This window comes from Glycine soja, chromosome 20, assembly GCF_004193775.1.
Source record: "Glycine soja cultivar W05 chromosome 20, ASM419377v2, whole genome shotgun sequence".
NCBI lineage: Eukaryota > Viridiplantae > Streptophyta > Magnoliopsida > Fabales > Fabaceae > Glycine > Glycine soja.
Window position 1 is genome coordinate 5,095,178 of NC_041021.1, and position 72,089 is coordinate 5,167,266.

General features: G+C 32.8%; 3 protein-coding genes and 1 pseudogene across 4 annotated transcripts; 1 reads left to right on the forward strand and 3 right to left on the reverse strand.

Moving 5' to 3' along the window:
- The first annotated feature begins 8,304 nt into the window (after positions 1 to 8,304).
- LOC114401804 lies at positions 8,305 to 31,256 on the forward strand (annotated as a pseudogene).
- Positions 31,257 to 38,354: 7,098 nt separating this feature from the next.
- On the reverse strand, positions 38,355 to 40,743 carry LOC114402415 (ribonuclease 1-like). Its single transcript, XM_028364979.1, has 4 exons — positions 40,530 to 40,743; positions 40,250 to 40,408; positions 39,279 to 39,477; positions 38,355 to 38,769 (listed from the first exon to the last, which is right to left on the reverse strand). Exons 1-4 carry the CDS (start codon positions 40,629 to 40,631, stop codon positions 38,546 to 38,548), a joined length of 684 nt encoding a protein of 227 aa, XP_028220780.1. The 5' UTR covers positions 40,632 to 40,743; the 3' UTR covers positions 38,355 to 38,545.
- Positions 40,744 to 44,643: 3,900 nt separating this feature from the next.
- LOC114402762 (extracellular ribonuclease LE-like) lies at positions 44,644 to 46,921 on the reverse strand. Its single transcript, XM_028365428.1, has 4 exons — positions 46,686 to 46,921; positions 46,130 to 46,288; positions 45,735 to 45,963; positions 44,644 to 45,062 (listed from the first exon to the last, which is right to left on the reverse strand). The coding sequence occupies exons 1-4, from the start codon at positions 46,785 to 46,787 to the stop codon at positions 44,836 to 44,838; spliced, it is 717 nt and encodes a 238-aa protein (XP_028221229.1). The 5' UTR covers positions 46,788 to 46,921; the 3' UTR covers positions 44,644 to 44,835.
- Positions 46,922 to 50,071: 3,150 nt separating this feature from the next.
- On the reverse strand, positions 50,072 to 53,632 carry LOC114402737 (amino acid transporter AVT1I-like). Of its 2 annotated transcripts, none has more exons than XM_028365402.1 (3): positions 53,419 to 53,632; positions 51,433 to 52,040; positions 50,072 to 50,713 (listed from the first exon to the last, which is right to left on the reverse strand). In XM_028365402.1, exons 1-3 carry the CDS (start codon positions 53,507 to 53,509, stop codon positions 50,189 to 50,191), a joined length of 1,224 nt encoding a protein of 407 aa, XP_028221203.1. In that variant the 5' UTR covers positions 53,510 to 53,632; the 3' UTR covers positions 50,072 to 50,188. The 2 variants fall into 2 exon arrangements, with proteins under 2 accessions (XP_028221203.1, XP_028221204.1); XM_028365403.1 differs by lacking the exon at positions 53,419 to 53,632 and adding an exon at positions 52,605 to 52,770.
- Between the last annotated feature and the right edge of the window lie 18,457 nt (positions 53,633 to 72,089).

A 72,089-nucleotide genomic window follows, 5' to 3' on the forward strand; every position in this document is an offset into this window, starting at 1 on the left:
ATTCTCGACCTTAATTACAGCTTTATGTAAGGCTAGGGGAGTTCAGTCTGACTCTAGATCCTTGGAGAGTCTGAGTCCTACCATTAATTTGGATTATATTAAGAAGAACTGTTGGAATCTTGATGATCTAATAGTAACTTTCAGTGGACCCAGGAAGGCCAGAGGGAAGAGATCTGAGGCCCTTTCCACCCTTTCCACTTCATCACCTTCTTCTTCTACCCTTCCTCCCTCTTCATCCACTCAGATTCCAGTGATTCCTCCAGCACCTTCACAGATTCCACTACCAGCTCCTCTTTCTACAGGTCCAACAAATTTTATTTTCACTCCTCAGATGCTTCACTCCATGCTCTAGAGCATCCATAGAGGGCTTGGGCTTGGGCTCCATTATGAGCATGGAGTAGTTCGACGCACAGGTGGCCTGACCAGGAGACCAGCCTTCTTCCTCTGGAGGGGGTGGGGCCTCCACAACCTAGGAGCCTGTGACTGAGGAGCCACCAGCATCATCACCAGCAGCAGCAGAGGAGGAGACCACTCCAGCTTAGACCCCACAGCCATCTCCACCATCTGCACCTGCTCCTGAGGAGACTCAGCCATCAGCACTGGATCTTAATGAAGACCAGCCATAGGAGGAGCACGACGTTTAAATTTTCTGAATTTTTAACACTTTAGTTTAATTTCAGTTATTTTATGCTTTATGTCATTTAAATTTCAGCTTTTATGTTTCCGTTCTTTAAATTTCAGCATTTTAATTTTAGTAGCATAGTTGTTTGTTTGTTTGTACAAAAAGCTTGATTGAACAGTGAATTGATTGAACATTGTATGCAGTGGATTGTTTTGTATGAAATGAGTGATTGAAAATGATTTGATTGAGCAAATGTATGAATTGAATGGATTGGGATGATTAAATGATTGTTTAGATCAAGTTTGCCGTCGTTAGAAGAGAATGAGCATATGATTGGAATTATGTTTGAAAATGTAAGTCAGTTGTCAAATTGATTGTGAAGGAATGCATTAACTGTATCCCAGTGAAAGTGTGATCTTTAAAATTTTGAGAGAAACGACAATCATTTAGTGCTGATTTTTGTGTGAATCTTTGAAGTAAGGATTGGATGCATGAACTTGAGGATGATGAAGGCCATGTTTGATTATGAATAGCTAATTAGCCAAAAATCTAACCTTGTGATTGAATGAATTATCCCTTGCACCCAGTTTGAGCTGAATGAATTAATTGATTGATTGAACCTCGAGCCTATTCAGTTGTATCTTCTGCTACCTTATTTTAGGTTGTAGGAGAGCATCATCCACAAAAGATGGTTCAAGGCAAATTTGTCCCAAATTTGGGGGAGGCACAAGGTAAGGATTGAAATGGTCAAAGAAAATAGTATATACACATTGTTTATATTTTTGTGTTAAAAAAAACTGTAAGTATAAATAAAGTTAATAAGTGTGTATGCTATAAATTCAGGTATGAAAGCTAAGTGCCTAAGAAAAAGGGCAAGTATGCAGAAGGAATGAAAAAAAAATAAAAATGATTAAGGTTATTCTATGGATGAATGCTCTCCTAGAACCTAAGCTTTTGAATCCTAGAAAAATCATGAATTGTTGGCAGCCTAACCCCATTACAAGCCTAGAAAGTCCTTCGGATTCATTTTTGTGTGTTCATTACTGTATGATAGGAGATGAAATGCAAAGGTTGGAACTTGTGTTGGTTGTTTATGATGGAATAAGCCTAAACACTTGAGTTTGAGTGAAACAATCACTATGAGGTTTTGGTTGATGATCCTTCCTTGATTTCTGTCATGCTTACTAGCTTATTTCAGCTGTGACTCTAATACTTATGCTCTTATCTTTGAAAAACTGCATGCTTGTGAGAAGTAATTGATTAAGCATTCCATGGTATTCAGTTCATATGGTTGATGTCCTTGATGAATCAAACACCATTTTCTTTTGATTGGTCACTGTCTTTGTCACTTGAGGACAAGTGAACTGTTCTTTCTTTGCTTGAGGACAAGCAAAACAGTAAATTTGGGGGAGTTTGTTAATCGCTTTATACGACCAACTTTTGTATAGAAATCATTTTCCAAAGCTTGTATAGTTCCCCAATTTATGGTTATTTTGGAGTAAATTTTGTAAATAAATCTTTTTTTATGGTTAACAATGTCTCTAGAACATTTCCATTGGATTTAATGATGAAATCTGTGCATTTTTAGGTGAAAAAAAGGCTAAGTTTTGAATTGCAAAAAGTAGAAGTTGGGCTAAGCTCAACAGTTGGGCTAAGCGCATATCCACCGCTAAGCGCAGCTTCAGTGCTCTTAGCGCAAAAGAGAATCTGGTAGAGCATCAGCATCAAAGATGCGCACTAAGCGCGAGATCAATGCGCTAAGCATAACAGGTGCCTTCAGCCAGGCTAAGCTCGAGACTAGCGTTAAGCCCAATTTCACTTACTCGCGCTAAGTGTGAGGGTGGCGCTAAGCGCAATGTCGCGATTTCAGACCCTATTTAAAGTCTGTCTTGTGCAGAATTAGGGACACCTTTTATGCCACCTTTTAGGACAGCATTCCAGAGGAGCCACAGGCCTATTTGGGGAAAAGAGCCCTAGAATCAGAAAAGTGGAGCAACTTGTGCATTGAAGCCTAGGTTTTGTCATTTGTGAGAGATTATTGAGTAGAGAGTGAGTGTGAGATGCTGAGAAGAGGAGGAGGAATCCCCCTTCTTGTGTAAGGAACTATCATTCTTTGCTTTTAATCTCATTTATTGTTAGGGTTTCTTTGTAATGGATGGCAAAACATCCTAGTTGGGGATTTCTAATGAACAGCTGATGTAAATACCTAATATCTAATTGATTATGTTTTCTGTGTTCAATGTTTCATTCAATGCTTAATGTTTGTATGCTTTTGGTCTGATCACCCACTTGTGTGCACAATTTGGTGACTTTAGCATTGGGAAATGTATTGTTTCCATAGAACTTGATTGAAGCAGGATCAAAACTTAATCTTACATGAGGGATCTGCGGGTTAAGTTTTGGTTTTAATTATGTTGTTACAATAATGCCATTTAGTTTAGGCCTAGTCTTACATGAGGGATCTGCGGATGAAGCTTAGGCTAAATTAGGCTAAACTAAGCTACTTGAGCTGAGTTGAGTCTTACATGAGGGATCTGCGGATGAAACTCAGTTTAAGTTAGTCTAAACCTAAGAGGACTATCTAAATCGGGCCTAGTCTTACATAAGGGATCCGCGAACGAAGCTTGGATATTCAACCTGACGAGGGATCGAAGGTTTAGTAATTTAGGCTACAACATAGAACACAAGAGCATGATTGATTAGAGAAATATATTTCTATGCATCAGCTTGTTTGTTAGAAAAACCCAACATATCTACCTACTACTATCATTTTATTTACCTTGCATTTTATAGTTTTTAGCATAAAAGTTTAGTTTAAATCCTGTTTGAAATTATCACTTATACATGTTCTCTCAACAATGCTTCGACTCTGAACTTAATTCAGGCTAACATTAGTTCCCTATGTTCGATATACGGATTCATCCGTTTTAATTTTTAATACTTGACGATCCGGTGCGCTTTTCGGTAAACCCCCATTGAAATTTCCTTGAGACATAAATGCTCAAAAAGTAACTGCAATGGGGAGCGATCACTTCACTGTAAGCATTTCATGATATGATGTCCTTAATATGGGGTTTTTTTTTCTTTTGATGTTAATGTGAAAATTATGCACCTGTTCAACGATTTGCTTTGAGAACTTTTTATTCCAATCAAATATATTTTTTACTTAATAGCAATTGTGAGTAAAATATAAATGATAGTATTACTTGTTCCTTTTCTTGATTGAACGAAAAGTGAAATAATTGTGAGTAGTAGTTTATGTAGTTTTGCATAATTGAGTGATAGTGAAAAATGTCATTCTACTTTATAGTTGCTAACACGACTGTGATTGACTTATACCTGGATATTTCAGTTATACTAAGCATTAATTTATTATGTCTATTTCATTCTACTTTTTCTGTTTATTTTATCAAATGGTAGTTGGATAGACTACAACTCTCTTAATAAAGAGAAGTATATTAGAGGAGTCTTAAATTTTCTTGATTTTGCATTTGCGAAATCGTCAAAGGATGGAAAAATTTGATGCCCTTGTACCAAATGTGTCAATTGCAAGTGGCGCTCTTGGATGAATGTTTATGAGCACATCATTAGTAATGGTTTTCTAAAAGGATATGTTACTTGGATCTTTCATGGTGAACAAGTTGGCCCATCTAGTTCTTTAGGTACATCCCAAGTGGAAGGGGAGTTTGATCATGACATGGATACAATGGTTCATGATGCATTCACAATGCATGCAACTAATGAGAGTAATGATACAAATATAAATATGGAGGATGGAGATTCTAGAGCATTCATGAATGGGCCTAGTGTTCAAAAATCTGAAGACAACAATAATTCAGATAAGTTCTATCAGATGTTAAGGCAGGCAGAGCAAAGTCTTTATAAAGGTTGTAAGAATTTTACAAAATTGTCATTCCTTGTACATTTGTATCACTTAAAGTGTCTAAATGGGTGGACTGATAAAAGTTTTTCAATTTTGTTAGAGTTGTTAAGTGATGCATTACCAAATGAAAATACTTTGCCAAAATCATTTTATGATACAAAGAAGATTATTTCAGGGTTGGGTCTATCTTATGAAAAAATTCATGTTTGTCCCAATGAATGCACATTGTATAGGAAGGATTTGGCTGATGCTGAAATTTGCCATAAATGCAATTTGTCAAGATGGAAATGCAACTCTGATGATGTTGAATGTAGAAAAAAAATACCAGCAAAGATTCTTCATTGGTTCCCTCTTATACCAAGATTGCAAAGACTTTTTGTATCACCAAAAACAGCTTGTTCTATAATATGGCATGAGGTTGGTCGAACTAAAGATGGAATCCTGAGGCATCCAGCTAATTCATTTGCTTGGAAGGATTTTGATCGTCAGTATCCTGATTTTGCTTGTGACGTTCATAATGTTCGACTAGGTTGTAGAAGCAAAGCTTCATGGTGAATCAAAGGTGATTCAAAAGTGTTTTGATGATAACAATGATGATAACAAAAGGCGATGACAAAAATCTCAAAGATCAATCAAAGAACAACTCAAGTGAATCAAGAACAAGTCAAGAGTTCAAGATAAGAATCAAGAAGAATTCAAGACTCAAGAAGAAAGTCTAGAGTCAAGAATCAAGATTCAAAGTTCAAGATCTCAAGAATCAAGATCAAGATTCAAGACTCAAGATTCAAGAATAAAGAGAAGACTCAATCAAGATAAGTATTAAAAAGTTTTTCAAAACTTTGAATAGCACATGAGTTTTTGACAAAACCTTTTACCAGAGTTTTTACTCTCTGGTAATCAATTACCATATTGTTGTAATCGATTACCAGTAGCAAAATGAGTTTGAAAAAGTTTTCAAACTGAATTTACAACGTTCCAATTATTTTCAAAAAAGTTGTAATCGATTGCAATGTTTTGGTAATCGATTACCAGTGCCCTTGAACGTTGAAATTCAAATTCAAATGTGAAGAGTCACATTCTTTCACTTAAAAGCCTTGTGTAATCGATTACACTAATTTGGTAATCGATTACCAGTGACTGTTTCTGAATAAATCAAAAGATGTAACTCTTCAAAAAGGTTTTGACTTTTTCAAATTGGTTTTAAGTTTTTCTAAAAGTTATAACTCTTCTAAATTGTCTTCTTGACCAGACATGAAGAGTCTATAAAAGCAAGGCTTTGATTTGCATTTTTCAATTAATTCATTCTATCAATCAATCTTTTCCAATCAATCCTTTACAAGCCTTGAATCTCTTTGAACTTCTTCTTCTTCTTTGTACCAAAAGCTTTCTGAAGTTTTCTGGTTTTCCAAACCTTGAAAACTTGTGCTATTCATCTTTTCATTCTCTTCTCCCTTCGCCAAAAAGAATTCGCCAAGGACTAACCGCCTGAATTCTTTTTGTGTCTCTCTTCTCCCTTTTCCAAAAGAACGAAGGACTAACCGCCTAAATTCTTTTGTGTCTCCCTTCTCCCTTGTCAAAGAATTCAAAACGACACAGTCTGATAATTCTTTTGATTCTTCCCATTCCCTAATACAAAAGTGTTCAAAGGACTAACTGCCTGAGAATTGTTTTGTATCCCCATTCACAAAGTATCAAAGGTTTAACAGCCTGAGATCTTTGTCTTAACACATTGGAGGGTACATCCTTTGTGGTACAAGTAGAGGGTACATCTACTTGCATTTGACTGAGAACAAGAGAGGGTACATCTCTTGTGGATCAGTTCTAGTGGAGGGTACATCCACTAGGTTCAAAGAGAACAAGGGAGGGTACATCCGTTGTGGATCTTTGCTTGTAAAAGGATTTTTACAAGGTTGAAATAAATCTCAAGGACCGCAGGTCGCTTGGGGACTGGATGTAGGCACGGGTTGTTGCTGAACCAGTTTGAAAACTCTTGTGTGTTTGTTTCCTTCTTCCCTACTCTTTTACTTTCCGCTGTGCATTTAATTTCCGCTTTTACTTTCTATTAAGTTTCTCTTCTAATCCTCATTCTCTTAACAATTTAGTAAAAGCCTTAGAAGAGTAATTTTTTAATTAGTAAATGTTTAGGAATAATTAATTCAACCCCCCCTTCTTAATTATTCTGAGGCCACTCGATCCAGCATAGGTTTGGCTACTGATGGCTTTAATCCTTTAAAAACTATGGCAATTTCCCATAGCACTTGGCCTGTTATCTTGATTCCGTACAATCTTCCTCCATAGATGTGTATGAAGCAACCTAATTTTATACTTTAATTGCTTACTCCTGGTCCAAAAGGTCCAGGTATGAACCTTGATTTTTATATGCAGCCTCTTGTGGAAGAATTAAAGGAATTATGGGAAATTGGGGTAAAAACATTTGATGCATGTAAAAAAAAGTCATCCCAATCATAAGTGGAGATACAATAAAAGATATTTTGATGGAACCCAAGAGTTTAGAGCTCCACCTGATCTACCTAGTGGAGCTTTTGCTTTGAGATAGATGGAATATCATGGAGTTGGGGATTGGTCACCATGGAAAAAGAGAAGTATTTTGTTCACATTGCCTTATTGGCAACATAGTGTGCTCCATCATAATCTTGATGAGAGCGATGCAAACTTCTTTTGATTTGTTTTTATTTGTTCTATTTTAACATTTGGTTATATTTTGAGTATACATGTATTGAACATTTTGTGACATTTATATACGCTTATTCCTTTCTTTAGTTTTTTGTTCTTATTATTCATTACTCTTGTGTTTATTTTTTGTTATGTATAAAAATCACTCAAAATATAATGATGTTATCAGTTTTCAATCAAAATATGTGTGGTTGTTTCCTCAATAGTTTGATTCTTGGTGATTGGAGATTGGTGAAAAGATAGCTTACAAGCAATCTAAATTCGCATTTTAGGTAATTACTTTATTCTTCTTTTATTTTTGGCATGGTGTTTAAAAAAATCATAGTCAATAAAGTAGCTCTATCTAATTTTTATTTTATTTTATTTTTTGGATTGGTTTATTCAACATACTATGGTAAAGCGCAGAAAGTTGAATATCATTCAAAATGATGGTCAATCACAAGCAAAAGAGCAATCAATTGAAAGCTCTACTGAAGTGAACTAAAATAACAACTCTTTACTTGAAGAAAATGCACAATTTGAAGGAGATATAAAGATTTTATTAACTTAATTTCTTTATTTTATATTAAATTATTTATAACACAATTTTTTATTAACTAAATCAACAATCACAAACATAACAACACATACAAGAAGAAAGTCATGTTCAGTCTCATACTTCTCTTGAAAGTGCAAGTGAAAGTTCAACTAAAGGTATTATACACATATGCTAGGTGAGTAAATTGGATTATGCTTTTTGACATTCTTGTGCTCAGAAAGCTTATAGATATTTTGCTGATTCGTCCTTCAGTTTGTGACATTTTCATACATCCAATGTTGAACTTCCATGCTATTTGAGTAATAGATTAGATGAAGACATTTACATCTCCAGAATGATATCTGTAGCCAGAAAATAGATATGATGATCAAAAGTGAAACTTCCATGCTTTTTTGGGTTAGAATTATATGTACAATTTTGTTTGAGTTGAGTATCTTTTAGAATATGATAAGATTAAATTTACTAGTGAGTTTCTTTTTTCCATATAGTTCAAATCTGTGTGTGTGTTTGATAAATGTCATATCCATGAATGATTTAGGTAAAAAGAGAACCATAGGTTGTACACATATGCTCGATGTGTGGGACTTGCCAAATGGAGAATTCATACTTGTTGAAGTAGATCATTGGGGCAATCCTATGGGTTGGGAAGGGAAAACTCTACTGAATGCAATTGGGAGCTTGGTAAGGAGACACCAATGTGCTCCTATCAATTTTCTTAGCTGGAAAGACATGCCTGAGGACTATATTACTAACATGGTTGAATTAATTCAGGTCTAGTATAAAACTTTATAAGTGTTGGATCAAGTGGCCTCAGAATAATTAAGAAGGGGGGGATGAATTAATTATTCCTAAACCTTTAATAATTAAAAATTTACTCTTCTAAGGCTTTTACTATGTTGTTAAGAGAATAAGGAGTAGAAGAGAAACTTAACCAAAAGTAAAAGCGGAAATTAAAATGCACAGCGGAAAGTAAAAGAGTAGGGAAGAAGGAGACAAACACACAAGAGTTTTTATACTGGTTCGGCAACAACCCGTGCCTACATCCAGTCCCTAAGCGACCTGCGATCCTTGAGATTTCTTTCAACCTTGTAAAAATCCTTTTACAAGCAAAGATCCACAAGGGATGTGCCCTCCCTTGTTCTCTTTGAATCAAGTGGATGTACCCTCCACTAGAACTGATCCACAAGAGATGTACCCTCTCTTGTTCTCAGTCAACAACCCAAGTAGATGTACCCTCTACTTGTACCACAAAGGATATACCCTCCAATGTGTTAAGACAAAGATCTCTGGCAGTTAAACCTTTGATACTTTGTGAATGGGGATACAAAAGAATTCTCAAGCGGTTAGTCCTTTGAAAACTTTTTTATAAGGGAAAGGGAAGAATCAAAAGAATTCTAAGACTGTGTTGTTTTGAATTCTTTGACAAGGGAGAAGAGAGACACAAAAGAATTCAGGCGGTTAGTCCTTTGTTCTTTTGGAAAAGGTAGAAGAGAGACACAAAAAGAATTCAGGCGGTTAGTCCTTGGCGAATTCTTTTTGGCAAAGGTAGAAGAGATGAAAAAGAATGAATAGCACAAGTTTTCAAGGTTTAGAAAACCAAAAAACTTTGGAAAACTTTTGGCACAAAGAAGAAGAAGAAGTTCAAAGAGATTCAAGGCTTGTAAAGGATTGTATAAGATTAATTGGATTGATATAAAATGCAAAACAAAGCCTTGCTTTTATAGACTCTTCATGTCTGGTCAAGAGGACCATTTAGAAGAGTTATGACTTTTAGAAAAACTTAAAACCAATTTGAAAAAGTCAAAAAACCATTTGAAGAGTTACATCTTTTGATTTATTCAGAAACAATCACTGGTAATTGATTACCAATTAGTGTAATCGATTACACAAGGCTTTTATGTGAAAGGATGTGACTCTTCACATTTGAATTTGAATTTCAACGTTCTAAGGCATTGGTAATCGATTACCAAAACATTGTAATCGATTACAGCTTTTTTGAAATCAATTGGAACGTTGTAAATTCATTTGAAAACTTTTTCAAATTTATTTTGCTACTGGTAATCGATTACAACAATCTGGTAATCAATTGCCAGAGAGTAAAAACTCTTTGGTAAACATGTTTTGAGAAAAATCCATGTGCTACTCAGTTTTTGAAAAAACCTTTTCATACTTATCTTGATTAAGTCTTCTCTTGATTCTTGAATCTTGAATCTTGATTAAGTCTTCTCTTGATTCTTGAATCTTAAGTCTTGAATCTTGATCTTGATTCTTGGAAGCTTGATCCTTGAATCTTGAAGTGTTCTTGATTCTATCTTGAACATCTTGTACTCATTCTTTCTTGATTCTATCTTTCTTGAACTCATTCTTTGATTGACCTTTGAGCTTTTTGTCATCACCTTTGTTATCATCAAAACATCTTTGAATCATTCTTGATTCATCATGAAGCTTTGCTTCTACAATAAGTGTTGTTTCATCTGGCTTCTTGTAAAATTTTATGTCTTCTAATGTCTAACAAAATGATCTTTTTTGTTTGTTAATGATACTCATAATAGAGTAAGTTTCGATTTGTTCCTGAATTAACTGAACAAACAAAGAAAATATTGATTGATGACATAAGTTTGAAATGGAGGCGATTTAAATATGAACTAAAATCAAAAGGATATGATGAGAGCAAAACTAAGGAGGAAATGGTTGCTTACATCCCAGATCCAAGGATTGATCCTTCTCAATATCGTGATTTAGCACATTATTGGTGTTCTGAGAAAGGACATGTATACATGACAATGTCACCAACCTTTTGCTAACATAACAATTATATATTATATGTTTATTTTTATTATTGACTTTTTATATTTGTTGGTTATAGAAAATAAGCAACATCAACAAAAGGAGCCACTCAAAATATGAGGACTTGCATTGCATGGGAACCAAGAATCTTCCAAGACAGATTCATGAGATGGTTTGTCTTTTTTATATTTTTTTAATATTAAATTGCTTAATACAAATACAATGATTGATTTTTTTAACTAATGTTAGACAACAAAGGCTAAGGGAGTGCAACCTTCTAGGGCAGAAATTTATATTGACACTCGAACTCGAAAAGATGGAAGCATTGTTACTGAAAAGGCTTCTATTGTAATTGTAAGAATTTTAATTTTAATTTCAATACTTTTTCTTTGTTTTGCTCAATTTTCTAATAGAAGGTTATGGGGTGAGGAGGAGTAACTATTGTGGAGATGAGTTTTGTTTAGTGAAATTGAAGTATTGAGGATATTGATGTATGGTAATAATTTATAAGGTGTATTTACGTAGGATGAACTAAAAAAGAAAATGGTTGAAGCAGAGAGTTCACAAAATTTACAAAGCACCCAAGATTCTACTAATTAGACAAATGATATATATTCAAAAGTCTAAGGACCTGAAAAAAGAGGATGCGTGCATTGTCTTGGCAAGCTTCCACATCAAGCAAGTTCATCTCAAAGCTCTTAAGCAAACAATAGAATTCAAAAGTTGGAGAATTTGCTTGAAAACCTTGTCGTTGTGCTTAAAGTGTGATTTGCAAAAGATCCAAAAATTAATCAAGTCTTAGAAGCTATAGATGAGGAGGTATGAATTTATAATTCAACGATTTAACTATGATATGATACTTTACAAAGAAAAAACATTCTTTTAATTTAGGTACCTACAAATGGTTCTACTAGTAAAAATCATCAAACTACAAACAATCTCAACTAGAGGTGAGTTGAAATTTAATAGTTAATATGTTGACAATGCCATTTTTGTTAGCATATGGTATAGCTTGCAGTGTATCCGTACTATCTATGTATGTAGTAAGTTGACATTTAATAATTAATATGTTGACATTTTTGTTATTTCAAGAACATGGTTTAGATGGTAATGAAGATGTAAGCCAGTGACAAAATGTTCAAGTGTTTGGTTTTTACTTCGTCTATTTGTCCAGCAACTCGAATTAACTCTTTTATACATTTAGAAATTTAGAAATTTGTTACATTTTAGTGATGATTCCCTCCATATAAAGAGCAAGGTCATGGTGCACCAAAAATATACACGTAGGAAGGACCATGCACATGGTACTAAAAAACAAGGCAAAGTGAATTGGAAAATTTTCTATAGCACTACTGATGCTAAATCATTTCACAATGACAAATGGATCAAGGGCTACAATATGTTAAAAAGCACACAACCCAGTTACAATAATCACAAATCAAGCTAACAAAAATCTAATTGTATGTAGCAGGTTGTTGTAACTTTCCAAAAGCCATGTTGCAGCAGATCTCTAACTTTGTCCAGCATAATAATAAGCTCATGTATCTATACTCATGTATATTTAATTAAAAATTATAATCAATAAAGAGTGTAATTAGGAACTATTTTTATTATTATTATATGGCATTTACCTACAGAAGACCGTAGGTACAAGTAAATTGACTTTTACCTACAGTTAGAGATTATAGGTATAAATTAATATCTTTTACCTACACATTTGAAATTTTCGGTGTTACCTATAGTGATAGTCAAATTTGACTGTAGGTAAAAATATATCTTTAGGTAAAGCCTATAGTGACAGACTATTAGTTGTAGGTGTATATCCCCTCAAAGTTGACACCCAAAATGTCCGTAGGACAAAGTCTTTTATACATCTACCTATGGATTTTGGACTTCTAGTGACGAATTTTGTCTGTAGGTATAAGTCATTTTCCTTGTAATTTCTCCCAAATTTTCATTACTCTATATAACTAAATGTAAAGGAATTCCAGTAATTTAAACATCCTGCGTGCAAGAAAAAAAAAAGACAAAAAATAACAAGGAATCAAAAGCAATCTTTAAACATAGATAAAATAACAGAATTTGAATCATCTTCTATTTTTAATCCCTAAAACGAATCTCAACCACTATTAACAATGACTAGTCATTTTCTGCTCAAAAGGATATTTATACTAGATTCTTTGATTTTGTTTTTTCCAAACTCCTAATGCCCCAATCAAACAAAAAGATATAGCATAAATCTACATACACTACCTAAACCAACCATAGTGAGGAAACCCCAACCTTAGTTCCCAGTTTCCAACTTTGAAAGATAGAGAACTAATCAAAAGGATCTGTTCTTGTGTGATGTTGGCAGGTTCGGTATTTCAAAAGCTAATTCTTATGTTGTTGTTTAGAACTTCTAAAGTCTACAAATAACTTATGATTAGAACTTACAAATAATAAGAGATTTGAACTCATGTACACAAATCAAGTCAAGTTAGTCTCTTATAATTCAAATGTTGAAAATACAAGCCTAACACACATATCCTTTTTTAATAAACATTCAAAGTTCTAGCCTAAAAAGCCCATACCCTAAAAACACATAGAAAATCATCAAAAAGGTTATAGAATGCTCCATGCTCACAAAATAATCAGCACATTACCAGTAGGACAAAAGTAATTGACAAATTGCAAGATTATTCATAGTGAAGAGTTAGCTTTAAACAAAAAGTCAGTGTATCTCTTGTTTTTAGATGCGGTGAGTTGAAGCAGAGCAGCCATTGAACTCACCAATTAACAGATTGAACTTCAAATCGAAGAAACATATGCATAACAAATCAGAATTAGCAAATCGAAATTAACAGATCAAACTTCAAATTAATTAAAGGAGTGCACATTTAGGATTTAAACTCACCAAACAAGAGAATAAGATGGGATGTGAGAAAGGATCGTATGTGGTGACACCCTTTACCCCGACATACATATAGTGAAAGGAAACATAGAATAGCGGGAGTAACTTAAAAAGATTTACTTCACAACTCAATATAAAATTTCTCAACGGAGTAAAAATTTTACATTCACCAATTAACCAAGTTAAAATTTATCGGTAAGAATATAAAAACATGTTTCGACTCCAAACAAAGACCGTACCGATATTACAACTAAAATTCCAATGAGAAACATAGCAGTAAATCATGTTCAACTACATATCTCAAACTAGCATATGAAAAAAACAACATAAAATCTTAAGGCCCGATGTCACATCATATCAGAGCACAGTATAGTGTCTCAACGTGCTTTAGCATGAGCTTTTCTATAGCCATCCACCTAACTATTTGCTCCCATGAACAGAAGATTCAAGATTATCATAGGATCCAAACACAAACAACACACAATGAGTGAGTTATCACATTCATAGCTAATAGAGAGAAATGAGACAACATGTAGATATACATATCATATAAATGAAATATAGCTTACTTAAACACAGCTCACATCATTCAATCACTTATCGTACAACATCACGTCTTAACACAACACATCTCACACATTTTCACATCATTCACGTACTCAAAGATCAAAACATGATATCACTCAACCAGTCAATAATGATCAATACACAAGCATTATGTAATAGATATACTAAGACTCAATCCTAGATGTAATGTAGTACCATGTCAGTGAAAAACCTCGTCGGACGCTTAGGAGTACATGACATGACAAATCATACATTGGTAAGTCAAGTCACTCTCACTAGGTAAAATCATAGGGAGACCACCCATGATCACACTGTATTGCGAGAATGCTCCAACTATGTGAGATTGACACAGGCTTAAATGAGCATTCAAAATGAGTGTATTTACCCTTAAGGCCTAGATTCTGAAGATTCCGCAAGGGTTTCTCCTTCTTGATTCAGGTCCAACTCAAAAAATATTTTAACACACAGACTCTATCTATGAACTAAACAAAACACATGACTCTTCAATTATTTTGAAAATAATTTTAACTCGTCACGTCTCAAAGTGGTTCAACTCGTTGGGTTCCCACAGTGGATTCCATCACAATACTCGTCGTGCAAAAATTTGTTGTCCTCAAAGGACCCACAATCGTGTGATTGTGTGGTTCATAACTCACAATTCAATGCACATAATATCTCAATACACACGTGATCTCATAATTTAACACATACTCAACTTGTCACTTACACACAGTTCATCACACTTTCATAACCCCAAGACAACATGTTATCACACTTCATGCATCATATACATATCACACAATAATAAATTAATATGTTATGTTCATATGATTAATCATCTCATTAAAACAGGCATTTAAAATCATATATGTGCCACTAGAGTTTGATATGCAATACACACAAACTACTCAATTGTTTTTAAAATCATTTTAACTCGTCGCACCTCAAATTAATTAAACTCATCGGGTTCCCACAATGGAGCCCATCATAAAACTCATCGCACATTAACTCATCGCCCTTAAAGGGTCTTACAATTATGTGATTGTACAGTTCATAGCTCACAACTCAAAGCGTACAAAATCTCAATACACATGTATCTTATAATTCAACACATACTTAATTTATCACATACTCTCAATCTCAATCACAATGTTATAATCCCAAAGTAACATGTTATCAGACTTCATGAATCATATAAACATCACACTATTAATATTTACATGGCACAAAACATGTATATATTAAATTGAACTATATTATTTTCAATTAAAAAGATTTAATAAATAATTAAACTAAAAATGCATTGAAAGTATTTATTGTTGAATCTTAATATATTAATTTTCTTCAATTTAATTTTATTATTTGAACTATTAATTCCTAATTTATTTTAACAATTCATATACATATATATGTCTTATAATCATCAACACATAATAAGCTTATGAGACTAAAACATGACAAAGAATGTTTCCAACAATATAATTCTCACGCTAATCTATTAAATCTCGTCCTATTCTTTATATAGCTTTATATTTATCCAATTGATTCAAGAGCAAAGCACAATCATGCGCATTCGCATGGTATCATGGAGTATTATTTAAAAATCTTTCCAACCATCATCAATAAGAAAAATACGGAGATTGTCGGCAGTTAATTGAACAATAATATATTAAAATCAAATAGATATCTTGTGACACAAATATACTGAAAGTGCACTCAATTCACTATAATAAAGCAATCAAACGTACAATTTATAGATACGAGAAACAAGAGAAAGACACACATTATAATCATAGATAAATATTTAAAGCATGAAACAATGGAATAGAACATATCAATTTCATAACAATTTCACATTGGAACATCAATTGGTCCATCAAACACAGTCAATTCGTGACTAAAAGAATGAAAACAAAATTGAATTTCATAAAACAACCATAAATTGATCTTCTAGGGATCCCTATACATGTTCATTCTAATATTCAAGCGTGAGTAACTCATCCCTTACCTCTAAGCGGCTCACATGTGTAGTCCGATAATGATAGCGGCGTTTCTAGCGGTTCCCTAACATTCCATAAGTTTTTTCTCTGGTTACTCTGCTAGGGTTTCCAAGCGTTAAAGAGAAGGAGAAGGGATTGGAGCATCAATTTGACTATCTCTATGCAAGGGGCATATCTCTCTCTACAAAAATTATTTTGTAAATTCCAACAGTGGGAATGTGCGAAAATAAGTTTGGAAGATATTATTTAGATTTTAGGACGATCCAACGATTAACGAGTCTGGGATAGTAGTTTTACTTGGATAGCTTTGAGTGTATGTGGGAAAGAGAGGGTTTTGGAAAATGAAGGGAGAACAAATTTGGAAGGAAGGAAGAAAGAGCGTGGAGACGTATCATAATTATAAAAATTGACCTAATATGTCTCTATTTATAGCTAGGATTCTGAGTCTACTAATTATTTTATTTTTTCTTTATTTTATTATTTCATAAAAAAGAATTCTATTTTACTTTATTAAATAAATAAATAAAACATCCTTTTTATTTTCTAAAAATATATTTATTTTAGTTACCTTAAAACCTTTATTATAATTAATAAAAATATTTCTCCTTATTTATTTAATTACAAAAATTTTATTATTTTTCTAATACTTTATTTATTTTAAAATAAAACCCTTTTTAATTTAATTAAAAAAAACATGGTGTTAAATATGCGAGAGAGAAGCTCGTATGCGAGAGACTAGTGTCGAGACTAAGAATCGAAAATCGTGGTGGCCGAAAATGACTTTGATGGCTATGGCTCAGTCACATCTTCACTTGGGCACAATTTTATTGGGGCTTTTTATAGAGATGGATGAGAGGGAGATTCTATCGGTTCAGAGTTAGAAGACAAGGCCTATGGTGACCCGAATCAACATTTGTGGCGGCAAAGCAGAGGTAAGGTGTCAGGGAGAGAGAGTTTGGGGGTTGGGTTTGAGGGTTCAACCAGAGGTTGGGCTTGAACAAAAAATTCAATGTGTTTTTGGTTATAAAATTTCACGATGTGAAAAGATGTCTAAAAATAAAGCATTTAATTTTAACTAGGAGAATCATTTTAGTAGCTAATACATAGGTAATTAGCTTTAAAATAACTACTAAATTTATTGGTAGCTAAAATTTGTAGCAAATCTGAACAATTCTTGTAGTGTTATTTACTTAGATACACATTAATTAATATAAAATAATGTCTTCCGTACTTTGTAATGAAATGAAAAATTAAAATATTCATATCTTTCATAATAATAGGTTAAATTGTTTCTAAATACAACAAAATACAATTCAACATCTCTTCTCGTATTTTGTATTTTGTGTATTTATTAAATAAGAAGTTAAAAATACAATAGGTTTTATTATAAAGTAAAATATTTGTCATATTCAAAATATATAAATAAATTAATATTTTTTATTTTAAGTATTAATTTAAAAAACTAGACCTTACTAATGGATATAAGAAATCAATTATAGAAAACATTTGCAAATCACGTTAAAGAAATATTACAAAATACATTAGGATGCACTAATAATACATTTTCAATGAAAAAATTATGTGAAAAATTATAGGAAAAAAATTGTCATATGTGAATCATTGATGTCTTTTGACCAATATTTGTATGATAGTCAAGGTATTGAACCCACAATCTATCTCCATTAAAGCAAAGGTTGATTATACTATGGTTTGGGTTTGCTTCTTAATTATAAATATGGTCTATTATGATGAAAGTTTTTGTTTGTCTTTGGCTTCGTCATCGGTAAGACAAGTGGACATCAAAACTCTAAAAACATCACAAGGGAGATTTGTGATAGTCTTTATGCAAATTGTTCTTAACAAGTCTATCATTGGAAAAGTCCAGGTCATGTAGATTAGTATAAGGTGGTTTATTAAGAATTCAAGATTTTCTCCAAGTGTGGATGTGATAGTAACATTTCTCAAGATGATCCAACTTCTCCTTTTTCCTCCTCTAAAGCCAAGCATAGTGATGAAATCACTCACAGTTGGTTCAGCAACCAAAATGTCACTAACACTAATGGTAGAGTTATTGCACCAATCAGCTAGCAATAAAGAATCAATCATTAATGCCATCATTTAAGGAAAAAAAATCATGGTGATTGGATAAAATGTAATATCATTTTTTAAAGTGTGGATGTTATGGTCACATTTCTTAAGATTGTTCAACTTCACCTTCTCCTCCTCTGAAGCCAAGCGCTGGCAATGAAATCACTAGCAGTTGATGGAACGGCCAAAATGTCACTAGCACTAATGGTGAAGTTATTGCCCCTACTACCTAGTGATATAGAATCATTCATTAATGTCATCATTCAATGAAAAGAATCATGGTGATTGGGTGGTGTTGGAATATCAAGTTTTTAAAGTGTGGGTGTTATGGTCACAACATCACCTTCTCCTCCTCTAAAGTCATGTATGGTGCTGAAATCATTAGCATTGGTACAACAATCAAAATGTCACTAGCACTAATGGCAAAGTTATTGCACCCATTACCTAGTAATAAAGAATCAATCATTAATGTAATCATTCGAGGAATATTTTAATGGTGATTGGATGGTTGTAGCAAGGGAAAAAGCAACCTTATCATGGAGTTAATGTAAAAAAATGAATTCCTGACAAAAATAATGATGCATGAAAAAAAATTCAAATCACTGATCTTTAATGCAACAAAATTAGTGCTACATAGTACCACAAATAGATAATGTAAATTTGGATCATAGCACATCTCAAAACCCCAAGAATACCAATTAAGAAGAAAAGCCATAAAAGTAATGAAAAGGCCAAAATCACACCATGCCAATAAGTAAATTGGTAGAAAATGATAGGACCATTGAATATGATTATAACTTCTTCAGAGATACCAAAATCCATTAATAATAACGCTAAAGGAAATACTAGTTGAGAGAATCCAATGTTGATAAAAGAAAATAGTGCGGCTATGGATATGTCCATCCAAACCATACAAAATGAACTTGTACCTAATTATAATCATCCAATGAGTATAGATGGACACTTGACTGAGAAATGCAAGGCTTGAGACCCAATACTTATATGAAATTTATAAATAAAAATCTATAATAGATACAAATATTATATATATATATATATATATATATATATATATATATATAGAGAGAGAGAGAGAGAGAGAGAGAGAGAGAGAGAAAGGCTTGCTACTTTACCGCTATTAAAATTTAAGGTGTAAATTAGCAAGGTACACCTTTTCAGTTGGACAAAAAACCATTCAATTTTATTTGATGCAAATAATTTAAGGGTAATAATGTTATTTTCTATTCCTTAATGCTCTTTTCTTCTCTCTCCTTTATGGTAACTTGGAACTTCATTGAAACGTGATTGTCTCGCTCTATGCAGTTAAATAGAGAAAAAAACCATTATTTGTGTATCTCTCTCTCTTTTTCTCCGGCAACCTTATTCTCAACTACTATTAGGGTTTTATTTCACGTTAGATTCAACTTATAGGTCAAGTGTAATCAAATCATGATATAGTAACTGAATTATCGTCCAAGTTGTCTTCCAAAGGGATAAAGAAGGGATTTCATGTAATTATTTAACTAAGAACTAGGTTTTTGTATTATTATTTTGTGATTTTCACGAAATAAAAAAACATAAAATAAATTGCAATAAAAATTAAATAACAATAAAATAATTAAGTAAAGATAGAAATACTAGACTTGGATGGGAATGTCAATTTTGATTGTCTAAGTTTGGACTTGAAATTCGCTCGATCCAATGTAACTTCACAATTCTCTACTCACTTATCTTGCTCATCCTTAATTCGCTAATGCATTCTATCTTAGTTCCTGCATGGTTGCAGATTCTAAACTTCTTGCCTGATACCAAATCCCTTGGACATACTAGCACAAAAAATCAACATTAATGGTTGAGAATTAGCGAGACTTAACCAAAAAGGAAAACGCGAGGGAGTCATCACCAACCTTTATTCGAGGGAAAACGTTAGAAAAACCAAAAAGGGGTCTGCGAATATTGAAAAGAAGGGTTTGGGAGTTGTTTACGCACAGGGAAGGTATTAGCACCCCATGCGCCCATCACAAGGGACGATGGCCTTTAATCGAGTGTGCTTAACATGACTTTAAAATTATGTATTTTCCCCTTTTATGTTTCTTTATTTTTTGAGGTCGACAAGGGTGTTGCCCTTGCTCCTACGTATCCTCAGGTGCGATGAGGAATTCAGACCTACGTAGTTCTTTAAAGTGAGAAAGTTGTGTGTCAAGTTGATTTTAGGCTTTTGAAAGATTCATTTTTAACTAACAAGAAAAAGATACCATTAAGGCGTTGGACCTTGAGCGATCTCAAGTGACTTTAATGAAAAGAAATTTAGTTATATTTTGATTTCATCTTGGTTTTATACATTAACTTTCAATCTTTTTAAAAAGATGATTTACAACACTAATGATCGGTTGAAGTTTACTTTACAAGAAGAAAAGAGATTATTGATGATAAAAGAAGGAGATGAAGATGCACAAAACAACAAAGAGGACCCCTAAGGGTGCATAGATCGTATCAAATCCTTAAAACAAAAAACTAACTTGATGACAAACGAAAAACACTGAACGAAGAACGATGTAGAAGTCGATTACGGTCGCAATTCGATAATGCCTCGGCCTCATTTTCTTTTCTTTATTCTTCTTCGCACTTCTTTCTCTCAAAATCTCTCAATGCTGAACCTTGGAACCCCTTCCTCAGCCTCCCTCACGCCTGTTTATTGCAAAAAATGGCCTTTGGAACCATGGCAGCTCGCCCAGGCGAGCTGATGCTTCATCCTAAAGTAAGTTGGCACGCCCAGGCGAGATGGTTCCTTCACCCTAAGCAATTTGGGGGCCCAGGCGAGCCAGAGGCTAGTCTGGGCGAGCTGGGGTCCATAAAACTCCCTGAAATGACCCTTTTGCCCCTCACTTTTGGTATCTTTCGTATTCTTGATCAAAACAATGAAGGATCATCTTTTTTGCACTGTAACTGGCATTCAACACCGTAAGTCGACTAGCAAGGATCAAAAGATCAAAAAAAGATAGTCCCCGAACGAAATTAGGGTATGACAGTTTCCCATCTTTACTTATCTTTTATTGGAGATAAAAGGAAAGTAAAGATAAGGACACTAATTTCGTCCGAGCGATCTTGCTATTCGACCGGGCAACTGGCAAAAACCAAGGAAGTGAAACTGAGAAAACATGAGGGCATTGAATTTTTGTAGAATGGAAGACATATGAAGTTCTTCATTTTTTTTCAAAGCATAGAAGCAAAGGACGTCGAGTCCTATGAAGCACAAAGACCAGGACATTGAGTCCTATAAAAGACCAAAGACTTTGAAGTCTTATAAAGTGTAAAAGACGAAAGACATGTAAGTCTTTGAAATGTAAATGAAGACATTGTAGTATTTTGAAAGCGTAAATGACTGAAGACATTGAAGTCTTGGAAATGTAAATAAAAAAATTGCAGTCTTTTGAAAACGTAAATGACTGAAGACATTGAAGTCTTGGAAATGTAAATGAAGACATTGTATTCTTTTGAAAGCGTAAATAACTGAAGACATTGAAGTCTTCGAAATTTAAATGAAGACATTGTAGTCTTTTGAAATGTAAATGACAGAGGACTTTGAGTCCTATGAAAGCATAAAGACAGAGGACTTTGAGTCCTATGAAAGATAGAGGCAAGGACTTTGAGTCCTGTGAAAGATAAAAACGAGGACTTTAAGTCTTGTGAAAGATAAAAGCGAGGACTTTAAGTCCCATGAAAGATAAAAGCGAGGACTTTGAGTCCTATGAAACAAGCCAATAGGTACTAGTACCAAAGGGCTCAACCTTATCAGAAAGCAAGAGGTTGACTCTTTGAAAGGTCCTCTCATCCTAAACTCAAAAGATAGGGCATTAGATTTAGGAAATTGGTATATAAAGGGAAAACTATGCACTTATAGCCTAATATGAACATGATTTTTGGGATGCAGATGCATGCAACCTTCACCTTGAAATGCTAGTGATGCAAAAGGTTTTGAATCATGAAAATTTTGTAATACTCATGACATTCTTTCCTATTTTGATTGTGATTTGATTTTTTTGCTTTTTTCTTCTTGTGGAAAACACAAATTGACTGTCTCTTTCTGAAAGACGTGATAACTCATGAAACCTCATCCTATCTTTTTGCAAATCTCCTCGGGGACTCCCTCATAGTGCATGTTTTGTTTGATTTAGTCACTTGACAATTTTGGAGTGACGACAATGGAGCCGTTTGACATTTAATCAATCAATTGGAACATTGATCCTAGGGTTTTCCCTTTTCTTTTTAAAAACTTTGATTATTCTGCACAGCAAGAAAATATATCACTTTGGGATCGATCGTGCGCCCCATTGAAGGATGGCAATGGATTGTCACACATTGGTATGTGACCAAATGAAACTTTCTTGACTTAAGATTATAGAGTGATGACAAGGGTCTGTCGATCCCACTGAAGCTTGATGGCTTGGGTTGATCCCGAAAGAAATTATACAACAAAGGCCACTCTTGGATTCAAAAGGAATCCTAAGGAGTCTGCATGAGCGACTAACATCAAATATACCCTATTATCACAATTGTCTTTGGGCATTTTCCACGAGCTCCTGGTTGAATGAGTTTTCTTCTCAAATGTGCAAGTGGGAAACCTTGAGGATTCTTTTATATATATATATTCAACAATCACAAGCATGTGCAGGTTTCATTCCAGAATCCCAACTTAAAAGCAAAATTAGTCATTCCTTGATCCACATGGGCTTTATTGGGCTTGTAACGTGGTCAGGGGTAAGAGGGCTATGAAAGAAATGATTAGAGAGGCTCAAAGAGTGTTTAAGGGTTACATTGAGTAAGAACCTCAAGTGCGTTGTTTGTACCTTTTGGGTTGGGCTCTACTCCTTTTTGTCTTATACATTAATCCTTATTGCACTTTTTATGCCTTCCTTGTAAAATCTGGAGATCTTTTGTCTCTCTTTCTCTCTCTTTTTCTTTACTCGCCTTTGGCGGATTTTCTTTTCTTTTTCTTTTCATTATTGCCCAACTTCATGCATGCATTATTTGCATTGCTCTTCCTGGTGGTTTAGCGGTGGTTCCTACTCAGGGTTTCTATTTTGTTCCTGTTGTTTTTGTTGTGTTGTTTTTAGAAAACAAATATGCCTTGGCTTGGAGAGGGAAGCAAAGGATGAATTAGTGTTTGGGATATTGAAACATGACCATGTGTTATTTCAAATCTTGACTTGGATCCTTTTAAAGTTTGGATTTTGGGACCAAACCTCTGGTAAACATGCTCCTGATTTTTTTTTCATTTTTTTTCTTTTTTATTAACCCTAAATTTTGCCTAGGCCGCCCTTTCGGGTTTTCAACCTACCGGGTGAGAACTTTTGATCTGCCCCTACATTTGCTTGAGGTTCATGCATGGTGCCTCTCATTGTCCTAGTGTAGGGCTCTTAGGTATCTATTCATGTCTTTGGTCATGACCTTGTAGCAAGAAAAAATAAAAGAAACTGTGCAGGTTCTCAAAAATGAATTTTCGAGGATGAGAAATATTTAAAGGATTTTCAATTGACAGATTAAGTGAAATGACTCTTTCTCTTGAAAACTCACTTTTCTCTTAAAGAGACAACTTTTAAGAATGATAAAATTAGGTCACGTGAATGTTTGTAATTCTTATTTTTGATTTAAAACATAGTCGATCAAATGTTTTTTTTTACTTCTTACTTTACTCGTTGTTTATGGCACCTTCACCGAACATGGAGAACGAGCAATTTTCGATTGAACAAACTTGGAGATCAACTCAAGAGTGCAGGGCACTCGAGCAAACAAACCAACAAATTATATTCACATTCCAGTGAAAGTTAAATAAGCAAAGTTGTAATTGTGGAAGAATGAGAGACAAGGACATCAAATTTATCCATATTATTAGCATTGTAACTGTTGTTTATAGTAATGGCATAAACTTAAAAATTCTAATGAGTCATTGGAGACATCTAACAACAACCTTCAAATTGCCCCATGCATAATGTGGCTTGCCAACATCAGAATTCACAAGTGATTATCCTCCTCAAATTTTAGCCAGCCCGCATCAATTAGACTTTGCACCTTATGTTTCAGGGACATACAATGCTCAATGGAATGTCTCGGGACTCCTCCATGATAAGCACATTTGCATTCGAGTAGTATCCTCAAAAAAATGGATGTTGAGGAGCCTTGGCTGGGATTATGGCTACCATTGCACTATTGAGTAGATATGGGAGTAAGTTAGCATATGACACCAAAATTTGGGTGAATTCTACAGACTTCTTTGTTGAAAAATTCCTTTCCTGGTTGGTGTTTTGGTATTGAATGTGCAGCAGGCGGGTTTTGTGGCTGATTTAGGGGTGGCCTTTGTGGATGATTGGGTCTTCTTGGCTAATAGGATGGTGGGTAATGAGAAGGGTTGATATTGGCTGAGTATTGACATTGTTGAGCTAGTGGGAAATTTGGCCATGTGGGAATGGCAGTCATAGCATGGGTTCCTCCCTCCTTATTCTCTCCATTTGCCCTAGGCTTCCCATTCATCAAAGCAGTATAATCAAATTTGCCTCTTTTCAGACCCACTTTGATCCTTTCGTCGACAAAAACAAAATCGGCAAAGCTTGAGGGCGTGTAACCCACCATCTTCTCATAGTAGAACACTGGTAACGTATCTACTATCATTGTTATCATCTCCCTTTCCATCATTGGGGGCGCTACTTGAGCTGCCAAATCCCTCCACCTTTGGGCATATTCTTTAAAAGATTCATGCTCTTTTTTACACATGTTCTGTAGTTGCATTCTATCCAAAGCCATATCTGAATTATACTGATACTTCCTAATGAAGGAAACCATTAGGTCCTTCCTGATGCAATCCTTCCCCACAAGGGCATTGGATATAACACTCCAAGAAGATTGGGCCAGAGATGCAAGAGAAGGCCCTAGGGTTCTCATGAGCCTTAGGATAGATTTCGGGCCCATGGGCTAAGTATGAGCCCACTTATCTTTGTACATATTAGATTAAGGTTTCATTAATTTTGGTCCTTGTATTTAGGACTCCATAATGTAGGTAGGGTACCCTAGAAATATAGGATTTTTCAGCCCTTGTATTTTAAGGCACCTAGACTAGTTTTTGTATTAAGGGTAGTTTTGTAATTTCACATGCACTAAGTGAATATTTGAAGTGTGTGGCTGAAAATAAATTTAATTGAATTGGTAGAAGCCCAATCCAATTAAATTTTAGAGGGGGAGGTGAGCATTTGCTTACTACACCCCATTGCCACATCATATAGTCACACTTTGTGCATGTCCTTCATGCTTTACATGCCTCATGACACCTAACCACACTTAGTGGAGAATCTTGGAATTGATCTTGGATTAGTGGGCTGAACCATAACTAAAATTCACTAATCATAATTAGTGAAATTTTGGCTACAAAATTTGGCTCCACAAATTCAATTTCAAATTCAAGTGAAATTTGAATTGAAATTCAAATTTCCCTCCAATTTTGTGTGACACTTAGGCTATAAATAGAGGTCATGTGTGTGCATTTTTTTCAACTTTTATCATTTGAAAATTAAACTTCAGATTTCAAAGCTCTTTTAGAGCACAAAATTTCGTACTCTTCTCTTCCTCTCCCTTGATTCATCTCCTTTTTCCTTCAAGCTCTTATCCATAACCTCCTATGGTGGTAAGCTTCTTCTAGACTCATCTTCTCCTTGAAGTGGCGTCTCCTCTCTCTCTTCCTTCTTCATTCTGCTGCCATTCATCTTCCAAGAAGCAAAGGAATCCATTGATGAAGAAGATCGTAGGCCTACAAGCTCCAATGGAGCATACATCATGTGGTATCAGAGCATCTTCATCTAGGTGATGTTCTTTTGCTTCCTCTATCTTTTTGTTCAGTGAATTCTCTTTAATTCCTTGTTCTTCATCTTATTATCCATGTATATCCTCCATTTTCTTGTGGTTTGGTGCTGTTTAGAGTAGATTAAAAAAAAAATAAACCAATTAAATCTTAGATCTACACTTGTTCTTGCATTTCTATGGTTCAAATTTTGTAGATCTACTCTTCAATCATGTTTTTGTGTTGATTTTAGGTTCTATCATTTTTCATTCATAATATTCTTGTGCGGAACCTTAGATCTAAATTTTCTTCCAAAATATTGATTAGAAAAAAAAACACAAAAATCTAAGTGTAAATCACTTAATCCATGTTGTCTTAGAGTTATGTTTAGTCATAGTAATTGTCACATTATGTTCTAAGTTTGTGTTGAATTTTTATTTTTGTTGATTGAATTCTAGATACATTTGTTCATGTATTCTTGTCATTCTTAGCCTATCTTTTGAATTTTGAGTCTAATTCATGCATGTTATTTAGTTCATAACATGTTCTAAATCAATTCCTAGAAGTAGTCTTGTTGTTGAACTTTTTTTTTTTTTTTGTTTTCTAAGTTTCCTACATGATGCTTATGATGAAGTTGAGTTGTGGTTCTGAGTTGTGGCTTGATTTGTGAATCAAAATAAGTCTTAACCTCTCTTGAATTGTGTTATTCAAGATAATTGAGCATAAGCAAACACAAATTGTAACTATCCAAGTCTTAAGCAACATAAACACTACTCTTGATTTCTAGGTTGAAATCACTGGTGCTGGCAGCTTGAATATACAAACTTGAATAAATTAATGGTAATTGGTCACTACGTTTTTTGAGCTTAAACTTTTACTGAATTTTCTAGACATCCGGAAAAAAATTATAAAAAAATAACCAAGTGATTTGGATTAAAGGAAAAAATAAGAAAAATCACACAAGTTGGCAGAAAAATCAGTGTCCAGAAAAAAAAATGAAAGGGAAGTGTGCTTGTTGTTTTTGGCTCAAAATTTGTTCTATAATTGGTGCCTATTTTATACCAATCCTCGTTCTGAAATTTCAATTGAAAGTTAGTGTGAAAAAAAAAGTTCCAAAACTAGAGGTTTCTTGAGTCTTTTTTTTATTTTTAGTTTTACTACTATACTCTAGAGCCATTCTTGGTTTCTCTTTGAGTCCTAGCTTGCTTTTGTGTGCTTTTCATTGCTTTAATTGTTGAATAATCCTTGAAAATTTGTCTTGTTAAAAATCAATTGGTTTAGCTTTCATTTCATTTTTTTTTCTTTGGTTATTGCTTGTCTCTTTGTTTCCTTGCTTGTGAGTTGTCATATAGAGAATTGGAAAGGAGGATTGGTGCCATCCCTTGAAGAATTTGAGTAAAGAAACAAGGGGCCAACCCCCTTAAAGAGATGAATGACTAGGGCATACTTATGCTATGCATGACAAATGTAATTATGAGATCGACATGAGATGCCCGAAGAACCATTATTTCCTAGTTAACCATCCATTAGGTGTCATGTTCACATGATTTTCAATAATTGTTTTTAAGAGAAATGAGTGTATAATCCCAACATGATTTGTTTATAGCTATCATCATGGTACCCAACACATGTAACTAAGAATGTGGTGTAAACTTCATTCTTCATTGTGACTGTCTTTTGTTTTTGTTTTGTTTTTTTTTTTTTTTGCAGAGGAAAATGCAAGGATCATGCATAAGTGAACATAACATACGAACAATGAAAATAGAATGTATGCAGTTGGCAGAACAAAAGCATGCTAAATGAAGATGTATGATAATGCAATGACTCATGCAAATGCAATGCATGAATGTGATAAATGATAAATGATAAATGCAAGAATGATATGTTCATTATGATGCCATGAAGAGATGCATGATGCAAATCAAGGAACAAGCCAGAGTGAGTTTGCTATGTGCCCCCTAATTCAGGAACCTAATGGAAAGGATCCAAAAGTCCACTTCTAGTGATAATTCCCAAGGGTGGTTTCATGTAACATTACTGGCTTCTAGAGATATCATCCTCTTAGGTAATACATTGTGGCAATAGGGACTATCATCGACAATGCATCACTAAAAGAGGAAAACTCTAGATGAGGCTTCACTATTATCAAGCGAGTCGGAGACCCAACATGACCATAGATCGACCTCCACCCCTTATGGCTCACATAGACCCGGGTATAGGGCCTAATATCTCAATGTGTGTGCAAGGTGTAGGTGCCATGTGTGCATAGAAAAAAAATATTTCTAACTATGAATGTAATAGATAGACAAACACACACCAAACACAACAACATAGGAAAGGTTATATACAAATTTGGACAAAACAAAAGATAAAAGAAAAAAGGGAACATAAATAAAGAAGAAGTCACAATAAAAACATTGCACACTGATTAAATGGCCTAAATCTCTCTCTAACAAGTCCCTAGTGAAGTCGCCAACTGTCGCAACCTACCCTTCGGCGAGAGGGCGAGGCAAGATAAATAGAGCGTCTTCCCAACAGGAAAACGCGTGGGAGTCACCACCAACCTTTATTCGAGGGAAAACGTTAGAAAAACCAAAAAGGGGTCTGCAAATTTTGAAAAGAATGGTTCAAGAGTTGTTTACGCATAGGGAAGGTATTAGCACCCCATGCGCCCATCACAAGGGACAATAGCCTATAATCGAGTGTGCGTAACGTGAATTCAAAATTATGTATTTTCCCTTTTTATGTTTCTTTATTTTTTGAGATCGATAAGAGTGTTGCCCTTGCTCCTACGTATCCTCAGGTGCGATGAGGAATTCAGACCTACGTAGTTCTTTAAAGTGAGAAAGTTGTGTGTCGAGTTGATTTTAGGCTTTTGAAAGATTCATTTTTAACTAACAAGAAAAAGATACCGTTAAGGCGTTGGACCTTGAGCGATATCAAGTGACTTTAATGAAAAGAAATTCAGTTATATGTTGATTTCATCTTGGTTTTATTCATTAACTTTCAATCTCTTTAAAAAGATGATTTACGGTACTAATGATTGGTTAAAGTTTACTTTACTAGAAGAAAAGAGATTACTGATGATAAGAGAAGGAGATGAAGATGCACAAAACAACAAAGAGGACCCCTAAGGATGCATAGATTGTATCAAAATCCTTAAAACAAAAAACTAATCGGATGATGAATGAAGAACACCGAACGAAGAACGATGTAGAAGTCGATTACGGTCGCAATTCGGTAATGCCTCGACCTTGTTTTCTCTTCTTTCTTTTTCTTCTCACTTCTTTCTCTCAAAATCTCCCAATGTTGAACCTTGGAACCCCTTCCTTAGCCTCCCTCAAACCTATTTATTGCAAAAAATGGCCTTTGGAACCATGGCAGCTCGCCCAGGCGAGCTGATGCTTCATCCTAAAGTAAGGTGGTGCGCCCAAGCGAGCTGGTTCGTTCACCCCTAAGAAATTTGGGGGCCCAAGCGAGCCAGGGTCCAGAAAACTCCCTGAAATGACCCTTTTGCCCCTCGCTGTCGGTATCTTTCGCATTCTTGATCAAAACAATGAATGATCATCTGTTTCGCACTGTAACTGGCATTCAACACTGTAAGTTGACTAGCAAGGATCAAAAGATCAACACACGATAGTCCCCGTATGAAATTAGGGTATGACACTACTTTAAAAAGTAAGGACTCGAAAACAAAATTAAACTAAGAATCAAAAACAAAAAAGCAAATTAAAACTAAAGACTAAAGAATGTTTAAGGGTGATATTGAGTAAGAACCTTGAGAGCCTTGCTTGTACTTTTATTCATTTCAACTTTTTAGGCTGGGATCTACCCCATTTGTCTTAAACATTAATCCTCAATGCACTTTTGTGCCTTCCTTGTAAAATTTGGAGGACTTTTGTCTCTTTTTGCTTCACTCGCCTTTGGCGGATTTTTTTTTTTGTATTTCATTCTTGCCCAACCTAGAGCTTAATATACCTCATGCATGTGTTGTTTGCATTGTTATTCCCACCAATTTGGTGGTGGTTCCAACTCAGGGTTTGTTTCTTTCTTTTGTTTTTTTTTAAAAAAAAATTATACTTTAGCTCAGAGGGGGTAGCAAAGGATAAATTAGTGTTTGAGATGAAAAAACATGACCATGTGTCATTTCAAATCTTGACCAAACACTCTTACAATTGGATTTTGGGACAAAACCTCTGAGAAACACACTCTTGATTGTTTTTTTCTTTTTTTTATTATTACTCGATCTTTTGCCTAGGTCGCCCTTTTGGGTTTTCAACCTACCGGGTGAGAACTTCTTATCTGCCCCCTAGGTTCACCTGATGCTTATGCATAGTGCCTGACATTGCCTCGGTGTAGGGTTCAGAGGTATCTGATGTTGTCGTTTGTCAACTTCTTGTAGAAGGAAGAAATAAAAGAAACTGTGCAGATTCTCGAAAGAGAACTTTCAAGGACAAGAAATATTTGAAGGATTTTCAATTGACAGATTAAGCCAAATGACTAAGCTCTTCAGAATTTTTTTTTAAGAAAGACAAAATGAGGTCACATGAATGTTTGTACTTATTATTTATTTATTTGAAACACAGTCAATCAAATGTTTATTCAATTTTACTTGTTTCTCACGACACCCCCATCAAACGTGTAGAACATGCAATTTTTTATTGGGAAAACTTGGAGATAAACTCTAGAGCACATGTTAGTTGAGCAAACAAGCTAGCGACATACATTCATATTCCAGTGAAGGTTAACTAAATATGTGAAGATGTAATTGTGAGAGAACGAGAGACAATGACATCAAATTCATCCATATTATTAGCATTATGACTGTTGTTTATAGTAATAGCATAAACTTGAAAATCCTAATGAGTCCATGGAAACATCCAACAACAACCTTCAAATTGCCCCAAGCATCATGCATAGTATTGCTTGACGACATCAGAATTCACAAGTGATTGTCCCCCTCAAATCTTAACCAGCCTGCTTTAATCAAACTTTGCACCTTATGTTTCAGGGTCATACAATGCTCAATGGAATGCCTCTAAACTCCTCCATGATAATAACATGTCACATTCTAGTTGTATCCTTGATGAAATAGAGGTTGAGTTTGTCGGGCTTGTGGCTACCATTGCATTATTGAGAAGATATAGGAGTAAGTCAGCATATGATATCAGGATTAGGGTGAACTCTATAGACTTCTTTTTTGGAAAATTCCTTCTATGGTTGGTGTTTTGGTTGGTATTAGGGGTGGTGTTCAGTCTTGGCTGTGCAACGGGTGGATTTTGTGGCCAATTTACGGGTGGCCTCTGTGGTTGATTGGGTGTTCTTGGTTGGTAGGGTGGTGGGTAATGAGCAGGACTGATATTGGCTGAGTGGTGATATTGCTGAGGAGGATATTGGTACATGGGATTATAAGGGGGTAGTGGAAAGTTTGGCCACGCTGGAACTTCAGCCACAACATGAAGTTCTCCCTCCTTCTTCCTCTCACCACTCCTCTCAGGTTCCCTATTACCAGGATTCATAGAAGCAACATAACTAAATTTCTCTTTCCTCGGACCTGCGTCAATTCTCTCGCCAGCAAACACTAGATCTATAAAACTCGAAGGCATGTGTCCATTATCATGGTTATCATATCTCTCGCCGTCATGGGGGTACTACTTGAGTCGCCAAATCTGATGCAATCCTACACCCCAAGGGCATTGGATAGAAGACTCCAAGAAGATTGGGCCAGAGATGCAAGAGAAGGCCCTAGGGTTCTCATGAGCCTTAGGGTAGATTTCGGGCCCATGGACTAAGTATGACCCCACTTATCTTTATACATATTAGATTAAGGTTTAATTATTTTTGGGCCTTGTATTTAGGGTTTCATAATGTAGGTAGAATACCCTAGAAATGTAGGATTTTTCAGCCCTTATATTTTAGGGCACCTAAACTAGTTTTTGTATTAGGGGTAGTTTTGTAACTTCATATGCAATAAGTGAATATTTGATGTGTGTGTTGGAAAATAAATTTAATTGAATTGGAAGAAGCCCAATCCAATTAAATTTTAGAGGGGGAGGTGAGCATTTGCTTGCTACACCCCATTGCCACATCATATAGTCACACTTTGTGCATGTGCTTCATGCTTTACATGCCTCATGACACCTAAGCACACTTAGTGAAGAATCTTGGACTTGATCTTGGATTAGTGGCTGAACCATAGCTAAAATTCACTAATCATAATTTGTCAAATTTTGGCTCCACAAATTCAATTTCAAATTCAAGTGAAATTTGAATTGAAATTCAAATTTCCCTCCAATTTTGTGTGATACTTAGGCTATAAATAGAGACCATGTGTGAACATTTTTTCAACTTTGATCATTTGAGAATTACACTTCAAAGTTCAAACCTTATTTGAGGCATAAAATTTCATGTTTTTTCTCTCCTTCTCCCTCCACTCATCTTCTCCTACCTTCAAGCTCTTATCTATGGCTTCCTATGGTGATGAGCTTGTTCTTGTCTCATCTTCTCCTTGAAGTGGCATCTCCAATAATTTCTCTTCTTCTCTATTCTGCTTCCATTGATCATTCAAAGAATACAAAACATGCTCATCATCTCTTCATCATTGTTGTCATCTATTCCTTCATGGCCTCCATATCGGCCTTTACCTGTTTTATGTCATTCATTATCCTTGTCTTGGCACACGTCTAGTAAGGGTGACGTAAAGCGCAATCTTTCTTTCTTAGCACAATGACTACTTTTTTTCTTATTTCAAGTAAAGAGTATAATTATCAATGCATAACAATATGACAAAACAAATTAGCATGAAATGCATGTGAATGATAAGTTGTTGAAGTATTGCGAATTTTACACAGAACACTCAATAGATCATGGGGTCGAATCAAATCTAATTTTTATTAAAACAATTTTCTTCATTACATCCTGTTAGAGTCAAAGTACAACTGGAAATAAAACATGGTTACATCAGTGGTTCTTAATTATGAAAGTCACTAGCTCAATCATGTGTTGGCAGTAGTCAAAGAGGCTATGTAAACCTGATCCATCATCTGCCCCAACTTTCAAGAGTTGTCTACTTCCATACTTTGACCTTGACTTGATAAAACCCTTTCTTAAAAGACTACTTGGTTCAACCCCATGTTCCAAGGAATAGAAATTTTGATCGTCAATACTTCGGCAACCTATGATAGAGATGAATGATCAAGACATAATTATGCTATGCATGGCAGTTGTATTTATGAGATCGACACGAGACGCCTAAAAGACCACCCTTTCTTGTTAACAATGCATTAGGCACCATGTTCACGTGATTTTCAATCATTTTCAGGAGAAAGGAGTGTATAACCCCAACATGGTTTGTTTATAGCTATCACCATGGTACCCAACACATGTAACTAAGAACGGGGTGTAAACTTTCACGTTTCTTGTGACTTTTTGGCGATGCAAAGGAAAATGCAAGGCATGAGCAACTATATGGCAGTATTATGCATGAGTGAGCATAACTTGCGAATGATGACAATAGAATGTATATAATTGTATGAACAAAAAAACATGTTAAATGAATATGTATGGAAATGCAATGACTTATGCAAATGTCGTGCATGAATATGATAAATGATGAATGCAGAAATGATATGTCCATCATGATGCCATGAAGAAATGTATGATATGATCAAGGAAACAAGACAGGGTGAGTTTGCTTAGTGTCCCTAATTCAGGAACCTAACGGAAAAGGTCTAAAAGTCCACTATCCAGTGACAACTTCCAATGGTAGTTTCATGTAAGCTCATCGGCCTCCAGAGATATCATTCTCTTAGGTAACAACATTGTGATGATAGGGACTACTAGCAGTAATGCATCACCAAAAGAGGAAAACTCTAGATGAGACTTCACTGTCATAAGGCTAGTCGGAGGCCCAGCATGACAACAGATCAACCTCCACTCCCTATTTCTCACACAGACCCGGGTATAGGGTCCAATATCTCAAAGTGTGAAAAAAAAATCATAGGTGTCATGTGTGAACGAAGCAACCTAAGAATTATCCAACCCCACCTACAAAACAACCAGAAAATTCCCAAGCGGACACAACAAGTATAGCACATGCCGTCTACAATAGGATTTAATGACACAATTTATTTTTAACTACAAAGGTAATGGATACAAGGATACACACCAAGAAGTAACAATGTAGCAAATGTTATATAGAAGCATGAGTGACACAAAGAATAAAAGAAACAAGATCAAAGAAAAACAACAAAAAGAACGGTAGTGGAATGAAATGATAACGAATGGGAACACAACGAAAGGATAAAAGAGAAAGGGAAAATAATAAAAAAAGAAAAAAGTCACGATAAAATTACCCACTCTATCAAATGGCTTAACTCTCTAACTATTCCCCAGTGGAGTCGCAATTTGTCACAACGTGGGTCACAACGAGACGACGGAATAAAAATTAGATAAATAAATAAATTTTCCAAAAATGGGAAACTTGGGGAGTCGTCACCAACGTTTATTTAAGGAAAACATCGGAAAAACAAAAAAAGATAAGGAATGCTCATGAAAATGGCAGCCTTTAATCGAGTACGCTAAAAATAAAATGACTTTTAATTATTTATCTTCCCTTGAAAACATGCATTATATTTTGTTATATTTTCTTTTATTTAGAAAAGGAAATCAATTTTTTTTAGAAACAAAAGGGATTTTATTTTTTTTAGTTTTTTTTTTTGGTTGACAAGGGATTTGCCCTCACTCCTATGTATCACTAGGTGCATTGAGAAAATCAAACTTATGTAGTTCTTTGTAGAAAAAGAGCTTGTGTGTTGAGTTGATTTTATTTTGTTCTATTATGTATTATTTACTTTTTTTTTAAAATGATATTGATTTTGCGGTAAACTCTATGAAGTCAAGCGAGTCGGAGACCCAACATGGTATTCATAAAATTTACTCACACTTTATTGAAACACCGCTAAGCAAGTCGGAGATCCAACATGGAGTGCGTGGAACATGAAAAAAAGGAGAGTTGAGTGTTCATTTATGAGAGAATTTTATCTTTTTAAGAAAAGACTTTAGTTTTGTGGTAAACTTTGTGAACTCAAGCAAATCGGAGACCCAATATGGTGTTCACAAAATTTACTCACACGTTATTGAAACACCCCCAAGCAAGTCGAAGACCCAGCATGGAGTGCACATAGTGTAAGCGTGTACTAAAGAATGCCAATATGGATTTGTAAAAATAAATAAATAATTGACATAGTGCTATGAAATCAGATATCAGATAAATAGAATGAGAGTAGAAAGGGATACAATAAAAGTGGAGAGTACACTTAGTAATTAAGGATGTGGGATTAAAACATGGGGGCAATAAGATGAATAACGAGATATTTATAAGACTTTATTGATTAAACTAACTAGCTAGACAATGATAAAAAAAAATCACATTGAAGAATAAAATAGACAATAGAGACCATAAAGAAATAAAATAAAGTAAAGAGCTATCCATTAATATTTATAATTTTTTTTATTTTCCTTTTCTTTTTTTGTCAAAGTCAAAGGGTTGACTTGGATTTAGTCAACACTGACGGAGTTCTGACAAGGTGGGCCTAGTCACCATCTTAAGTGGCAGGGATGCATCTATAAAGAAGGAATGTAACCATTAGTTTTATTTTATTTTGGACTTCATAAAAAAACGGGCTAGGACCAAAATGGAAAAGGTGCATGTGCTGAAAAAGAAATGTAAATAGTTGTTTTCATTTAATTTTAGACTTCGCAAAAATGGGCAAGGCCCAATATGAAAAAAAAGGTGCATGTCTAGAAAAAGGTGGTGTAAATAGTTGTTTTCATTTTATTTCAGAGCAAAAATAGATTAGGCCCAAAATAAAAAAGGGATGCATGTGTTAAAAATGGGGTGTAAACAATAATTTGTTTTTTTTGGGTTGGGTTGGAATCGAGTCAGGGCAACCTGGCCCAACCCTTGATTATCCAACAAGGTTGGAAAACCCTAGTTGCCTCACCCAAAAATGGCACGACCAAAGGGAACCACCACCACAAAGGGTGGCGCACCTCCCTAGCGCCACTGGTGATGCAATCCTACCCCCAAAGATATTGGACAGAAGACTCCAAGAAGATTGGGCTAGAGCTGCTAAAGAAGGTCCTAGGGTTCTCACGAACCTTAGGGTAGATTTCTGAACCCATGGACGAAGTTTGGATCCACTCTTCTTTGTAAATATTAGAATAGGTTTTTCCTTCTTTTGGACCTTGTATTTTGGTCATTCTAGTTGTATAGGGTTTTAGTCTTGTATTTTAGGGCATTTTGAGTAGTCTTTATAGCAGGGACTTTTTTGTATTTTCATGTATTTTAGAATGGGGGCTAGCTTAGCTATTATAGAGTGTGTGTAGCTAAGTTCTTGCTTGTCTTCTCAAGGAGATGAGCTTAGCTATTAAAGGGGTGTGTGTAGCTAAGCTCTAGCTTCTCTAGGAATCTTCTCAATGAAGTTTCTCAAGGAGGTGAGCTTAGTTATTAGAAGGGTGTGTGTAGCTAAGTTCTAGCTTATCAAGGAAGCTACCTAGGCTATAAATAGAAGCATCTGTAACACTTGTTGTAACTTTAATGAGTGAGAGTCTTGTGAGACACACTTCAAAGTTCAACTTCTCTCCCTCTTTTCCTCCTTCACTTTCATGCTCCCTCCCCCTCCCCCCCCCCCCCCCTCTCTCTTTCTTTTCCTCCATCGAAGCTTCTTCTCTAAGCTTCTTATCCTAGGCACTCTCTTGGTGGTGAAGCTCCTTTTTCCATGGCTTATTCCCTAGTGGATGATGCCTCCTCTCACCTCTTCTGCTTTATCTTCCACTGCATGTCCATGGTGGAAAATCACCATAGAAGGACCTCATTGAAGCTCAAAGATCTAGCCTCCATAGAAGCCTCACAAGTAAGCTTCCATCAACTGGTGCAGGCGGTGTGACGCAAGGCCGCCAGGAGGAGAACGATGGTGCGAAAGAGGCACCACGGTGGTGGCGCACGATAATTCTCTTGAAAACGTAAAATGATGGAAGAAAAAGAGGAACAAAAGAAAGGGATTATGGAATGTGAAAAAAAAATCATCAAATAAAGTCCCTTGAAAAAAAATGACAATACCAACATGTAAAGATCTTGCTGGTGCCCATGGAGCTCACTGACGAGACGAACAACGAGGCTTTGTAGGAGAAGAAGAAGAAGAAGAGAACACGGGAGAGGAAGAAGAAGAGAGGAAGGGGGAGAAGAGGGAAGAACGTGAGAGAGTGAGGGAATGAAGGGTTACCTGGTGACCACTCCCTCTTCTCTGACGATGTTGCCAAATGGCACCACCGGATTGATCTATTTTTCCTCCTCGGGATTCGCATTGCTTTTCTTTTTTTTTATTGTTCTTTTTTTTCATCATTCATTTTTTGTTTCTTTTCTTTTCTTCTCTTTTTTTGTTTTTTTTTTCTTAATACTTTCTTTTTTGCCCGAACAACATTAGGGTCTAACAGAAAACAAAAAAAAAAGGTTCAAAAGTATGAAATCAATTACTTGCTTGTATTGTCCTTTGGAGGTTTGGAGAGGAAGAATTCTTTTTCACATTTTTTATGTTCTTGTTTATCATTGTATGCAGTATTTGTCCACTTCTTGTATTTTTTGTATAATTGGTTTGTTTTATAAGTTTGTTTGCATTGTTTGTGCATTTTTTGTAGACTCTTTTGTATAATTATTGACAATAATGACAAATTTTCATTTATCTAGACTACTCATGATTTTTACCTTTATTTTGAATAAATTGTCACTTTAAAAATCTTTATATTTTATAAAACTTGTTGATAATGTAATTTATAATTTGATTGATCATAATGTTGAATCTATAATATATAATGTGTTAGCACATAAAACAAAAAGATAGAAAGAAATGTAAAACATAAACTTGTGTAAGATTTCAAGGTGGAATTAACTATTAATAAACACCTTTAAGAAGTGATTTTCTACATGGACTTTAAATCGAGGTAGAAAGTGACCACTTTCTATGATCCCACTTTTCACAGAGGTTGTGGAAACTGATGGAAAAGCCTTCCAAAATTAATGTAAAAGACTTTTTTTGTGGTGATTGATATATATATATATATATATATATATATATATATATATATATTAAAGTAACTAATAAAAAAAATTAAGAATAAAATTGTTGTTATTAGTCTCCAAACTTTATTTGAGGGATTAAAAAGAATATATTTTTAGTCTCCTAATATGAAGTTGGGAACTAAAACAACATTTTACAAATTTAAGAATTAAAAATTTAATTGCGAGACCAAAATAAAAAATATCCTAAATTTAAAGGAATAAAATTATATTTAAGTATTTCTTTTAGTTCTAGATATTGTAATCTCCATTTAAAAAGGCGTGCTCCCATTTGTTCTCTGTTGTATCCTTCAACTCAACTTCTTATTAGAAATTGCTCTGTTTTTAGTGTTATAAAATATTATAAAATTTATAGTTGCAAGTTACTCTTACAATTGGAGACTATTGAAGTATATATAGCTCATGAGAATAACTATAAGACTATAATATAATTGCAAATACAAACACAAATAACTGCAAATTAACAAACATGAAGGGTAAGATGCACTTGACACCTTTATTGGTTCCTAGTATTAGAAAGTTGGGAACTCAACTTGGGAGCCACATTTCCCTCTAGGGAACACAGGGCATTCAATGAAGTTAGAGCCCGAGGTGTCCACACACAAGTAAACTTGGTAAAGCTGGTTGTTACGTGATGTGTCCACATTGCACTCAATATATGGAGTATACCCAATTGCATTCTTTATAGCTCCCTTGATGCTGCTTAGGCTGTAAAACCCTCCATCTGGTTGTATTCCTATTAGTCCAAAAATGCATTTCTAAGTGAGAATATATACTAGCATAAACATTGGCATTGTATAAATTAAATGTGATCAAGTTGTTTAACCTCATTTTTATTTGAAGTAAATTAGATAATTTCGGTATGAATATACAATAATAATAATATTAAAATATGTTATTTATCCTCATAAATATAAAAATATTTGAAATTTATTCTTCTAAAATTTTCAATATATTTTTCCCCTTTACAAAATTAAAAGGTATCATTTTTTTTATTTAGGATAAAATTCGGATATCAATTATATGCATAATTGATATAAAAAAAATTCAAATTTTATATCAATTTTATGCACAATCGATATAAAAAAAATATTACATTTCCATTGGTTATGCATTATTATTGTAAGTTTGAATTTTTCTGAATTTATTTTAAAAAAAATGATATATTTTAATTTTATGAGAATGAAAAATATACTAAAAATTATACAGAGATGAGTTGTGAATATTTTTATAGTAATATAGTACCAGCATTTGTAAGAGCTTGGAGGAGGTTGGCTCTCTGCTTGAGATCGAGAGCTGTTTCAAAATAGTCATGTTGTTTAAGGACTGACTGAGAGCAAGTGCCGTGTTTCTCCCATTCGTGGGTCCAGAATTGAACCCCATTCCCACTTGGGCATGCTAGTGTGGGCCAGTTCCTCTGCAAGCTACTTGTGAGGTCTGATATCTGCCACAATATATAATTTAATTATTAATGTAAAAGCATTTAAGTGGCTAATTAAGCAAGACTTTTTTAATTAGTGTGACAGTCACAAGAAAAGGTAGAACACGAAATTGAAGTATAAAAAAAGAATATTCTTTTCTTTGATTTCTTTTAAGCTTTTTCTGTGCTTAGCAGTTGTGCCGCGAGTATTTAATTCAAAGGGTACTAAAAAGCTTAAAAAATTTGTAGAAATACGCATAAAAAGAGGACACAAGCGGACGGTTGTGTTGCTTAAAACAGAAAGTGGAACTTTAGGAAACGATTGTCTTGTGAGGGAACAAAAAGGCAACGGATTTTTATAGGATAAGGCACTATAATCCAATGAAGCATTATTTATTTAGCTTAACACATTAAGTAATGGTTTACCGGACAGAGAAGTAATCTTGATTCAAAAGAAGCAAGAAAGTACATTGGTCTTTTTTTACCATCATATTAATACAAAATATTAAATAATTTTATCAATGATTAATATTTTTCAGAAAATTTCACTGACCAACTTAATAAGATTATGTCTTCTCAATCATATTTTTTTTTATTCATAAAACAATATTTTTAATTATAACAATAGTTACATAGCAATTAGTTCTAAATTTGCCACCCTGGAAAACTGTAACTTTATTACCATCACGGTATTAGAGTTTATAGTAAGCACACCTTGTTCAATCAACTAGTTAAATCTCAGTCTAATCATTTTACACCCAAAAAAACATATGAGAATTGGCGTAGGATAAAGTACCTGAGATGGCTGAAAACGATTGTTTGAATCACAGTTAGATGGGTATGAACCATCTTTGTAATTAGGCCAAAGCCCATGAATGCCAAAATCTGCAGCGGGTTTTCCAGTTGTAGGGTAGCAACAGCTGTTCTGTGTCGTGTCACAATATGATCCTGGCCACTGCAAATGCAAAATCCAAGAACAATCATTTTGGTTATAAGAAGAAAAAAAAGAATAAATTTTTTACTAACAGAATTAATGAATGATCTTCAGCAATATTAAAGACAGAATCTATTCTAACCTGCTGAACAAAGTAGTAGAAATCAAAATCCTGTGAAACACAGAGAACGGACAAATGCAGAATCAGCAAAAGCTTCACAAAGATGGACTCTTTAGATTCCATTTTTTGCCTCTATTTTACTAATTAGTCTCAGCAAAATTTGGTGAGATTTATACTATGGCAATGGTATGAAATGGTGGTGGTGGATTGATGAATTTATATAGAGATGAGATGAGAGGGAAGGTGAGTAGGTGTGGTGTGGAAGCTTGGAGTATCAAAGGTACATAGTAACGTCTATAGCTCAACCGTCTTAATCAACCTATCATGGTTTACGTGCTAAAGTGCATAACTAATTACACAATGATAGTAACATGTCGGTTCACTCTTTTGTTTCTTTTGATAGTCCTCATACACTGTATTGGTGGGAAAACAGTGTTAGTGTAGTTTATAATAGGGAGGGGGTTGCAAATTGCATGGATTTATTTTTATTTTATTTTTATGTTTCTGCTTATACACGTTTAAGGATGATAAAAATCATAAATATTCATTTTGGTTAAAAGGTGAAAGATCGTAACTCATAAAAGATAAAAAATTCAAATTAATTCATAAATATGTAAAAAAATATAATAAATTAATCCTCATTAAATTTATAAGATTATTTTTATTATTAAGTTGTAATGTTGAAGAATATTTTAATAATAAATTATAGTTTTTAAAACTCAATTTGATATTAAGTTACAAAATTTAATAATTAATTTATCATTTTATTATCTGTTTGACAAATTTATTATATTTTTTATATATTCAAAACTAAATTCAAATTTTTTATTTATTAAAAATCAATTTATCACCGCCTAACATTTTTAGAATTAAAATAAGTATTTAGTATTTACCCATGATACTCATGGAACATTAGAATCAAACCCAGTTTTTTTTTTTGGGGGACGGGTGGGTAAATAATACTTTGGGTACCTGTACAAAAACCCCAAATTGGAGACTGCTCTGACCAAATAAATGCGTTCCAATGCGGGACCAAAAAAACAACGTTGTGTTTACATGGAAAATAGCGCTCTTACTAGAAAGTCTATCTTACCAACTTGGTGGGAACTGGGAAGAGGAAAAATGTTCTTGTACGCCGTACGGAAAATTGAAACGGCCATTTCTTCAAACAATGTAAATTTTTTTCTTACGCATTTATACATTGCAATTCGTAAGGCTACATTTACCCCCACAAACACATAAACTTCGTATAATGTTTACAAATTTCCAAAAGCAACTCAGCCTGCTAAGGGTTGTTCAGAACCGAAGCAATTCAAAAAAATAATCAAACATCGATCCAAACGACCAATAACTGATTAGAATCAAACTTTTTTGGATTTTTTTGAATTTGTTTTTCCTTGAACTGATTAGGACCAATGTATGAGTTGCTTTTAAAAAATCAATTTTCGATTGGCTCTATTTTTTCTAGAGCAACATTTCAAGTAAAAGTACTTTTAATATTATTTAAATAATTTTTATTTTATTAACATACTTTTATACAAAAAATACCTATATATATAAATCACATTACAGTAAATTTTAATTTTGTGTTGAGAGCTGGGGTTTCGTGGGACCATTTGTTCAATTTCACAATTTTCTGTCATTCACATCACTTGCGTGTTCGTTTAGAACTATATTTTGATATGTAGCTCATAAGAAAATGAGCAATAAATCCAAGATAATATTATAGATAACAAACGTGACAAATTTGAAAATCCATATTAGACTAGAAAATTTAGGTTAAAATGTAACTTTTTGTATTCTTATTTTTTTTTTAAAAAAATTATTTTAGTTTCTCATCTATTTTTTAATTGAGATATTTTATCTCTCAATTTTAAATAATTCATAATTTTAATCTCATATTTTTTAAATGAGACATTTCGTCTCTCATTTTAAAAAAAAATCTACAATTTTAGTTGTGACAAACTTTAAATATTGATCTATATATTATGTAAACGTTGACAGAAACATGTCTATTTATTTTTCACATGACAAATGTTTTTTAAATTATTTAATTGCTAACAAGTTTAATTTATTAACAATAAAAGAATTAAAAAATACATAGTCAAGTATGAAACTGATAAAGAGAACTAAAATTGTAAATTTTTTAAAAGTGAAAGATGAAATATCTCAATTAAAAAATAAAAAAACTAAAATAGTATATATTTTAAAAGTGAGAGACAAAATGTCTCAATTAAAAAATAAAATGACTAAAATCATGAATTTAAAGAAATAGGGAGACAAAAATTACATTTTAGCCTAATTATTAACATTTTTCATCATAATATTGTCTCCTACATTATTTATTTTTCTTGTTTAATTATTACTCTCTTATAGGTCATACTCTTATATATTTCTTGTGTGATAGAAAATTTAAAAACCCATACTTCTTGCTGAAATTAATGCTTCATTATTAAATTCTAATCAATTAAAATTAAACAAAGAAATAAAAAAAGCAGTTAATTAAAAAAGTATCAGTATTCATACCTAAAAAATTAAAATAATACATACATTAAAAGTAACTCTCAAAAGGATTAATTTTTCAAAAAAAAAAAAAAAAACAAAACCTAGCGCAACCCCAATTGAAAAATAGCCTAACCAAAAATAAACAAATAACTATCATAATCAATTTCTCTATCTTAATTAAAATTATGACTAAATTATAATTTTGATCCTTTAATTTTTCAAATCTACCATTTTAATTCCTGGATTTTAATGTAACATTTGATTTCTTAATTTTATAAATTGATGATTTTGATTCTCCTAATAGATTACTAACAAATAATTTTGATTAAATGAATTATAAAGTTAATTATTTATTAATCAAAACTATTAATGATTAAAAATTGAATAAAAAAATTATTAATCATAATTTTCACAACACTGTGTTTCTCAATTTTTTCGTAAACACTTCTTCTATCTTCATTGTCACACATGATTCTACCAACAGTAACATTACATTAGGGTTAATATTCTTTTATTAAAGTTTTTTAATGATTATAATTTTTATTTAATTTAATATTTCTAATAATTATAATTATTAGTTAATAATTTATCAAGAAAACTAAAATTACAAATTTATAAAATTAAAAAAATCAATTGTTATAATTAAAAATCAATGAGACCAAAATCATAAATTTAAAAAACTAGAAACTAAAATTACAATTAAGCCTACAATTATTTATCTTCCAAACTAACTAACACGTACACTGATAGAAGGGTCTGAAGGAGAAGATAGTGAGCAACAGAGGTGAATTTGGAGTTTGTGACTTATTTTTTGTGGCTATGGAGTTCACCTTTCATGAAATCTTGTTAATGATATTGGTGGCTTAAATGGGTGAGAATTGACTCTCTCTCTCTTTAGCACTTTTTTTTAATTAATTAAAATTTATTAAAAATTATCAATTTTTATGAGTCTCACTCTTCTCATCTAATGTTATCTCTCTCCTTCTCAATCAGTACATTCACTCCCTTTGTATATTTTGATTATTTCTTTTCTTCTTTCTTTGAGTGAGACTTTCACTTCACAGTTCAGCAATAGTAAAGAATTCTGTTCCACTAATTTTATTTCCATTTTATTTTTTATTTTATTTTCTTTAATTATTTAAATCATAAAAAATTATATTAGAAAACTTATAATAAAAAATATTAATATTTTTTTATTTTTTTATGAATACAAAAAATATTTTCTAAAGTAGCATTACAAAACTTTTTTCTTACTAAAGTAATCATGTGAATAGTATTTGATGAAAATAAATTCAAACTTTTTTAACATGATTTTTTTATTTTAAATCATAATAAGCAAAAAGTTAAGATTAATAAATTGAAAAGTTCTGTTATCTTTAGATACTTTTACTTAAATTTTAAAATATATAATCTCTTATGCTTCATTTTTTTAATAGACCAAAATTATATTTTGGTTGAGCTTGATCAACCGCACATGCTTTGAAGCAAAGTTCAAAGATCTAGAAATAAGCAATCTACACACATATGGCTGCGCTCAGAACTCACTAATATAAGAATTCCTACATTTTCTTTTGATTGGAATAGAATATTATAAATTCGGTATTTGATGTAGGAAAGTGCAGTATTAATATATAGCACAAACAAACCCTTTATTGCCATTGATGAAAATTTGAATACATTACTCATTATTGGGCAACATTCAGTTGTAATATTACCAATATATTACAATATTTGATAACAAAGCAAATAATGTTCAAATTGCTAAGTTGGGGTGATTTAATTTGCTACATCACGATGATATTGTAAAGTGCAACACACACAACTAGAAGATGGGAAACTCCACCATGTCTGTACAACTTTTTCTACTTGGTAGTATTGGACATTCAATGAAGCTGGAGGCATATTTATCGGCACAAAGATATATCTCATTAAGCTGGCGATTACCAGATGGATCAGTGTTGCATGTTATGCCAGGTTCTAACCCAATTGCTTGTGTTATTGCTTTTGTTATGTTGACAATGCTGTAAAGGTTTCCATCTGGTTTGATTCCTGCATCAAATATATGTCACACGCCTGATTAAGACTTGTTTCTCCCAAAAGAACAAAAATATATGATTTATAAAATAGGAATCTCTGACAAAAACAGGAAACTTTTATAAGAATATTGTTGATTAAGATTAATTAGCTAGGTATATTTTGGAGAGGTTTGGTAGTTGGGAAGGGATATATGGGTTCAAGTGATAGGGAGATGATGGATTGGAATCTACCACTAACGTAACATAATTAATACAACATATTAATTACTAACATTTGCTAAAAGAAATTAGATGCATTTTGATTGTAAGAGATTCTAAACTGAATAATAAAGAAAATATACAGTCCCTCCAGGCTTCAAATATATATAAAAAAATCCTTAAATAAATTGGTCTCAAATATCAATAAATTTAACTAATTTTATTTTATTTGTTGAGATCAATATCCTTCATTTGTTTTATTTTTAATGATTCTTTCTTATTTTTCATAACAAATTTTAAACAAGGATAGCTCAGAAAAAAAATTATTTTTAAATAAACTTATGACAATTAAATAATATTAATTAATTTTTTCTGAATTAACTATATTTCTTAACGAATGTAATTAAAATAATTTTTTTTCTTTCATATATTTCCAACAGGAGTAAGCAATGAATTAGAAGATCTACATTTAAGACACCAAAATTACCATTATATTGAAGGATTTGAAGGAGGTCTACACGGTCCTTGAGGTTCAAAGTAGCTTCAAAATATGCATGTTGATCAAGGATTAAGTCAGAGCAAGTGCCATGTTTGTCCCATTCATGTTTCCAGAACCTTGTATTATCACTGCTTGTTTTGTTGTTCTCTGTCTTTTTGCTGCCTGCACAAGAGAGTGATGCCCAGCCTTTTTCAGCTCTTGGAATCAGGTCAGTGATCTGGTCCATAAAAAAAAAAAACCAAATATTTATTTCAATGTGCATTCTTTGAGTTACCTTAGATTGATTTGTTATTCTACCAAATACAAAAACATAACAGCTATATATTACTAATGAAAAAGTGAAGAAAAATGCTGGTATTTTAATGTGGTGTGCAAATATGTACCTTAGATTGGTTAAATGGATTTTCAGCAATATTGCAATTGGATGGAAATGATCCATTGCTGAAATTAGGCCACAATCCATGAATGCTGAAGTTTGATACTGGTTTCCCTGTTAGAGGAAAGCAGCAACTTTTTTTTGTGTCACAGAATGAACCTGGCCACTGCATTGAGGCGCACACATTATGATTAAACTTCTATACATAAGGATAATTTATCATACTCTATAAAAGATCACAGCGAATTTTTTTTATATCCATGGGAATCAAACAAGATCCATTCAAAGATAAAACAATTAAAAAATATATTTTAAATCCACCAACAAAAAAATATTTATTATTGATTTTTATAAAATAAAAAAAGTCACATATGTTGGCAAAAATATTCAACATATAATTTTTTTAAATTAAATTCTTTTCTCTTTAAATTTGCTTTAAACTCCTCTCACCGTTGGATTGATCCTAAAATCAAAGATAAACATCAGAAAATTTATAAAAAAATTCATGCATTTTAATCAACCAGTTAATAGAATTGATAAAAAGGAAAATGTCTCATGCTCACCTGTTGTACGAAGTAAAAAAAATCAAAATCCCGTGAAATCCAAATGTTGCCAAAAGATAGTAGCATCAAAAGCTTGATGGCAATTGTGCTGATACTTATCATCTCTGTCTCTCTCCCTTATTTCCTTGCACAATTTTCTTCTAAATTTGAGTTGTTAGTGCTGATAGCTACATATGGTAGTTGTTTTTATAGTAGATTCTGAGTATGGAAACTTGCCCGTTTATACTACTTGTGTGAAGCACTGGTGAATAAACATTATTAGATATCTGTAGAATGTAGATATGGGACATGCATATTTGAAGGGAATATACAGTACACTTTGACTCTGATGTGATTTTTCAAGAAATAATATAATATGCCATATACTATGTATTTAGCTAATAATAAATACTATTATATAAAAACAAATCCAGAAGACTCAGCCCAATATATTTTGGGTTTACAAAATGTACAGCTAAGGGGTTATTATTAATATTATAGTTTGATGTAAACCGACAAAGGCACGTTGTTATTAGGTTGGAATTGTACTGGATAAGTCCTATAATGAGTTCACATCTTGGATCTTGGATCTGAGTGTTCATGAGTTGGGATTAATCTATGATCTAATTTAACCTGATTATATTGGATTAGATCTTTTAAATATTTGGTTAAATTTGATCCAACCCGATCAAATACAGGTTAGATAATGGATTTTATTTTTTTAAGTTATTATTTTTATTTCAATCTTGATACAAGGTGCCTAGGGCATCGCCTAAAAGAATTACATGCAACTCAGTAGTACAAGAAGACCAGTGCGTCAAAGGTTGATCATATCATTGCTGGAACCAAACTTAACAAGCCCGTTAACGATTCTGTTCCCCTCTCAAAGAACATGTTGAAAGGAGAGACTCCAAGTATTTGTTAATAAGGAGCGAATTTTAGCTATCAAAGGCGCATACGGATGAACAGAGGATACTCCTTGGTTGATAAAATCAAGAGAACTTTGCTGTCTGACTCACTAATGATAGAGACAAACAGGAACGGGACCAGAAAAAAATGATAGGGGGGAGACAAAAAAAATTGCCTAATAAATTTTATTTTATAAAATTAAGGATGGATGGAAAATATATATATATATATATATATATATATATATATATATATATAATTTTATCAAAATAAAGTATTTCAATCATAAATTATTTTAAATTTGAAAATACCAAAATTTATAACAAAAGACACTTATTAAAAGATAATGTATGTGTGTATGAATTAATACTAAATTGTGGAATATTGTAAAATATGAGATCTTGAACGTAAAAAAGGGCATTTGTAAATTCTAAAATATAATGAGAAATCAACTATCTAAGTGAGTGTAAGAGAGGGGGCTCCCAAAATGAGAAGCGAAGCAGTGCACCGCGTGCGTATTGGGGTAGTCTAAAGTACATGTTACTTTGTTGGTTTCTTAGATAGAAAAGATAAAGATAAGCATAAGAGATTGTTCCACAGCAGAAAAATTAACAATTTATGTATACGGGTTGACAATAGAGGCTTACATGTAATCCACATTGATCTTGATAGTATGTTGATGAGGAGGAAACCAACGAACCAACTGAAGGCTCTGATGATTGGAGAATGTCGAAGGAGCTATTGCTTTTAAATATGCTACTCTAAATACACAATAAACTAGAGGATAAACGGTTATTTTCTTTGCGGGCTAAACTAGGCTCTGATGACTTCAACGCCTTCACAACTTCTAAGGTTTGGACCTTGGTAACGACATTTCTAAAGAAGTCGAAGATGGAATCATCGGAGTTGAAGACAGGTTTGGGGTAAGAAACGACTTTGGAAATCTGAGATGGCGAAGGTGCGATATTTGTGGTGGTGGTGACGAGGTGGTCGATTTTTTGTTCATGGTGATGCTGGATATGCCAATCCTTTTATCCTCATTTTTGGTTCGTATTTATATATTTTTTATTTCTTTCTATTTTTTGTTCTTGTTATTTCAACTGAATTTGGATTGGAATATGTGTTTCTTTTGTCCAGTTTTGTTAGTGCTTTTCGATTTATGGAATTTGATTGTTATCATTTCTCTCCAATTACAAGCTTATTGCTTTCATGGCTTGTTAGGAATCTTCTGGATATTCTTTATGTTTAGATTAGAAGCATATTTTGTTCATTGTTTCTCAATTGATTTACAATTTCATTGAACTGCCATTTTCTCTTGTTGTGCTCTTATATGCCCTAATCTATTTTTTTTCTTTTTTTGTATTAGTTTTCTAGAAGATGCATATCTTTTACCTAGCTTTTAGCTTTTTAAAGATCAATCTGAAGTTTTTGTTCTATACTCTATAGTGCCAAAAAATAGAGTATTTTGTATTTGGAATTTTGGATTGTCTCTCAGAAAAATCGAACCTTGGAAATACAGTTTTCTAAGTTAAGAAAGATCAATGGTTTTAGGCATAATGGAAGCATGTGAAAAAGCGCACCCCATCAAGCTGCTGAAGCAATTGTGCAGTGCAAATAATGATAGTAAAAGTTGTGCATTAGCTTTCTTCATGTTCATATTATCAATTAAAATCATGGAAAGATAGTAAGTGATCGTAGTATCATTTATTTTATTTACTGGTTTTGTTTCTTTGTTCTCATTTTTAGTTTCCTTTTTCCTGAGTGAGTCTGATTTGAGGGGTTCCATTTGGTGATACCCTATCATTAATTCCTTTTTTTCTTTATTTCAATCATGAATTTGAGAGTTTATATTGTTGGTTGTTGTCCTATAATGCTATAACACTTCGAATTTAAATCTTTTTTACTTTGACTTTCAATCTAATTTTTATCCTCCCTCTCCTTTGATCATCGTAGCATCCCAAGGCTCACTAAATGAAATAATGCATTTGCTTCTAATTATAAGTACTTAGGTGACTGGGAATTGCAAAGAAGTACTCTAGTCTTTACCTTATTTTCTTTATTATTCCCTCATGTCTTAAAACCGGTTTGAGTTTGGAGTTATCATTCATAATGCCTATGGATTGGCATAATTTGTTTGTTGTGTTGACATTTTTTAATTTTTTTTTAAAAAAATACATTCTAAGACGATTTTTTGAAAAATTATCTTAGAAACATGATATTTTAAGATGATTTTCTGATAAAATTGTCTAAATCTTTCAAGTTAAGACGGTTGAAAATCCATATAAAAAATGAACACTTTACACGACAATGACTTCGACGATGATTCTGAAACCATGGTTGAATGTGTTTGAAATCAACATTAAAAGTTTTTATCCTAGTAGTGTTACATTGCAAATTACATGGGAGCTGAGGGCCAAAAATGATGGATATTTCAAATATACATTCATGAGTCATGACACAAGATTGAAGGCTTTCTTTTCTGACCAATTCCTTGGAAAAATGTAAATTAACTAGGAATGTATATATGCAAATACATCCCCGATGCATGTTAATATATATCACATCTGGTACCCATACATAATTAGTAGAGCTGTTGAACTAGTTTCATAGAAGTTTTAAGAACACAACTTCATATGATTCACTATGTGTCTCACAGAAAGATAGGTACCCAATATTCCAATGAATATACCTACGAAGAGAATTACAATTATGATGATCAACTCCAACCCAAATTGCCGAGCAGCTTTGTTCATCTTCAAGTAACAGATGCAAGGGAACAACAATGAGATTGTCACGCTAAAAAATGCACCAATAAATGCCATAACATAACCGAAAAACGGCATGAATAGTGCCATAAGCACGGTGCTGACCAAAATGGTTGTTCTAACCAAAATGGCAATAGGCTTTCTTTTGCAGAGAAGCCATTTTTCCTCAATAGCATTAGCTATTGGGGTGATTAGTACAGCATACTTAGTGAAAGGATTGATTATTGTGCTATAAATAGCTAATTTAGTACTTATTTTCTTTGATGGTAGATTTAAGGTTATTTGAGACATCAAATAATCTCCAAACATTGCGTAGCCTAAAACAGCAATGGTTCCATAGATAATAGTGCTTGCTACAAAGCAAACAATCAAAACCTGCAATTGACAAACAATTGTCATTATTTCTACAAAAATTGAAGAAGTGAGGGGAATCTAGCTTATTACTCCATGTAAAGGTAAAAAAAAGGGTCTTGCTCACCGGTGGAACAATGTCTTAAAAATACTGAGGAATTAAAAGAGAAATGATTTTACCAAAAAATCATGTGGAAGTGTAGTTTAAAATCATTGGAAAATGAATTTTTTGGCATCTCAAAAAAAATATCCTTTTACTTTTTTATCGGGTGTTCTGACTTAATTAGGACAATAAATAAAGATTTAAATATATTTTTTATTCTTAATAAATATTTTATTTGTGTTTATTTACTAATAAATTTTTATTTTAGGTTGAGTCTTTAATAAAATAACAATTTTATTTTTGATCGTTGACATTTTATTTTAGTCTTTGAGAAATTAGTAAATTTTATATTTTTTTTTTATAAAAAAATTTCATTAATAATTAATCGAAACTAAAACAAAATACGTTAATTTATCTGAGAACAAATATAAATTTATTAAAGATTAAAATAAAATATTAAGGACCAAAAATAAAATTATTATTTTTATCATAAACTCAATACAAAATAAAAATATATTAGAAAATAAAATATAAAAATAAAATATTAAAAATCAAAAACATATTCAAATTTAAATAAAATTAGCTTATTCACTTTGAACAATATGTAAAGTAAGGATTTTCCTCTAGCATTATAAGTTACCTTGCCAAACTGGCTTCTATCGTTCATAGAGTTTATCAATGTGGGCATCACTCCATGTGCACAGTAACAGAATGCAAAAAGGCTCACAGCAGTAGTCAATCCCTCCCAATTTACTAATTGGCCACTTTCATGAAACCCAACACCATCAACTTCACCCACCCACACAACACAACCAATCAAAACAATAGAAACCATTACCCCACCAAGAGAAACATAAGCCAAAGCTCCCAAACTTCTCAACCATGTTGTTGGTAGTATGACCAAAGCAGCTAGCACCACAAAACCACTTTTACCTTCAATTCTAAGGCTACCAATTTTGAAGTTCATATGAGGAAACAATTTTTCTAGATTGTCGCCTTCCAATATCAGAAGCTCAACGGCCACTAAAAACAATTCTATGTATATGAATGTAGAGATCATAGCTCTTCCTCTTAGCCCAAATGCAACCTCACCTATGTCAGGGTAAGATTTGATTAGTGGATGCTTGTTCATACACCTCTGTAGAAGTAACCCCGTGTACCAAAACATCATTGCAAAAACAATTAGCAGAATGAAACTCAACCACCCTCCTTGAGAAACTGCATATGGTATTGAGAGTATTCCAATACCTGAAAAACCATACAATCCTATTATAATCTCAAAGCTTAAGCATAGACTGTTAACTACTTGTAGCTAAATTAACTATAGTTTAGTCGGTAGAACTTGGAATGAGCTATTGAATTTTCTTAGTTTATTTGGTTCCACGTTAGATACTTGATTTGATTATAGGTGCATAAGTTTTCTTATGTTTGATTTTACGTTAAAAAAGAGTTTAAAATTTTATGAGTTAAAGTAATTTTAAGTAATTCTGTATTAAATCTAGAATTTTATATTGAGTTTTACTCTTAATTTTTTGATTTTATATTAATAATATTAAAACATGAAATGAATTCAGAAACAATTTAAACTACGACCAATTTAATTCAAAATCAATTTTAACAATAAATGATCATCCAAACACGCACTTACACTTGAAATTCTGTAATTTTAATTACTTACACGGTGCTTTAGATGTTATTCGCCATTTACTAACTGAAATATAGAGGAAAAGGAAAAATGGGATGAAGCTCAAATTATAGTGATGCCAGAAAGTAGTTGAATATGAATCAGAATGAAAAGGCATGCAATTTTACCTGACGATATAATGATTGAGAGATTATCATGTTTCTAACACTCTGTCCTGCACCACTTTCAAAGAATATTCTTACCCCACATGTTTTGCAAATTGAAATTGCATAGAAGAACCAACATGTTATTCAAAAATATTTCCGAGGCTAGTATAGCGTGTAACGTCTATAATATTTTGGCTAAAATAGTCATTTATATTTTTAATTATATTCAGTTGATATCTTATGTTTTAAAAAATTTTATTTAATTTTTTATGTTTTGAAAGCGATATGATCCATGTAATCCATCTCACTTGTGGGATAAGGATATGTTGTTGTATGTTTTTAAAGTGAGTCAACGTGACCTCTTTTAAAATAATAATTTTATTATTATTTTGAGATATAATTTTAAATTATTTTTTTATTAATTTGAGGCATAATGTTCGTTTTATTAGATTCTTACTTAGATGAACATTATGGAATAGAATTAATGTTAAAACTACCAGGTCATAAATAAATATAAATAAATATGGTGAAAATCACTTTAAAAATAAATCTTACAAAAATAAAATAAAAATCTAATATTAAATTTTTATTTTTTGTGTTCTATCATTTTCATGTAGTTGAATCAAGTGAGACAAATTTCATGTCTCGAATCCATCAAAAAAGATTAAAAAACATGTCCCAAAATATTAAAAAATGATCATTATTTTAAAAAGATCATTTTAATTCACTTTAAAGACATAAAAAAAAATCAATTGAAATTTATAAAACATAACATACCATACTGAATATAATAAAAATAAATAAATGGCAGAGTTTGAGAGATAGAATGAAAAACCTGTCAAAGTGTTGATACCATTGAAACAAGTTTTGATGAAGGTGGTTCCCTGCTCAGAATTTGAAACTTCAAGTTGGCTTTGGCTCTCCATATATTTTCTGTAGTATGCAAGCCAACCTTGGCTGCCCTTACACTATATATATTTGGTCAAGTTAGTGTAACATATGGTTTATTCAATGCATGATTCTCAATAATGACAGAATATGCACTCAAGTCGGAATACCAAAAACAGTAACCGGATCATGAAAGAGATGTGACTTATAAGTTAGTTTGACTAGACAACCACCATGCATCATTATTAATTAATAAATAATGTTAGGTGCTCTTTTTTATTAAAATGTTAGGTGCTTTTCTATTTAGGAGACGAGCAATCACACTATCGATTCTGCCTTCACCTGTCATGCACCACTTTATATGGCTACTCTTGCATGATGAAGGTTCTAGAGGGGGCAAGTACTTTTTTAAGAAAAACATCCAATGAATAAATTAATATTAATTTACTTATTGTTAAAAGTATTTTAAACAATAGACTGAAATTTTTGGAAAATGGATAGAACTAAAATGCATGCTAATTATTTTTGTGATGATTGAGAATTAGAAAGTGTGGATATAATGAATAGTTAATAAGATACAGAGATTAAATAAAATATGATAATATGGTACGAAGATACGATTTTTTTTTTTTTTTTGCTATCGATAAAATAGAAAGATGATCATACAACAAAACTTAAAATATAATTAAATTTGATATAACTATAATACACTGCAAAAAAATTATATAAAACATCTATCAATCTTAAATTAAACTTACCGGCTCAAGTCCCGTGGTTGATAAAAAAAAACTAAAAAACTAATCTTAGATTAAAAAAGAGAATTAAAGTTAAAAGAAAAGTACAAGTCATATAATTTGAATCAATCTATTTAAACTTATTTATTAAAATAAGTGTTTATTTTAATAAAAATGAGTATTTTTTATTTTAGTATGTTTGTCTAAATTAATTCTGTTTTAAAAAAAAACAGTTTATTTTAAGAAGCAAATCATATCTATTTCTTAAATAAGCGGTTTTATAAAAGCATTTATTTAAAAAAATTAATTTAAACAAACTCGTCATTTATCTACCGTAAATTCTCATATTTATTTATATAATCATTTGCAAATAAACAACATTTAATTAAAAAAACATTAATAAAGTATTTTATTAAATAACTAACATGCATCGTTAGTCTGAGTAGATCTATGCTTAAATTTCGTTAGTAAGATATTGAGTTTAAATTTTATGAATTAAAAATAAAATATGATTGAGAAAAAAAATTCTAATAAAAATATCAATCAAAATTTTTAATAAAAATTAATCATCAACATGGTTAATAAATATTCCACACACATATAACTAATGTGAGTACATCATTGACACAGTAAAATGTTCGTGCTTCCTTAATTGAAAACTTAAATTTCATGTCTTCTATTAATTAGGCAAGAATTTAATCTTCTTCAAAAACTTTTTTCTTTGAAATTATGTGACATTTTAGACAGTAATAAACATGCTCAAAATTAATATAATTGTCAAGATGGACACCGATTAATGCAACAAACCTTTTTTTTTTATCTATTTTAATTGTTATCTACGTGGTCTAAAATTAGATGTAGTTATCGATCTAATCATCATTTCTACTCAAACAAGTGAACAATAATGATTGAATTACTAGGATTGGCTTAATGATGAAAGGTTTAAATAATATACATATAACGTCACATGTTCTAATTAATTTTAATGCAACCATTGTCAGGATGAATCTAGAAATGTATCAAGATTCAAAGAGAATCGATTTTTTTTACATAATTATTTGAATATTTAATTTTTAATAAATGATTAATAAGTTTCACAAAATTATTATTATTAATTTTATGTATAAAATTAGAGATAGAATTCACTATCGATCGGGAGGAAATTAAACAAATATCAACTTAATATTTTTTGTTTACATATGTGTATTTTTTTTTCTTTTCTTTCAATATAAGGGTCTTGAGGAAGGGGCTCAAGGCCTATGTCTTTCTCTAGTCCCTTCTCTTGGATACCTTATCATTGTACACCAAAGAAAAAATGAAAAATAAATATTCATCATGATTTTATTATTATTTAAATGTATTCTTGTTCTTTCTTGTATTCTTGTTCTTTCTTTTCTTGTCTTTCTTTTTGCATGATTTTTATAAATTAGTTTTAATAAAAAAATTAGGAATTAATTTTATAGTTTACTCTTGAAATTTTTTTAGAGGAAGAATACATGCCAGAACATGACATTCTTGGTGACTGGCCCTGTATTGAGCGTGTGCAACATCATTTTTATGTCATTCAAATCAAGTTTTTTTAGTATTTTGTCAAAATTCTAATTACATTTGTCTAGCTGTCTGACATTGCACTTAAAGAAAGCAAGTTTCATTATCTTATCTTTATAAAGATCCATGCATCAGTGTTGCTTTACGAAGCATCATATAAAAGTATGGAGAAAAAAAATAAGAAAGTAGAAAAAATAAACCAATAATGATATATGTGAGTACGTACGCAATTGTTACATGCACCACAATCCATGCTTTGATGCAGACGTATATAATCATCGTGGAAGTTTGGGTAAAGTTTATAATGCTTTAGACACAAAAACAGTTTCAAATAAATATTATAGAAGGACTAGCACAAAAGTGTATCATTAGATTGCCGACTGCTCAACATGTTATGGCCACATGCGTAATTTTTATCATAATTTTGATTCCATCATATAGCACCGAAAAGGAAAAAGATCATTCCATCCTTAGTGCTTCTGAATCAGATATAAATTAGGTTAAACGGTGTGACAATCTTGTCAATTGTCACACCCTCCAGAAATAGTAAAAGAAAGAATTAGGGTCGACCCCTACGGCCTTACTAACGAGTGAGTGTTTGAATTGAAGATGGTTCGTATATAATAAAAATTAAAGTCACATCACCCTCAATATATATATACGAAAACAGCATATTACAGTTGGAGAAAGATCCAAAACAAGATGTTTTTATCACTTTGTTTCAGTGCAAACAGAGGAAAGAAAGATAATGTGGAGAGAAATAGAGTTAGATTAGAGCATTTCAAATTTTCAATTGTTTCAATAAAGGAAGAGAGAAAAAATGAGTGAAAACAAAAAAGAAAGCAAATTTTGATACGGATGCTGCCTAAGTGAGTGTGTTGTCTTGATTTGTCCCTATTTTATATATCAATGTCATTCTCACACTAAGAATTGAAAATGAATTGAAAAAAAAAAGTACTTAATTCAGCACTACACGGAAGGTGTTTTAAGTTGTCTATGGTCTAAAGAACCAAGGTAAATAATAAATTGATGACATTTTTTAAATTAAATATAAATACACTAATTCGATTCCAGAATAACTAAAAATAAGCTATTTCATATCAGTTCAAAATAATCGATGTGAAATTGGTTATTTTATATCAATTTTAACAAATAACCTGTCTAATGAAATTGTTTCCAGTCTCTTACAAATTCGAACTCTCTTCCGTTGTTGTCTCATTCTCTTTTAATCTCTCTTTCACTTTCCTCCCACGAAACCTTATTGTAGCACCAACATCACTTCTCATTTTTACCGCCACCGCCACCACATGCGTGCCACAACCACACCATTCCCTTTTGACCTCCCTCTCGTTGTTGCTCCTCAAACTTTCAAAACCACATCACAACAACACTGTCACCATATGTCATTTCCTCTTCCACCAACATGTCACCACACCATTTCCCTTTCAAACTCACTCTAACTCCACTCCTCAAACCCTATTACGACATAGTCCTCGTCTCCATCGTTGTCGCCATGATAATAATTTAAGTGCAGGTAAGAACACTTCTTCACCATTTTTATTTTATCATTTTCTTCATTATTTTGTTCTTATTTTTTTGTTCTCTTAATGCTTTTTGAATCTTGAGTTGAAGGCTTTGTGCATCACCCGCGATTGCCTTTGTCGCTGACGTCACCAAAACCAACACATGTCACCCATCTTTGGTACGATTCATTTTGTCCTAGGTTTTTGATTATGTTCTATAAATTGTGATTGGTGCAATAATGATCGAGTCTAATTTTCATGTTCTAAATGGATGAAGGAAATGTAGTTGTGGTACATGATTATAGTAAATTTTGGTTCAGAAAGAGAGTTGAATTGGACTAATGTGGTATGTCAAAACTTATGAAAATGTCAATTGTCTATTACTTTATTGTTTTAAAATAACTACAAAAAGGGTATTTTTGATGGCCAAAATCCATCGATAACCCCGAAAATCCGTCGATAATTCAAAATTTTAAAAGGGCAAAAATCCGTTGAAAAAATGCTCATAAGAAATTTTAACCGAACAATTTTTGTTGTCCGTCCGAAATTTCTGACAGATATTTTCGTCGGTAATTTTCGACGGAAATTTTTGACAGATATTTCCGACAAAATGTTTCTGTGGGAAATTACTGACAGATATTTTCATTGGAAATTTCTAATGGATATTTCCGTCTGTAATTCTACTTTATCAAGATTTTTTTTTCATTTTGATTATTTAATATCGATAATTTAGGGATTATTTTTTGCACTTATATTATTTAACGTCAAAATTTTAATTAACACATACATTTAATTAATGAAATACTCAAATTCATAAATCCAAAAAAAATAGAAAAATCAATCATTCAGTTAAATTGAAAATAAATCTAAAAGAAAAGCACAATGTGTAATATGTCAATAGTAATTTTGTGTTGCTAAGTTAGTAATCAAAATATTCATTGGGAGAGTGTCTCTGTTAGCCATTGTCTTGTTGCTGGTCATTTGGTTGTTGGTCATCTAGTTGGTCATTGTCTTGTTGCCGTTATTGGTCCTATTGCTGCTAGTCTTAATATTGCTGGTGTGATTGTTGATGTTGATGAATAATGTTTCATGCTTCAGGAGATAGGAACTGAAGGACAACTGATTGAAATGCATGTATCTCCTCCTTTGATTGACGAAGCTCCTCCCTTAGTCGGCTAATCCCCACTAAATCTTGAGTGCGACTAGAAGATCCTTGTGTATGTTGCATGAAGTTGTCATCTCCACATTTATAAGTATGAACAAAATCTCCACTACCGTAAAGGCGTCCCTTACGCTTTGGTCCCGCAGCTGCACCCCAACACCAAGTCCTAAGTCTTTGTTCTTCAACAAGGCCTAAAGGAGTAAGTTGTGATTCACCAACACTTGATACAACATCAAACACAGATTGAGATAGTCTAGCCTCAAATTCTTTCTGTCATTCATAAACAGTTATTATTTCATAAATATAATAAATATTTTTAAAAATAAAAAATGCAAGATAATGGTTTCACATGTGTATGCCTAGATCTATCATTGACAAATTGATTAGTATCCTTTCGTAAATGAGTTTGCTAAAAGATCTTATCTACGTATGCAGATTGACCAAGCTCTTCTGACTATTAACAAACATTATAAAATAAACATTAAGTGATAAATTAAACAACAAAGAAGAATGTATTATAATTTTAATATACATACCAAGCGAATGGCATGTGCATACACCCACCCTTTTCATATGCCTTTTTTTTTGCATGTGCACACTTGGAACGATACCTAGATGCATTCCAATGTGATTATAGATCGTTTTAGACACGACTTCAATCCAATATGATCTTTTATTTTTATTTTGACCATCCCTAAACATCTCAAAAAGTCTATGAGAGGCTTTCAAGTTAAAATTTTTCGTAATTTCATTATCTTCCTCAAGTCTCCAGACTAATTTTCTCTAAAATATCACAAAGTTATGAAATGTTACACAATTAGCAAAATACCAATTTTACAATTTCAGATCAAATAAAACAAAATCAGAATTACTATCCATTTTAACCATTGAAATAATTCATTAAGATGTGAATAAGTTACCTTAAAACGCTGGAAAAAGAGTTTCTAGTGATCTTTTGGAATTGCTCCTCGTGTAGGCCATGGGTTAGCAAATTGTTGCCTAATGGGCAATGTGATAGCCTTTGCCGCAACCTTAGATGAATGAAACCTAAATAGAAAAAGTAATTCATGAAAAGTATATAATGATAATTATTTAAATTTTGTAATACTCACGCTCCATTAATAAGTGTAACCATAGGATGATCATTGAGAGGGGAAAGGGGGGGGGGGGGAGGAGCTCTTCCATGGCCACGTCTTCATCAGTATGCATGTTCACTACAGTCGGGGATGGGGATGGTGTGGATGTAGGTACCGGGGACGGCCCACATGTATCAATCGAAGATGGTGATGGTCTAACTTTAGTTAGAGGTGGAGATGGTGTAGGTGTAACATCTAAAGATCTAATTGGCATCAATACAATAAATCGGGATGGGGTAGATGATGGCAGACTATTTCTAGGTGGTAGTAGTCTAACCAAATATCATTTTTTCTTCCCACTTGTCCCTTTCCCACTAGAGTCATGTGACGGGGATCGGGGAAGGTCAGTGAAAAAAATGATGGTACTCACAAATCAAGAAGGGGGTGAATTGGTTTTCAAAACAAAATGAACTTTTAAAACCAGAGTTGCAAAAACTTTTTTTGTACGGATCATATCACAAAAATTTTATAAACCAAACTCAATCAATACTGAATCAATCCCTCATTTACCCAAGATCCTTGTTAGAGTTCTTTCTTTCAAAAAGATATTTTCTTAAACCTTTAGAAAATTTATCAAGACTAGAATGAGAAAGAAAAATAAGATCAAGAGAAGAAGTACACAACCTTTTTATATTGGTTCACTCTTTATCACTATAGAAGCTAATCCAGTTATCTAATCCAAAACTCAAATTAGATTTTCACTATGCATATAGAATCCTTACAAGCAATCTACGATTCCAACCCTGGAAAAAGAGACTTAGGCACCTAACACTAGGGTCTTTTTTGAATAAGAGCATAAGAAAAATCTACCCTTAGTCCAAACTAGAATCACATATTCTAGCATGACTTCAATGATTCATGCACAAACAAAAGATGTGTAAAACCATACATGAAAAACCAAAGAGTAAAGATAGACACAACCTGATCAATCCTTTTCTTCTCTTCTTTCTTTAACTAATAACAACACATGCTCTTGGCTTAATTAGAAGCTTATTTCATTGTATATTGAAGAGAACACAAGCTGGTTATTTATGGAGAAAATAGTTATAATCACATGTAATCGATTAAATCTACAAGATAATCAATTAATTCAATGAAGTAATCGATTAGATTATCTTTTTAATCGATTAAAGTGTTCTTCCCAAAAACTGGAAACAGCTCAAGAATAATGTAATCGATTAGATACTCAAAGTAATCGATTGAAGTATTCTTGTTCACTTCCGAAACACTTATAGAAAGAGAAGTAATCGATTATATCACATGGTAATCGATTAAAGCACAGACTCCTAAATAAATCAATCATTGTCTCAAAAATAATTGTGTAATCGATTACGATAAGGTTGTAATCAATTAAACTGATACGAGACATAACTCTACAATCTTAAGACAACTTGTGTAGTCGATAATGATAAGGTTATAATGATTAAAATAGAGATTTTTGCCTTCTGAAGAAATTTTCTAACTTTAGAAACTTTTTTCTCACTTACTCATGATGATGCATGATGCACAAAAGATATGATATAGACTAAGATGCAACATTCAATATAACAATCAATATAAATGTCACTCAAAGAAGTTGGATGTGTAAAAGAAAAAACATCTTCAAGTTTTTCTCCAAGCTTCAAGCTTTAGTCTTCATGTTGCTCCCCTTATCTCTAACAGTAACACCATCAGATGACATATATATATATAGAAAAATAATATTACAAATAATTAATCAAATAGAATATTGGGATGAATTAAAATTAGATAACTAACAGAATTCCATTTCACACCAAAAATAAAATACACTAATAAAGTGTTCAAGTAGTACAACAAAACAAAGATGTCACTAATAACAAACATCAATGTCTAATCCTCTTCAGAATTGTAAACATCAAAGTCATCTTCTAATTCTCCTTCATTTTCTTGTTCAACATTATATGATTCTCCATTCAAATTATTTAATTCTTCTTCGTTTGTCAATAGATTAACTGGGTCTACTTCTTCAACAACACCTCTTAAATGCTGCAATCCAGAAATACCTTCAACATCAATGACTTCGTTGGCATGTGACATTTCTTCTACTTGGTAAGGCACATCATCTTTTACATTATTGGATTCTATGTAACCCCTTAGTTTCATTTTAATTGCAACACACCAACCACGCTTGTCCCTTATTGCTGGATATGGCACATAATACACTTGTCTTACATTATGTGCACTGATGAATGGGTCAAACAAATTATATATTTTATCCATTTGAATTTCCACAATATCATATTTAGGATCAACTATTGTTCCTCTACTCGTTGGATCAAACCAATGACAATAAAATAATATTACTCGCTTAGGATAGCTTGTAGTATTATACTCTAGCTCATATATATGTTGAATGACCCCATAAAAATCATTTATGCCTTCTTTTGTAAGGCCCTTTACGTGAACCCTACTATTTATCATTTTCTTCCCCCTCAGTCCATGCTTGAGTATGGAATTTGTACCCATTGACAAAATATGTGTGTCATTCTTTAACGTAACTTATAGGACCATACGATAAATCCTTTAAGTGTTGGTTTCTTACATTTATAGGCTTATTTATAACCTATGAATATAAAAAGCATGAACAATTATATTTTATTTACCATAAAATAGAAAAATAAAATAAACTATAACATACATACTTGTTCCTAGAACCAAGTAGGAAAATTTGTATCTAGATTACGAGTAAAGACATTTGATTGGGACTGCAAGAATGAACTATCCAAATATAATGTATGAAGGGTCAATATTTGGAGTATAATGCAATTGACAACAATAATTATTAAAAACCAAAGGGCATAGATGGTCCAACATACTCAAGGTATGGCTTAACTTCGGTATAGTTAATCAATACATGAACATGAGCTAAGTCTTTCTCTTCATTAGTTAACTAGTGAATGAACTCCTTCCCAGAAGGATGACCTTGCTGGCCAAACATTGATAATATTGGTGGATGCCTTTCAGTTTTAATTGCAATTTGATTCCTAATATTATGCGGCGACAATATAAAGTTGTTGCAATAATGAGAACAAAAATGAGTTGTCTCATGATGTAAGTAAGATGCACCAATGAATCCTTCAACCTTGGCCTTATTTTTCACTGCTCGTTTAGAATCGCTCATGAATCTACAAATTTGCATAACCAAGTCAAGAATTGATGAGAATTAAACAAATGAATTTTAAATAAAATACAATGATGATTTTATTACCTTTCAAATGGATACATCCATCTATATTGGATTGGTCCACCAAGTTTAGCTTCATATGCTAGATGAATAAGCAAATGTTCCATTGAATCGAAGAAATTGAGGGGAAATATTCTCACCAATTTGCATAGAATGAATGGAATATTTTGTTCCATTCTACTTAGGTCATCCTCCATCAAAGTTGTAGAACACAAATCTTTGAAAAAAATGACTTATTTCAATAAGTGGATTTAAGACATGTGACGGTAATGAGCTAAAAGCAATAGGAAGTAAACACTCCATAAATACATGACAATCATGGCTTTTCATCCCATGCATGGTTCCCTTATCAACATTGTCCCATCTCGCCTAGTTGGAAGAATAACCATCTGACATTCTTAGTTCTTTTATCCATTGACATACTAACTTTATCTAGTCTGCAGGTAGAGTCTAATTTGCTTTTGGCTTTAAAAACTTCCCATTAGCCCCCTACTTTAGCTCCAAATCTTTCCGCCTACAATACAAAGCTAATTCCATTTTGGTCTTCTCATTGTATTTTGTCTTACCACTGACATTCATCACAGTGTTGAATATGTTGCCAAAGAAAATTTTCTCTATCTGCATAAATCAAGATTATGTCGCATCAAATTATCTTTCTAATACGGAAGATCCTAAAAGTTTTTTTTCAATGATGTCACTCACCTTATTCGTGTACTATTAGTGGTGGTAGACCAATTTTTGTGACTTTTGGAAAATACATAACCCTACGCCAAACTTGTGTAGATGTTGACATATGCGGTGGCTCATCCCTGTCTACTTCCCCTTTTCTGAACGGTTCCTCCTAAATGCATGATCACTTGGTAAGAACCTACGATAACAGTCAAACCAAGAATTTTTCCCACATTTCCCAACTGTAAGGCCTTTGTGTCCTTCATGCAATACGGACATGCCAATGTACCATGTGTCCCCCAACCAGACAACATGCTATAAGCAGAAAAATCATTAATAGTCCACATCAAAGTTGCCCTCATCATGAAATTTTACTTTCTTGAAACATCATAAGTGAGAACACCATTCTACAACTTCTTCAGATCATCAATCAAAGGTTGTAAATAAACATTAATACCAACTATTGGATTAAATGGCCTTAGTACGACACAACTCAAAAACATATAAGGCTTAGTCATACTCATTTCTAGAGGAAGATTATATGGGGTAACAATGATTGACCAACAAGAATATGATGAATATGATGCTTGAATATATGGGTTAAGTCCATCTGTGCATAAACCAAGTCGCATATTCTGCATATCGATAGCAAAATCTGGATGTACTTGATCAAAGTGCTTCCAGGCTTCACCATCAGAGGGATGATGTAACATGCCCAAAGATCTTCTATTCTCATAGTTCCATGTCATTTGGCTTGCAATTATCATTGATGCAAACATTTTTTGCAACATTGGTATTATAGGCAAATAGAACATTGTCTCAATTGGAACTGGTTTTTTATTACTTATCCCAGCAGTCTTGACACGATACCTGGGCTTGTTACCAAATTTGTATTCAGTTAATGCTCCATCATTGTTATAATATAACATGCAGTCATCCACACAACAATCAATCCTTTTAGCCTCCAATCCCAACTTTGATATTAACATCTTGGCATCATAATTTTTTTTTGGCAAAAGCTCTTTTATAGGTGTTACATCTAGAAGCATTTTCGCAATAAAGTCTAAGCACTGGTCTGGAACATTCCAATTGGATGTGCAAGCTAAAAGCCTCACAGATATTGATAATTTTGAGTTTAATACAGAAGAACCTCCAAATGAAGACACTCAAAATTATCAACATCCAGCCTTTCTTCGCCATGATCAGTCCAAATCCAATAATTAGGCTTGAACCCATTTCTGTAAAGTTGAACCATCACAACTCTATCCCCCATCATTGTGATAAAAATCTTGCTGACTAGCTTTACTTACAAACTCTTCAACACCCTCGACAAAAGACTCTTTCAAACTGCTTCTACCACTATAACATCTATCGTACATCCAACAATGATTCGAAAGAATGTAGTTCATGTTTTATATATTTAAGAAAAAATATGAACATTCATGAATCACATGCATAATAATGGTTTCTATTATTAGTAGCAACAATTCTAATAATGTTTTAAGTGGAAAAAAATCACATACATATGGTGTTTGACTTTCTAAATGAACAAAGCATGGAATATAAATAACATAACCACAACCTCAAATATACCTAACACATTTAGAATACAAAATTTCGAGCAACTAAAATAAAATAAAAAAACCACAACTAACCTGAACAATGAAACGCACATGTGAGTAAGGGAGCGATCACGTGACACTATCTCACCTATGAACTTAAGAGTAAGAGAGAATGAAAAAGGTTGAAAAATGATTAGAAATTTTTCTATCTAAAAATGTTTATCATGGGAAATTACATTAATAAGTGATTGACAACAAAAAAAAGATTCCAAAAGAAAAATATATTGATTAAATGAAAAAAAAAATTAATCAACACATTCTTAACTTCATATAATAAAATAATAAATTAAAATACTAATTTACCAAAAACTACTAATTTGTCAGTGTAAACACCCATGCATCCAATAGTCCCAAATTAGTGTAAACATCTAGTTTTAAACCAAATACTCACTTATAGAGTCCGGCTTTAAACTTAAACCGTCAATATATCTCTTTCAAATCAATATTAAATGCAAGTCATTCGTAGATATATGATTTTGATTAAAAAATTAAAAAAAATGAAATGGTTCATTCAAATGGTCGTTAGCTATAATCAAGAGACATCACATTCTAATGCAATTATATATAGTAATATAGATAAATAAAAAAACTAAAACTCACAATAATTTTTTTATAAAATAATATTGAATAAAATTGACATGCAGCTCATTGCTAATAATCCGGTGATCAATCAATTAGTCATTAAGTAAGCAATTATTATCAACTTAATTAACACCATGAAATATTTTACAATATTAAATAGATATAAATCATTCTAGAGTTGAAAATTATTAATAAATCCTATATATTTATCAAAGAACATTTATTTTAAAATTATTTTTTAAGTTTAAACAAATCAGCCATTATCTTTTGCATTACAAAGGGAACACCATCTTTTTTTAATTTGAATTAAGTAAAAAATGTGAATAAAAAAATATAATTAAAAGTTTCCTAACGCTGGGCCCTGGGGTTATTTTTAAATCAAAATGCTTTATGGTAAATTGCCAAGTTGTTGGTAACTTGGTATGATTAGGTTAGTTAGAAGTTCATAAAATTAAAAATTAGGTTAGTTAGAATATTAGTTGGGTTAATTTAATGACTCAATATTAGTTATTAATTTATTACCTTTTCCAAGTATGTAAGTCACATATATACCTACCTTCTCTAGTCTATGCCTTGTTTGTCAAAGTTTATAAAGTTGGTGCAATCATTACAACCAAGTCCACACCTTGAATCCATGAAGCAAATATCAACATTCAACAACACCTATATTTTCAGTACCGGAGAAAAATCAAACTCATGCACAAGGAACACATTGTAACTAATACTTTTCTGCATACAAAGTTGCGGTAGTAATAACACAACACAACCAACACATCAAAACAATCAAATAGATGTTGCTTTTGCTTTTGCTAAGGGAAAAACTTAATAGAACCACCAACTTTGGTCCTCAAGTACAATGTACACACACCATATCATAGCACCAAAGGAAAATGATCACCTTCCTTCCACAATATATATATATATATATATATATATATATCCCTATTACAATGCAGTATTATCTACACACTAGGCATATGTATGCCACAAGGCTATCAACTCCTCTAACAACAAGAATCTATCCAACTAACTCAGCAAAATCATCAAGCCTGAACCATATTAATCTCTTCCTTAGTACAAACACATATACCTGTCAAATCCATATCCTCAATAAACGGCAAATTTCCCCCTTTGGGGCACTTTTACAAACAATTTCTCGAAATGAGGTTGTTTTGTAACTATTTCTTGCATGGGGCACTTTTGGACGTAAATGGATGGAGACACAAAGCAAACCGCCAGTGGAACTGGCGAGTTTGCTGTGCCGTGATGGACTCGACATCCCCATTGGCGATTTTGCCATGCATGGGGAACTGCCAGTCAAACTGGAGAGTTCCAACAGCTAGGTGCAGGTTCAGCAGGGCTAGGTGCAGGTTCAGCAGGATGGAGGGAGGTCAACCCATGCAGCAGGGACGCAGTGCAGCAGGAACTCGCCATCCCATTTGGCGATTTGCTTTGGGGGAAGGACTCGCCAGATGCACTGGCGAGTTGCTTTTATACAAAATTTTGGCGTTATAAAAGATGCTTCATCACTCCACAGCTGTGTTCCTTGCACTACATTGCTTTCTTCTTCTTCTTGTTCCTACTAGGTGCTTTTTCTTCTTGGTAAGTATTTTTTAATGGTAACTTTAAATATCTGTTGTGTTATATATATATATATATATATATATATATATATATATATATATGTTAAGTTAATTTTAGTTGATATATGAAAATTATTTACGTTAAGTTTGTTTATCCTCTTTGTAGGACAATGCTTCCTTCCTCTTCCTACTATGTGGTATCTCTGTTCTTGGTAAGTGTTTCTTAACTTGGTAACTTTAATTGATATATTAATATTATTTAGGTTAGGTTTTTTAAGTTGTATGTTATTAGTTGTGTTATATATATATATATATATATATATATATATATATATATATGCTAGGTTAATTTTAGTTAATTTGATAATATTATTTTCTTTAAATTTTGTAAATTAGTATGGTATTATTTGTTTTATATGTATATGCTACGTTTGTTGATCTTAGGTGGTACTTTTAAATTTTAAGTAGTACGTTGAAATATTAATATTATTTGTGTTATATGTATATGTTATAAATTTTAGTTGGTATATTATTATTTGTGTTATACGATACGTTAGTTTTAGTTGATTTATTAATATGATTTTGTTGAGATTTTTTAAATTTGTATGTTATTATTTATGTTTTATATATGTTTACATTAATTGTAGTTGTTATGTTATTATTATTTGGTTTAGATTTTTTAGGTTTGTATGATATTATTTGTGTTATATATATGGTATTTTAGGTTTAGTTAGAATGTTAATATTATTTAGTTTACTTATTTTTAGTTTTTATTGAAATATATGATATGTTATTAATTTTATATATATACATTGTTTAAATTTTTGTTTCCATAGTAACTTTTTTATTTATTTTAATTTTTTTGTATAATATATGTTATTTAATTTAAATTTTATTAATTGGAAATTTTGTTATTTGTAGAGTATTTTAGTTAGTATTTTAAGTTTTGCATGTATTTGGATAGCATATTTAAATTTTATTATTTGTATCATATATTTTGGTGTTCAAATTGATGTATTTTGTTATTTATTCAGATTTTAATTATGTGGTATGTATTTAATTAATTTTTTGTAAGTGTAGTTAATTTTTTTAATGTAAAATTTTTGTTGTCAATTTTTTGTATTATATTTTATTTTACAGTATCAAAGGCATCTTCGTCGTCATATTCATCAAGTATACAAATTAAGTCTGGTCCAATAGATGAAGATGTTTTATGGATGCAAGCTAAGCATATTTCAGAACATGTTTGGAATGGGAAAGCAGACAGAAAATTACACATCAAACGAGTTGTCCCCATTTATCAAAGACAAGAAGAATTACCAGAGGAAATTATTCCTCCACTTCGGCAATCTGGTTTTTATTGGATAATGAAGATTGGCTACCTAAAAATAAATGCGTCATTAAGTACTACCTTGATTGAAAGATGGAGGCCCGAAACACATACGTTTCACATGAGATGCAGAGAGTGTACGATTACTCTTCAAGATGTCTCTATATTATTAGGTCTGCGTGTTGATGGGGCACCATTAATTGGTCAAACTAATCTTTATTGGGCTGAATTATGTGAAGAATTATTGGGAGTCAGACCACATGAAGGTGAACTTCAAGGCAGCGTGGTTAAATTAAGTTGGTTTGCTCACCATTTTTCACAAATAAATAACCATGACGGTAACGTAGAACAACTACAAAGGTTTACCCATGCATGGATCCTTAGATTCATAGGGGGTGTCCTATTTGTTGACAAAAGCAGCAACAAAGTTTCCCTAAAGTACCTACAATTTTTACGTGACTTTGAATAGTGCAGCATGTATGCATAGGGACCTACCGTGCTTGCTTATTTATATAGAGAGATGTGCAGTGCCACCGATTACAAAATTAAATCAACCGGAGGTATGTGCATCTTAATCCAAATGTGGGCATGGGAACGATGCACGACTTTGGCTCCAAAGATGACTCCTTCTGTAATAGAAAATAAACCACTCGGACACAGGTTAGGTGTTTAAAAAATAAGATTTCATTTGAAAATAATTAATAATGTAATGTGTCGCCACTCATGATTTCATATTTTTTTTGTAGGTGGCTGCGACGTGGAAATCAACATATTGGCAATAATGATCTGATAGTTTTTCGTCGCAAATTGGATATCATGAAACAACATGAGGTAAGAAGATCGTAATGTATTCGTTAAATAATAAATAAAATGTCATGTTTAAGTGAAAATTAACAATTGTGTTATTGTATGTAGTTTTTGTAGGAGCCTTACACAGCAACTGCTATGTCAGTGTTGCCTCCAATTTGTTTGGTTGGTAGTGTAGCATGGTGCGTGGTGGTGGTGTCACTCATTTGTTTCCATGTTGTTGAGTGGCACCAACCCGATAGAGTGTTGCAACAATTTGGAATGCAACAACCTATTCCCGAGTGTCCTTCGCAACCACTGAATATCCATGGCCTAACGCTGAAAGGCAAACAAGATGAAAATTGGTTCCAACTGTTGGCCCCAATGATCAGTCAATAGAACAATCGACCTGAGTTTAGGGTTGACGTTTATCCTCGACAGGAGTGCCTATTGACTTTTCACTCCGACTACATGGTCTGGTATAGGCGAAAAACAAAGATGTTTGTTGACCCAAAGAATGCAAACACAGCTACATTGGTATTTATTTGTTTTTGAATATTTAACTTCAAATTATTTTTTGAAGCATCGACATTAATTTCCTGACCCTAATAATTGCAGGCTGAAGTTGCGGAGACATTATAGTATATGGTGTCACCACAAGGGAGGAACACATGGACAGTTGACGATCTCCTGCCTTATATGGAGAAGATAACGATTTTATCCGAAGAGCAAGAGAGAATCACTGAGCCTGTGACACATGGTCCAGCATCAGAGCGTCGATTTCCACCACAAGAGTTTCACATGCTTCAGTCAAGTGTTGAAACTCGGGGTTTTGGCAGACATAGGCAGGCTGTTGAAGCGGAAGAATTTTCCCAACAAATGGAGGAGCGTGGCCATGGAATGTATTACACGCCACCAACATTTTCTCAGTATCCTTCATAGATGTATCAGTATCCTTTCGAAGGTCATGACACTGATATGTCTGCAAGCGAACATTCGTTTGGTGGTGTTGCGAAAACACATCCTCATTTTTCATGGTCGACTATGACCCCATCACAACAACATGATGCCCCAATGCCAACACCTAACGCCCCATTAGCTCCGCAATGGAATGTACCCAAAGCAATACCTGATATGGGTGACTTATTAGGTGTTGATTTACGTCACGAGTTTTTTGCTGAGGCTGAGCAAGTAGAAGCGGGGAGACATCGTGGCAAAAGAAATCCTGATCGTCAAGCACAAAGATGGGATCGATCATGTGGCACATCCTCACATCATCACGGACACCATAATGAATGATTTTGATGTCTTTGTTTAAATTTGTTGTTGTATGTTTGACATTTGAATTTGACACTTAATCTAACGTATCTCATTTATTAAGCGTGTCCATGGAATTTATTTCAACTTCTAAATGTAATTTTATTTCATTAGATTCATTAGTTTGCACTTTTTCCACCTACCTATTTGCTCAAATTATAAGGTTTATCATCAAAAGCTGCATAGATTTCAAGGGTTAGCGTTTACAATTTATAGGTTACGACTCAGGTTTAGGGTTTATGGTTTAGGGGTTAGGGTTTAGGGTTTAGTGTAAAGGTTAAGGTTTAGGATTAGGGGTTGGGTTTAGGTGTTAGGGTTTAGTGTTTATGTTTTGGGGTTTAGGGTTTGGGGTTTGGGGTTTAGGGTTTAGTGTTTAGGATTTAGGGTTTGTGTGTTAGGGTTTAGGTTTAGGTGTTAGGGTTTATGGTTTACCGTTTTAGGGTTTAGGGTTTGGGTTTTAGTGTTTAGGATTTATGATTCATGGTTTATGTGTTAGGGTTTAGGTTTAGGTGTTAGGGTTTGGGGTTTAGGGTTTATGGTTTTAGGGTTTAGGGTTTGGGGTTTAATGCTTAGGATTTACGGTTTAGGATTTAGGATTTAGGGTTTAGGGTTTAGGGTTTAGGGTTTAGGATTTAGGGTTTATGGTTTATGGTTTATTGTTTATGAATTAGGGTCCAGGGTTTAGGGTTTATGATTTAGGGTTTAGGTTTTAGTGTTTATGATTTAAGGTTTGGCGTTTAGTATTTAGTGTTTAGGGTTTAGGGTTTAAGGTTTTCTGTGTTGGGCTTATGGTTAAACTACAGAAGCCGTTAAGAGACCGTTACATTCCAAAATAAATAATGGTAAAAAATAACTAAACTACACAAACCAAAATAAGTAATGTTTATAACTAATGATTTCATTGCAGACCACAAATTAAATACATTCAAGACAACTTAAACCAATACAAGTCACTCCTGTAGCATACATAAATCAAGTAAATGAACAACTCCCACGGTCAGATTGCATTGGACATCGACGCCTGGTTTGCTCTTCTGCTCCACATCTACTACATTGTTGTTGGTGCTCAGATGGTTCGAGCCAATCCATCTCATTCCTTATCCTTGTTGATTTTGGCCGACCTTTCGCACAAATTATAGTTGGGTCAGGGATAAGTGTCCATGCGTAATCAGAAGGAGGAATAGCTACTTCATTCCCAAGAGGCCACCATTGTGCGGAGTAACCTTTTAAGATGTGCTCATTTGTGTAAACAACATCTATATATTGGTAGTAGTTCATGTTCATGTAACCACAAGCTGCAATAATGCGTGAACATGGATAGTGAAGCGCATAATACCTTTCGCATTGACAATGATGACCATTCAAGTTAACTGCCCACTTTTGTCTACCACGTTGCGTTATAGGGTTGAAGGTCTCCTCTA

Excerpts from the sequence above, each read along its gene's own strand:
- LOC114402415 (XM_028364979.1), bottom strand. The coding sequence starts at position 40,631 with ATGGAATCTAAAGAGTCCATCTTTGTGAAGCTTTTGCTGATTCTGCAT. Across the intron at positions 40,409-40,529 it reads TCTACTACTTTGTTCAGCAG|TGGCCAGGATCATATTGTGA; the intron begins GTTAGAATAGAT and ends TTGCATTTGCAG. Across the intron at positions 39,478-40,249 it reads ATCGTTTTCAGCCATCTCAG|ATATCAGACCTCACAAGTAG; the intron begins GTACTTTATCCT and ends ATATTGTGGCAG.
- LOC114402762 (XM_028365428.1), bottom strand. The coding sequence starts at position 46,787 with ATGATAAGTATCAGCACAATTGCCATCAAGCTTTTGATGCTACTATCT. Across the intron at positions 46,289-46,685 it reads TTTTTTACTTCGTACAACAG|TGGCCAGGTTCATTCTGTGA; the intron begins GTGAGCATGAGA and ends GCCTCAATGCAG. Across the intron at positions 45,964-46,129 it reads ATCCATTTAACCAATCTAAG|ATCACTGACCTGATTCCAAG; the intron begins GTACATATTTGC and ends TTTATGGACCAG.
- LOC114402737 (XM_028365402.1), bottom strand. The coding sequence starts at position 53,509 with ATGGAGAGCCAAAGCCAACTTGAAGTTTCAAATTCTGAGCAGGGAACC. Across the intron at positions 52,041-53,418 it reads TGGTATCAACACTTTGACAG|GTATTGGAATACTCTCAATA; the intron begins GTTTTTCATTCT and ends ATGGTTTTTCAG. Across the intron at positions 50,714-51,432 it reads ATAGAAGCCAGTTTGGCAAG|GTTTTGATTGTTTGCTTTGT; the intron begins GTAACTTATAAT and ends TGTCAATTGCAG.